General features: G+C 62.0%; 2 protein-coding genes across 2 annotated transcripts; one reads left to right on the top strand and one right to left on the bottom strand.

The window, feature by feature from the left end:
- Positions 1-24596: 24596 nt before the first annotated feature.
- CRLF2 (cytokine receptor like factor 2) lies at positions 24597-44593 on the bottom strand. The gene is made up of 8 exons (XM_037511719.1): positions 44510-44593; positions 30498-30616; positions 29391-29554; positions 28503-28669; positions 27287-27443; positions 25496-25610; positions 25027-25111; positions 24597-24857 (listed from the first exon to the last, which is right to left on the bottom strand). Exons 1-8 carry the CDS (start codon positions 44591-44593, stop codon positions 24597-24599), a joined length of 1152 nt encoding a protein of 383 aa, XP_037367616.1.
- Positions 44594-46280: 1687 nt separating this feature from the next.
- On the top strand, positions 46281-59347 carry LOC119246374 (granulocyte-macrophage colony-stimulating factor receptor subunit alpha). The gene is made up of 12 exons (XM_037512758.2): positions 46281-46337; positions 47836-47937; positions 49493-49635; positions 51876-51999; positions 52889-53018; positions 53109-53281; positions 55291-55424; positions 55635-55664; positions 57081-57216; positions 58222-58318; positions 58515-58593; positions 59231-59347. The coding sequence occupies exons 3-12, from the start codon at positions 49528-49530 to the stop codon at positions 59324-59326; spliced, it is 1107 nt and encodes a 368-aa protein (XP_037368655.1). The 5' UTR covers positions 46281-46337; positions 47836-47937; positions 49493-49527; the 3' UTR covers positions 59327-59347.
- Positions 59348-69792: the final 10445 nt, after the last annotated feature.

Below are 69792 nucleotides of genomic sequence, written 5' to 3'. Positions count from 1 at the left end.
CAAGAATGGGTCTTCCCTCCCCTTGGATCCTGGGTGCCCACTGGCTGTGGGGGCAGGGGCCGGTCACTTCCAGGTCCATCTTGGGGATCCCATGCGCATCAGCCTCAGTGTCCCCACCAGCGCCTGGCCAGGAAGCTTCCTCGGCCTGCACTTCCAAGGGGAGGTGCCCAGAGGGGCCCACGGTGGCCACCGAGCAAGGCCTGGCATGCGAATGACAACCCCGCAGACCACAAGCCCGGTTTGGGGCTGCTCTGGGGGTGTCCGGGGCCCCAGTGCATGGTCCACAAGTGCCCTGAGGACACGCTCCAGCTGCCCACAGCCCCTCGCTGGCCTTCCCCGGGGGCCTCTTGTCAGGAACGCTTTAGGTTGGCCCTATCCGAGCTGGAGCAGGTGAGAGGCTCCGGGTTTCCTGCCCTTTCATTTCTGCAGAATCTCTGCAGGCCGAGGGGGCGGGAGCCTCGGGCGTTGCTGCTTCGGGCCGGGAAATGGAGAATCAGCCGTTCCTGTTTGCTTGTAATCCCCGCTCTAAGCAGCTTTAATGGCCCTGTTATTGCCGAGCGAAATTAAGACCTTATGAGCCGCGCCACAAAGTGCCTTTGTAGGCGAGTCCGGCTCGCAGGCCTCGCAGCGCGCGGGGCGCTCCGGCTCCATCTGCTCCGCATTAGCGCGCGGCCGGCGCGGCCTCTCGGGCGCGGCTGTTTCCACTAAAGCGCGCTGGAGCGGGGCCGGCCCCTTGGTGACATCCCAGCCAAACGCCTCACGTGAATCGCAAACAGCAGGTCCCCACCTCGCACGGCCTGTGCCAACCTGGCCACTCGCGGCTGAGGGGCGCGCGGGGATCAGCTCGGAGGGGCACGGATGCTGCCGGGCACCTTGTGCGCGCGGAAGGGGACTCCGCGGCCGAGCACAGCCACACACGCAGCGCCGGGGTTAGTCCGCCTGGCCCCCTCCAGTGGCGCACGCGCCCCTTGACCCCTTCAGTGGGGTGCATGCCCGCCAGTCCCCCTCCAGTGGGGTTGGGACGCGCGCCCCCAGCCCCCTCCAGTGGAGTTCGCGCCCCTGGCCCTCTCCAGTGGGGCGCACACCTGCCAGCCCCCCTCCAGTGGGGTTGGGACGCGCGCCCCCAGGCCCCTCCAGTGGAGCACGCGCCCCTGGCCCCATCCAGTGGGGCGCACACCTGCCAGCCCCCCTCCAGTGGGGTTGGGACGCGCGCCCCCGGGCCCCTCCAGTGGAGCGCGCGCCCCTGGCCCCATCCAGTGGGGCCCACACCTGCCAGCCCCCCTCCAGTGGGGTTGGGACGTGCGCCCCCAGCCCCCTCCAGTGGAGCGCGCGCCCCTGGCCCCCTCCAGTGGGGCGCACACCTGCCTGCCCCCTCCTGTGGGGTTGGGACGCGCGCCCCCGGCACCATCCAGTGGAGCGCTCACCCCTGGACTCCTCCAGTGGGGCGCACGCCCGCCAGCCCCCCTCCAGTGGGGTTGGGAACGTGCGCCCCCGGCACCCTCCAGTGGAGCGCGCACCCCTGGACCCTTCCAGTGGGGCGCACGCCCGCCAGAAGCCCTGCAGTGGGGGTGCCGCGCCGCACCGCAGCCCCCGCAGTGAGCGCGAGCCCACCCGCCCCCGCATGGGCGTCAAATGCAGACGCCGCTTTGAGAAGGGCCTCGCTGCGGGAACCCGGCCTCGTCTTCCCTCACAGCTGGGCTTGGACCAACGGGCCCAACCAAACAAGTTGGGGAGGCCGTGAGCTCGTTCCTGGATGCGCCGTGCCCTGGCTGGTCTCGACGCCCGACTTGTGGCTGGGCTCTGCGGAGCGAAGCCACCAGGCAGTGCTAATTGGCCCAAATGTGCCAAGGGCGCAGGCTGGGGCCAGGCGCTGTCCGGGTCAGTGAGCTGCAGAGCCGGCTGTGTTGCCATCAGGAGATGCTTTGGGGGGTGTCTTCCTGCGCAGGCTGGGCTGCGGGGCTGCGGGCTCGCCAGGAAGAGGGTCCAGGCTCCCAGCCGGCCCCCAGCGCCTTGGCCAGGCTGGCCTGCGGCTTCTGTTTACGATGTGACGGTCTCATGGAGACGCATTTCTTTGGAAAGAGCTTCTAGAGGCTTCGGGCAGAAAGCACCGCGGAGGAGGTGCCAATCAAAGCCACGTGTGCCCCGAGTCGGTGCCTGGGCGCCTGGACCTCCCGGAGAGTGTGGGGGGCACGGGGAGAGGTCCCCCGCGGCAGGGGTGGTGGACACTGTGTCTCCTGGGACTCGGGTCCAGCGTGTGCCTGGACAGTAGCCAGACGCGTCCTCAGGTCTAAGGAGAGAGCCCCTGGCACCGGCCCCCTCGGCACAGGACATCCAGGCGACTGACTCAGCCAAAGACGCAGCCCCAAGAAGGTATTTGCAGGGGCCAGAGCCGTCCACTCTTCTGCAGGGTCTGGAGAAACCACGGTCAGGGTGGCGGGCGTGGGGGTGGCGATAGAAGGTTCCTGGGTCCTGCAGGTGGGTGTCCGCAGGCCTCCGTGTGCCCCTGAAGAAGAGGGGACATTTGGCTGCAAGTTGATGGCCCTTCTGCCCCTGTCCACGCCAGTGGGACGGCCACTGCTGTCCCTTCTGCCCCGTCCACCCCACCGGGGTCAATCAGTCAGTCCATCGTTGCGTCGATGGCTAAGCTATGGCTTCTGTCTCTCCGGGGAACTCGGACTAATCCATTCACAGCCACTACAAGGAAGGAAACCCCAAATAGCTGCGCACACAGAGCACAGTGCATCCAGCCTGGGGAATATTACGCACCCAGGAACAGGAGAGAGCCCTCACGCCTTGACCCTGCTCTCTCCACATCCTCGTGGCCGCCTCTCATGGGCTCCCCCTTCGGCTGAGCCCACAAACTCTCGCCGGGACTTGGTTACGGGAGTGAATCCCAAACCCACATGGGGCTAGGGAGGAATGTTGAGGGTCTGCGGGGGCTTCTCTGCCCCAGGGAGGCCTTTCACTGGGACCCCAGATGGCAGGGGCAGCGCCAGAGCAAGCATCACCGTTGCCCTTTGCTCTGTGCCAACGGGCACCTCACTTTGTGGGGTGCAGCAAAGGCTCCAGGCCGATGCTCTCGGAGGCCATTGATGTGGGGGCAGCTGGGCCTTTCGAACCCCCTCCCTGCCCGAGGAGGTGGAGGCCCACGCGGGGCAGGGGAGGGACGGGGAGAAGGCACAGCCTCGTGCCAGCCCAGTGGATGCCCCCGGCTCCCGCGGGCCCCCAGGAATGCGGCTCCTCCTGCCGGGCCGTGGCAATCGTTGCCGGGAACGGACACCAGCTGGACGGTCCTGCTGGCAGGAAAGAGCAGGAGGACTCAGAGCTTTCTGGAAGCGGCCTCCAGCTTCCCGCTCAGCTCGATCTCATCCAAGAAAAAGAAGGAAAGTCGCTTACGTGACGGGAAGACATGGCACCGAGCTTCGGCTGAGAAAACCGGATCTACTAGCCTGAAAGGGGCCATGTGTGGCCGTCCCAGGCTGCCGCGGGGGCCGGGGCCACTGTGCTGTGGATGGGGGCCCTACGCTGGACACGCCTGAGATTGGGGTAGAGGCCCAGCCCCAGGCACGTGTCCAGAGGCCTCGCTGTGCCCACGGGGAGCTGCAAGTGGACAGACTGTGTCTTGAGTGGACAAGCCACAGGCTCTGCAGCCCTCAGAGTGGACCCCGTGGCTGGGGTCCACCTGCTCGCTCCACAGGGGTGCAACGTGCCTCCCGAGAACAGCAGGAAGACAGAACAAAGGACAATGGGGAAACTACATTTTACCTGTCCCCACCTCCACCTGGGACAGGTTCTGGCTTTGGTGCATGGGGCGAGCTGACAGCCCTAGGGGACGCAAGTGGGGATGGATGATGCAAACTCACCGCTGCACACAAGAGCAGGGAGGGTGTCAGAAAGTAAAAACAGGAAGCTCATCTGAGCCAACCGTTTCAACCCCAGGAACACCCCCCGCCAAGTATGAAATCAGGGTCTCGAGCAAATATTTACACACCCATGACATGGGTGGATGGGTAGGCGGGTGGGTGGGTGGATGGAGCATGGATGGAGGATGGATGGATGAGGGATGGATGAGGGATGGATGAGGGATGGATTGATGGATGATGGATGGATGGATGATGGAGGATGGATCAATGATGGATGGATGGATGGATGATGGATGATGGATGGATGATGATGGATGGATGATGGACGATGGATGGACGCATGATGGAGGATCAGTGATGGATGGATGATGGATGGATGGGTGATGGATGATTGATGGATGGATGATGCATGGATGACGGGTGTATGATGGAGGATGGATCAATGATGGATGGATGGAGGATAATGGATGATGGAGGATGGATCAATGATGGATGGATGACGGGTGATGGATGGAGGATGGATGATGGATGGATGGATGATGGATAGATGGATAGATGGATGGAGGGTGATGGAGGATGATGGATGGATGATGGATGGATGATGATGGATGGATGATGGACGATGGATGGATGCATGATGGAGGATCAGTGATGGATGGATGATGGATGATGGATGGATGGATGATGGATGGATGATGGGTGTATGTTGGAGGATGGATCAATGATGGATGGATGATGGGTGATGGATGGAGGATGGATGATGGATGGATGGATGGATGGAGGATAATGGATGATGGAGGATGGATCAATGATGGATGGATGATGGATGATGGATGGATAGATGGATGGAGGGTGATGGAGGATGATGGATGGATGATGATGATGGATGATTGATGGATGGATGATAGATGACAGATGATGGATGGAGGATGGATGATGGATGGAGGATGGAGGATGGAGGATGGATGGAGGATGATGGAAGATGGATGGATGATGATGGATGGAGGATGATGGAAGATGGATGGGTGATGGATGATGGATGGAGGATGGATGATGGATGGATGGATGGAGAGTGATGGAGGATGATGGATGGATGATGGATGGACGGGTGGTAGATGAGTGGATGGCGTTATGCAGGGATGGACAGCACGTGTCCACTCCCACATTCCACCTCTACCTGCCTTGCCATGGACAACCTGATCTCAGGGTGCTGAGCGACACTCACAAAGGTACAAGCCCCATGGGGCCCCCCTCCAACAAGACACCCAGAGTCGCCAAATCCCTGGACACACAGACTAGCCACTGGGCAGCATCTGGGAGAGTGGACACGAGTCAGAGCCCAGCGGGGACAGCCCTCCTGGGGGCACAAGCAGTCCGGGAACACGTCCACGTCCCCGAGCTCCGCGCTCAGAGACAGCAAAGAGCGACATGTCGTCTGTTCCCCAAACAACCTTTCCGAGACGTCCGCCGAAGGCGCGCGAGTGTGGGGGACGCCGTCCTGGCCGCCCCCCGCGGCCCTGGCCTCTGTCCCAGCCCAGCAGCCCCAGCGCTCCTGGGGATCCCGTGGCCAACGCCCCTTCCCTGGTGGGCACGGGGTCTGCCCTCCCGTCAGGCATCTTCCCCGGTGCCATCGAGCATTTGGGAACATTTCACGGACCCCCGTGTTTTCACCAGCGGTTTGGGGTTCTCTGAGGAACCCACCCCCCTCCCGAGGGCCCCCCAGCATCTCCCGCCACAGCAGCCGGCCTCGCCCCGCATTGTTCTTCATGCAAATTTACTTGAGATTCAAACGTTGGCTCCAACTGGGGTTCCTTCCAGTTTAATTTGAATCTTGCCTCGGGGCGTCATGGAACACCCAGGGCTAGTCCTGGGGCGGTCGCCAGCCTGGGGCCACTGCACCCCAGGAGCGCAGGGAAGGGAAGGGGGCGCTTGCCAAGCCCTGTGGTGACGGAAACCCCCATGGAGCTGGGGAAGCTGTGGATGGAGACTTCGGGGCGTGAAGCATCCACACGAGGGGCGTGTCCTGCCCTGGGGAAGTTGGGGGGTGGGGGGGTCGAGGACAGGCACAGGGGGGCTGGGACAGCAGGGCTGGGTTGCACGGGGTTGGGGTGTGCAGGGTTGGGGTTCCCAGTGGGGAGCTCAAGAAGCTGAGGTGCAAACATCGGGATGGCAGGACCCAGATGTGCCTGCCATCGTCCAGAGCCTGCTGTACCCCGAGTCCAGAGACGAGCTGCACCCCGAGTCTTGGTTCTAGGGGGCCCTAATGCCAGTGACCCACTGCTGCGAGACCCCAGAGTCTCGTGCACCCAGCAAGAGCTCGAGCTGGGTCTTATCTCACTGGCCCCCCGTGCTCAACACCCCTCTCTCCAGCTGGACGCGAGTGTCCAGGCCCCCTGCCCAGTCCCCCACCCCGGGGGGAGCTCCTCGGACAGGGGCCGCTCGAGGGGGACGTCCGCCAAGCTTGGCCACGGCCCCTCGGAGAGGCCAGCAGGTGCAAAGGCCCCGAGGCCGCCGGCGGCTGGACCTTCAGAGCCAGCAAGGAGGGGGCGGCCAGGGACATGGCACAGACGGGCCCCGGCCTCCGCCTTCCGGCGGCTCCTAGGGCAGCCCTTCCTGTAAACCCACTGCGGTGGCTGCGGCACAGCGGGTCACCGGCTCCCAGCTGCCCGGAGGACCAAGTGGACCTCCCAGAGGCCATCGCTGGAATCCAGTGAGGGGGCCCTGAGCCCCCTGGGGTGGGGTAACAGGTGCAGGCGCCGGGAGGGTTCCAAGAGGGTGGGGGCTTGCAGTGGGATGAGTGTCCTTCTGGGGAGGCCAGAACTGGGGGTGTCCAGCCTGGAGGACACAGGATAAGTCTTGGGACACCTGAGTCCGGCTTCCAGCCTGCAGAAGAGGGTCGTGGAAGCGTCTCATGCGCCCCCCAAACCCCAACGCGAGCTCGGTTTGCAACGCGCCGGGTGCCAGCACCTGCTCTGCGTCCGGTTCTTGCTGATGTTGCGCGCGCGCCCTCGACGCAGCCAAGGCTGGGCCGCTCGGCCTCCGCGGGCACAGCAGCTTATGGGCAGGATCTTGGGGCACCCCCGAGAGGGAGGGCGCTCACACCTGCTGCGCTCTGGGGGGTCAGCCCGCCTCCCGCCTCGTGTGCCATCCGGGCTTCGTCAGTGCCGCGCTCCGGGTTTCCCGCCGGCGCGCAGGGAGCTCTCCAGCAATTACGCGCGGCCCGGGGCGTGGAGGCGCGGAGGCGCGGGGGTCCCCAGGGGAGGGGCGCGCGCCTGTCAGGGCGATGAAGCCGGCGTCTCCCTGCCAGGCCGGGTTAACGAGGCCGGGCGCGCCCTGACAAGCGCTCCAGACAGCAGGCCAGAGATTTCCTGTCTCGGCCAAGTCAAGACCAAGTAAATTGACCTCCGCGATGAAATGTTTCCAGTTGGGGCCCGGCCGGCGTTTCCAACAGGCGCGTTTTCTATTTTTTCCTAAGCTGCCCGGGCCAAATCAGGGCTCCCGTGACGCGCAGCCTGCGCCTCATTATCCAGCGCGTTGTCATGTCAGAGCCAGACGCGTGTCCGGTGGGGCGCGCCCCTGGCTTCGCAGCCTGGAGACCCCCCAACCCTGCCCTCGCGCGGGCGGCCGGCTGGGATTGGGGGCAGCCGGGGCACCCCCTCTGGCTGGGGAGGGCGCGCGCGCGCTGGCGACGGGGCGCCCCCGGGGTTTTGTTCCCCCTCGGAGGCGGGCGCGCGCCGCACGTGCCCGGGTGCAGCTTGTCAGCCTCATCAGACGCAGCCGGCGCAGTCGAAGGCGCTTTTTTGTGCTACCCCAGAGTCAATTAAAATCCAGTCAGCCTGACACCTGCACAATCGTGGCTGATCAAAGCCTCCGATGCCCACACAGCTTCCGACATGAAAACTGTGTGTTTGGCGGGAGGCTGGAACAGGTCATATAATTATAAGGAAATCTATGATATATCTGTTGCAATTGCTTATCTTGTTCCCATTATCACAGCCATCAAACAGCCCCGCGCGCGCCTGCCGCTGGATCCCGAGCCGCAGACGCCGGCCATGCGCCCCAGACGCCTCTCCCGCGCGGCTGAATTAATGTGACAGTCACTACGTGCCAGCGCTTACCCGCTCCTTTAAATATATATTTTTTAATTGCGGCGGGCTGGGATTGCGCCCTTCTGGGAATAGCCGGGGGTCTGAGGAGCCGTGCGCGCGCGTGCGTGCGCGCGCCCTCCCCGGGGGTGCAGGACTCGCGCGCCCGCGCTGTGGGGCTGCGCGCACCGGCCTGGGCCCTCGCGGGGCGCTGGGGCTGCGCCCCACCCGCATGCTAATCACCGGCGAACAGGCATCGCTCTCCAACTTCCCCCCGCGCCTGCTGCCCGCGCGCGCTCATTAGCATGGCGAAGGCACCCCCATCTTGGGGCTGGACGTGTTTACTCAATTAACGGGGGCGTGACAGATGAGTCGGGGTGGCTGGGGGGCCGTGGGGTGCAAGCCGGGGCTGTGCGCTCTGGCCGGGGCGGGCCCTCTCTGCGCGCGCCCGGCTAATCGGCTTAATGGATTCTCCATTCGGCGCCCTGGCTGCTTCCCCGGCCGTAAAGCAAAGTAATTACAGCTTTTTACATGAGATCCTAATAGATTTCAATTTATCTCGTCTAAATTATGCAATAATTACAGTAATAAATGGGGCGCCGGCGTGTCTTTCCTCGGAAACGCTTTGGAGGCCGCGTCCTGCCAGCGAATCCCGGGCCGCCGGGGCCGCGGGTGCCCAGCAGCGCCTTGGCATGTGGAAGCGACGCTGTGATTTATCCTAAAAGCCGCTGTCGCCCCCGTGCCGGGCGGGAGCTTCTCCAGGGTGGTGGCCTCCGTGTCCTCAGCCCGGGCGGCCCAGAAGCTTCTGACCAAAGTTGCCGTTTTGCCTTGGGGTGAGCCCTGGCGGTTGAACCCCTGGTTGGGCACCGATTGTCATGGCCGGAGCCCCCTGCTCTTTGCTCCCTTGTGCCGGGTGCTCCAGCGCGGACTTCCCCACGCTAATAGGTCTCGCGGCGCCCCTTTGCCGAGGTGGGCAACTGGGGGGTCCATTTCTGGAATGGGGCCCTTGGTTCCATGTTAATGGCATCCCCTGGCTTCACTGGAGAGGACCAGGGGCCTCCTCGCTGCTGCAGCTCCTGCTGTCCACCCCGAGCACATCCAGCCGGACAGGACGCATCTGGTGGCCGCGTTTCCTGCCACTCGCCCGCAAGTAGTGACCCTCGCTGGGCTCGGCTGCTGGTAAATCCCCGGCCCGTTGGGATACGAGGAAGCGGTGCTGGCCGCTGTGCATGGCTTGGGGTGACCACAATAGCCACAGGGGGCCTCGGAGAGGGTCCTCTTCAAACGCAGGCTGACCACATGCGCTCTCCTGGTGTAGTCCAGGCGGCCAGTCTTTCTCGAGGGCACGTTTAGGCTTTCTGGAGTGACCCCAAGACCCTTCTGCGTCAGGACAAAGACACCAGAGACCTTAAATCCACGCACACTCCTGTGTGTCAATAAAGCTTTATTGACAAAAGCAAGTGGGGGGCCGGGTTTGCATGGAGACCCCCAGAAGCTGACTTAAATGGCTGAACCGCCTTAAATGTGGTCACTGGTCACCCTGAGGGTTTCAGGGGACACTTGGCAGCTTCATGTCTTATCCCAGATTCATTTTAGAGGCGGCCGGAGGTGCTGAAATGGGAGACGGAGGTTCTGTTTGTCCAGACACCCCGATCCCTCCAGGAGCAAGTCCTGAAAGGGTGTTTGGGGGGGTGAGCAGCAGGGTGGTGGCCTCGGTGTCCTTCTCAGTCTGGGCGGCCCAGAAGCTTCTGACCATAGTTGCCGTCTTGTCTTGGGGTGAGCCCTGGAGGTTGAACCCCCAAGTTCTGACATGGACAGTCTTTGAAACACCGGTGTGGACTCACACAAACGTGTTGGGGCGCCCATGGTGGCCGTGGCTCCCCACAATCTGTGACTGGTGCCCGACAATGTCAAGGTGTGCATGAGTGCGGGGAGCTCTGGGCCAGGAGCAGAAACACACCTGGCCGTGGGCGGGGGGGGGGGGGCTGTGCACACCTTGGGGGCACAATGGAGATGGGGTTTTACTTGCGGGGAGTCGGTTTCCAGTTGGGTGACAAGGTGGATGGAGAAGCACCTGGATGAAGCAGCAGTGGAGGTGGGGGGAGAAAGGGAGGGAGACGAGATTCTGGTGCAGCCACACCTGTCCAGGTGAGCTCCAGGGATTCTGCCCCACCCACACCTGCCCAGGTGAGCTCCAGGGATTCTGCCCCACCCACACCTGCCCAGGTGAACCTCACAGATTCTGCTGCATCCACACCTGCCCATCCTTCCACTCACAGCCCTGACCCGAGGCCCCAGGGCAGCAGCACAGAGGCCCAGCTGGGGGCTTCGGCCGCCAGGGCCTGCTGCTTGAACCCTGGGTCTGGGGGCATCTGGAGTGTACCCCAAATTCCCAAGAGCCCCAGGAGCACCTCCACTGGCAAGCCGTGATCCCGTGGCCTGGGGACTGGTCAGAACCGGTTGGACACTGCCGGGTTCTGCTCAAGCTGAGGTGGGTTCGGAGAAGCAGCCGGGCCTGCTTCTTTGGGGGGCATGGAGATGGAGCGCCCCAAGTGCTGGGCCCCGTCGAGGGCCTCCGCTCCCGCCCACCCTTGCCTGTTGGATCTGCGTGGAGAGCAGCTGTCTGGGCCGGCGTCCTGCCGCCACTGGTGCGATTTGCAGAACAAACGGGGTCGCGTCTGCCGGGTCAACGAGCCCCAGCAAGCGGGGGCAGCTTCCATGATGGCCTCAGAGCCAGCGGCTCTGCCCCCAGAACCCCATTTTGCAAACGAGGACCCTGTGGCTGTGGTGCCCAATTGAACTTCTCTGTGTGGGGCGCTCACCCACCCTGGGGTGGGGGAACGGAGGCTGCGGGGCTTCTGGGTCCCCCGGGCGGGATGCTTTTGAGGGCCCAGGTGCTCCCGGCTCAGAGGGCCCCGGGCACGGCTGCCGCCCCCGCCGGCCGAGGGGCTGTGAGCTGCACCTGGAAAACAGGAATCTCATCTGGTTTGTAGGAAGTCGAGCTCCGGGTGGACCTGGGGGAGATGCTTCCTTGAAGGTTTTGGGGGGCTCACGGCTCCGCTGCCCTCGGAGAGGCTGTGGGGTCTCCTTTGAGGGTCAGCAGGGTGGCCTGTCCGGGAGGGCCAGTGGGGAGGCGCCTGCAAAGGGAACATGGGAGTGGAGACCGTCTGGGGGTCCAGGGAGAGTTTTGTGTGTGTGTGCGCCAGTGTGCATGTGTGTGCGCACCCATGTGTGCTGAGTGATGCATTGTGGACGTGTGTGCAGCGGAGAGTGTGCACGTGAGCGAGTGTGCAGACACAGTGGGGGCAGGCCTGTGTTCGCACGGTGCTGTGTGTGTTTACTTGTGTGTCCCTCTGCCATGTGCTGCGCTGTGTGTAACCTGTGCACGCACCAGCTGCTGTGTGCCTGCTGTGCTCTGACCAAGTATGTGCAGACAAGTGCATGAGTGTGCATGGGTGTGCAGCCGTGACTCCGTGTGTGGGGGCTGCAAGCATGTGCGTGAGGCACACATGTGCACAGGTCTGTGTAGGTGTGGGTGTGTGGGGGCTGCAGACACATATGTAGGGTGTGTGGGTGTGCACGTGTGTCCATGTATGAATCCGTGTGCACAGGCTGCAGGTGTGTTTATGAGTGTGCACGTGCATGCAGGTGAGTGTGTCGGCTGCAGGTGTGTGGATGGGGTGCGCGTGTGTGCACACGCGTGCATGTGTGCCCGTGTGGGCTGCCATCATGTGCACCTGTGTACAGGCACGTGTTTGACTGGGCGATGGTGTGCACACATGTGCATGTGTGTGCCTGTATGCATGTGCATGCATGTGCTGCACGGGCAAACCCATGTGTGCAGGTGTGAGTGTGTGCGTGGTCTGCAGGCTTGGGTGTGTGCGGGTGTGTGCAGTGTGCATGTACAAACGGTGTGTGTGCGGGCTGCAGGTGTGCATGTCTTCGCGCGTGTGCACGCATGTGCTGGTGTGACTTGTGCATGCTGCAGGTATGTGCGTGCGCGCGCGCATGCACGCTTGTGCAGGTGTGTGACTTTTTACGCATGGGCTGCAGGCGCCTGCGTGGGGCCCACGCGCGTGCAGGTGTGCCTGTGCGCACCGCTGCAGGCGCGGGCCCGCAGGTGCGCGCGCGCCGCTGTTCGCCGCCGCGTAATTGCGCGCCGACCGGGGGCTCGCCCAGAAAACTCCAATTAGGCCTCTGAAAGCAGCAGCTGGCGCGCGGGGTCGGGGTCCCGTGTAAACAAAGCGCGGGGGCCGGGTCCAGACACGCGGCCTCGCCCGTTGTTCGGTGGCACCAATGCAGAGGAGACGCGGCCACCTCCGCCCAGCCCGGCGCGCGGCGGCGGCGAGGCTGAGCAGCGCGCGGCCTGACGAGCCCTCATTAAATCCGCGCGCCCGGGCGCCGCGCTCGCATAATCAAAGCCTGGGGGTACGTATTAATTATCCTTTTGAATAGTGATGAAATTTTAAAAAGCTCTCCTTTAGGCGCGCGTCAGCGGCAGATGAAACAAAGCCGCGCACAGCTTGTGCGGACGGCACATGTGCTCCCACATCTGCTCGGGATATTTCAATTTGACGCACAACCCGCGCAGCCGGGATGAAAGGTGCGGATGGGGCGAGGGACGCGCGGCCGGCGGCTCCGGCTCGGGGAGAGAAGCGAGTCCTGGTGGAGACGCGCCGCCGGGCCCCTGGGACCCTCGGGCTCGCGACCTGCGCGGGGCCGGGCCAGGGGGCGCCCGCAGGTGTGACGCCCCCGCGTTTCATCCAGATGCGCTTTGGCCCCGCTGGCACCTGCGGCCTCTGCGCCCCGCTGGGTCCCGCGCGCGCCAAGGAGGACGCAGCCAGGTGGGAAGGCGCGTGGGGGACGCGCCCCGGCGGGCCCGCAGCTCGGACGCGCGCTTGGAAAGGGAAGGATCCCGGACTCGCCGGAGTGGGGGGCTCCAGGGTGAGGTTTGTGCGACCAGCGCTTGGGGAGTGAGGGTTTCCCGGATCCCTGGAGGGCACCCACGAGGGGCCGCAGGCGCAGTGGACACTGGGACTTGTTGTGGAGTCCCCCAGCACATAACTGGGATCCTCAAGGTCTCAAGAGCCAGAGGAAGCCCCAGAGCAGCTTCTCACAGGATGGCCAGCTCTGCCAGGGACTGTCCGCCCGTCCCCTCTGGACACTGGGCATGCAAAAAGCACCTGGACACGCTCCTCTCTGCAACAAAGACTCAGTGTCCCTGGGGGCTGGCCGTGGGCGCGCTGGGCCGGCCTGGCACAGGGCACTGGCGGTTCCGGCCACAGCAGGACCCGGCGCTGACCACCTGGGATGCCCCGAAAGCGGAGAGGCCCCGGCCCACCTGACGGTGACAGCCGCAGCCGGGCACGCAAAGGGGGATGCCGCAGCCTGGTGCCTCGCACCTGACCCCTGACCTCAGGCCCCCCCAGCACCGGGCCAGTTTCAGCCCCGGCTTTCCAACTCTGTACCCGTTTGGGGGGCAGCTGCAGACGAGGGTGCTCACCCCGGATCAGGTGGCCAGGGGTGGCCAAGGGGCACCTCCAGGCAGATGGACTCAGGGACAACTGTACTGTCCCCCATGTTGCAAATGAGGGGGTTCAGGCAGCACGGGGTGGTCCAGGCAGCACAAGGTGGTTCGGGCAGCAGAACAGCCTCATTCCCCCGAGGTGCCCCGCGGCTGCTGCCCTCTGCTCCGGCTGCCGTTGGCGTCCACTTTGGGTCAAATCCACTCCAGGGTCCAGACGTGGCCCCAAAGACCTTGCTTCCCCGGCTCACCCTCCAGGACAGCCCAGGGGTTCAGGCAGCCAGGACACTGGGTCTTTGTTCCAAAGAGGAGCATGTCCAGCTGCTTTTTGCCTGCTCAGTGTCCAGGGGGGACAGGGGGACAGTCCCTGGCAGAGCTGGCTGTCCGGTGAGAAGCTGCTCTGGGGCTTCTGCTGGGTCTCGAGACACTGAGGATCCCGGTTATGAGCTTGGGGGACTCCACAACAGGTCCCAGTGTCCACGCAGCGATGCCCCTAGCTGACCGGGCCTCTGGCTGTGTTGCAGGGCCAGCGCTGCGGGAGGCGGGCGGCCCAGGCGGCTGGGGGGGTGGGGGTGCGCATGAAACAGGGACATCCAGAAACCCCGGCCCTGGCGGCCGAGCCGGTCCATCCACGCTCCGCCGACGCCCTCTGCTGGGCTGCGGCTCCCACTGCAGAGGCCGCGTCCAGGGCGGGTCAGGACGGCTAAGCTGGGAGGCTGTGCAAGCCGGAGGGGTCACTGCAGCCACAGAGTCCGGGTGATGCTGCCCCTGCGCCTATGTCTGGGGTGCTCCAGGCGTGCTCCCTGCTTTCCGGCCTGCACGCCCAGGCGCCTGTGCAGGACGCAGCGCCGCTGGCCAGCTGGGGTCCCTCCGAAGAAAGGGCCGGTGATGGTGGTTCGTGAGCACAGAGGGGCCTTGCTGGGCACATTATGAGCCGGGAGGCGCTTTTCGGAGACGCTGGCCCCAGGGGCGGCCGGTGGGTGGGCTCTGAAGTCTTGTGGACGTGGCCTGCTGCGGGGCCTGCCGTGGAGTGTGGGGACCCTCGGCCCAGAAGCCTGGATGTCCACCTGGTCCTGGCCAGGACTGATGGCTTCGTCCGTCAGCAGAGACCCCCGGCATCCCCTCCCCCTGCTCTGTGCCGGTTGCAAGAGGGCTCTGTCCCCTCCCACCTGACAGGTGCTTGTCCAGCACTGTCCACTCCTAGCCTGCATGCGTCTCAGGAATGACCCTCCTGCTGGAACGGGCAGCGGACTTAAGTGGCAGCTCTCGCGTTATATAAAACGGCGATAAAACACAGATTCTCTGAAACTGCCCACAGCTGCTCAGTTGAGGGGTCTTGAATGTCCACCCTGATGTCTGAGCGTCCACCCTGCTGTCCGAGCATCCCCCACAGCACCTCCAGAACCTTCTCACCCTGTCCCACCTCAAACTCCATCCCCATCCCACACACCCCGGCTCCCCCACCTCATTTTCTCTGTGACTCTCACGACTCAGGGGGGCTTCGGGACAGAAGACCCCCAAGAATCGGTCCTCTTCTGTCTGCTCCTTTCACTGAGCATCATGACCCTGAGGTCCAGCCACACCGTAGGAAGTACCAGCACTTCCTTCCTTTTTCATGGCTGCATACTATTCCACCGCATGGTCCGCCCCATCTTGCATGTCCGCTCATCCACCTGTGGACATTGGGGTTGCCTCCCAGGTTGTGAGTCACATTGCTATAAGCCCTGGGATCTGCTGGACGTCCTGTGTCTGGTCCATTTGGACCCCCCCACACACAACACTGGCCCCAGGGGTAATTCTCTCCCGTTTCTCTGCAGATAAATTCTCCCATTCTCCACGATTTCTGTCCTTCCTGTTTTATCCGATTTCTTCTTTGGCCCCATGACAGCAAACCCTTGGTCAAAACAAGCAGAGGGGAGTGGACCGAGGTCTTAGCTGGCCAACGGGGACTGTTGGCTCTTGTGTTAAGGTCCAAACGGTCTTTAAAAAGGAGCAGGAATCAGCCAGAAGGAAAACTCTCCGTGTTCGTCAGCCTGGTTGATGGGGCGGGGGGGGGGGTGTAGACGTGGATTTGCATGGAGAGGCCCTGCAGTGGACAGCGCCAGCCCAGCCTCTGAGGGGCTCTGCCTTCTGGGAGGCCACATGTTCTGGGCAAGGAGAGAAGCTGGCAATGGATAATGGATGCGTGGTGGATGATGGATGGATCATGGATCATGGATGATGGATGATGGATGATGGATGATGAATGGATCATGGATGATGGATGGATGATGGATGATGGATGATGGATGGATGATGGATGATGATGGATGATGGATGGATGATGGATGGATGGATGGAGGTTGATGGATGGATGATGGATGGTGGATGATGGATCGATGGATGATGGATGATGGATGGATGATGATGATGGATGGATGATGGATGGATGATAGATGGAAGATGGATGGAGGATGGATGGAGGATGGATGATGGATGGATGGATGGATGATGGATGGATGTGGATGATGGATGGATGATGGATGGATGTGGATGTGGATGATGGATGGATGATGGATGGATGGATGGAGGTTGATGGATGGATGATGGATGGTGGATGATGGATCGATGGATGATGGATGGATGTGGATGATGGATGGATGATGGATGGTGGATGGATGATGGATGGATGGATGATGGATCGTGGATGGATAGATTGACAGATGGATGGATAATGGTTGATGGATGGATGGATGATGGATGGATGATGGATGATGGATGGATGGAGGTTGACGGATGATGGATGATGGATGACAGATGACAGATGGATGGATAATGGTTGATGGATGGAGGATGGATGGATGATGGTGGATGGATGGATAGTGGTTGATGGATGGATGATGGATGATGGTGGATGGATGGATGGACAGATGGGTGGACAATGGATCGATGGACGATGGACAGATGGGTGGATGGAGGGATGGAGGCAGATGCCTGGATGGATGGTGGACGGACATAGACAGATGGCAGCTGCTTTCATGGCTAGGCCAGAGCTTCCCAGCCTCAGCACTGCCAACAAGTGGCTGGGGCAGGGGCGGCGGCAAGTGTCCAGTCCCCCGTGGGGGGTGAGCAACCTCCCTGGTGCCCACCCGCCTGCTGCCAGGAGCAGCCCCCCAGGATGAAACCAAAATACATCCCCAGACTTTGCCAAGTGTCCCCTTGGTCCAGAATCACCCACTTTCGGAGCCATGTTGTGCAAATCCTCAGGGTGGCCATGGACAGCCGGGCCTCCCCTGGCATCTCCCTGACCCCATGAAAACCTCTGACTCCGCAGCTCACACAGTCCCGCAGCTTCGCACCCCACGGAGGACAAGCCTCGCCCTTCTCCCTGCTGCGGGGCCCGACACAAGCCAGTGGCCGCAGACAACAGGGCAGGGTGGCCGGGACACGTGCCCGTCCCTCAGGACCCCCGAGCCCGGCCGGCCCCGCCGTGTGGACGCGAGTCCTGCTGCCCGAAACCGCGCGGAAGAAAGTCTCCCTTTCACGGCCGCGCCCGGCTCCTGCCTCCTCCTGCGAAGGCCCAGCCGGCCCCGAACACTCCCCCCGTTGATTTTCCCTCCCGGACAATGAACTATTTACCCGCCGCCGGCCGCCGCCTCTCGCCTGGCTAATGACGAAGCGCTGGCCCCGCCGAGCTCCGCGCTGGCCGCCCGGCCCTGGGCGCACAGCGCTGCAACAGTGGGGGCTTGTCCGGCGGCGGGGAGGGCGGGCCCCCCTAAAAGGAGTACTGTTTCCGCAGAGAGGCGGGCCAGTGGCCGGGAGCCGGGGGGCGCTGACTGGGCTCTTTCTCCACGTCGCCCGGGGAGCGGCCGGGGCTCCGGAGCCCGGCGGACGGCGAACTGGCCCAGCGCCCAGCCCGGACTTGTGGACGCTGCGGCTTCGTGGGGTGGGACGGGGCCCTGCTTTCTGGGGGAGCCCTGGGCGTGCAGACCACGCACCTCCAAAAGCAAAGGAGGGGATCCACTGCCCGACCCCAGCTCCAGCTGCAAGTCCCCCGGCGCATCCCGGATGACCAGACCAGCTGCCCGGCCTGTGCCCAGCTCGGTGCTGTCCTGCTGCCTGCTCTGGCCTGGGGCCTGCCCGCTGGGCAGCGTGGGGGAGGCCCTGGGAGTGGATCTGGGAGCGGACCACCCGTGGACGGGACCCAGCTGAGGATCCATTAGGAGACTGGGGGTGGCCTCGGCAGTGGACCTGGCGCTGGACCCAGGACTGGACACGGGCGTGGCCTCCAGGGTGGACTCGGGAGTGGACCTCGACTGCAACTCTGTTCGCAACCGCCAAGCTACAGGGACAACCTCAGTGCCCGGTAGCCACAAGCAGATACAGGAGATGCTGCTGACCAGCGCCGTGGAATATTACTCAGCCAGGAAAAAGGAGCGACGTCGCCGTTTTGAACAGCAGGGACGGAGCCGGAGGGGCTGATGCACCGTGAAAGAAAATAGGGGGAGAAAGACCCCAAATCCCCCATTTCATCCCTTCGCAGGACAGAAAATGGGCAGGAAAATGCACAAACAAAGGCCAGCGCTGGCCTCGCTTCTGACGCCATGGTGGTTACCGGGGGGCAAGGGGCTCTGGGGAGCGGACTCCATGGCTGCTGGTGGGTGTAGTGTCCACGCGTCCTGCCCCGGGCTGCCCTCCTGGCTGAGGGCACGTGGGGAGGTGGACACGAGGCTGCCGGGGCTGTGTCCACTTTGACGGCCACCTCCGGACCTGCACGGTGGGGCACTGGACTCTGCAAAGGCCGCCTTCCTCACGGCAGGCTCGGCCCGCGGGCCCGCTGACCGGACTCCTTGTCTGGACGGGAACAGAGAAGCCGTCCAGCCGCCGGCTCAGCGTCCGGCTGGTCAGCGGCCACCACTCCCTGCCCACGGCCCTCGGGGCAAGCCCGGCACGAGGCCAGGAAGCGCGTACCCCCCACCCGGACACTGAGGGGCCAGCAGCCTCCACATGGGGACGGCCTTGCCTGCCGGGCATCCCCGGGGATCTCAAGGATGGGGGTGTGTCCTGGGGGGCCGGCTTGGCATGAGGTGACCGTGCTGGCCCTCCGGGAGGTGCTGGGGGCGTTTCCTCTTGGGCAGCATCTCCCCCGCCCGGCGCCGGCCAGGGTTGGGAGCGGGACGCGAAGCCTGGGGCAGCCGTGGGCAGCTGCTGCCACCTGGCGGCCAGAGGGCGGAGCGGCCAGGCCGACCTCGGAGCCGGGCGCTGGGGCATCTGAGGGTCCGGGACACAGACAGGGGGGGCAGCGCCTCCTCCTCTGCTTCGAATCCTGCAAGGGCAGCCCCAATGGGGGTCCAGCCCCTGCACCCCCAGCCAGCCCCCGCGACCAGAGGCCTCACAGTGGTCAGGGGAGCAGGGAACCCCCCAATCTAGAGTGAACCCCAGGGTCTTCCCAGCCGGAGGAGCCAGAAAATCCCCATCACAGTGACCTGGGGAGGGACAGATTCAGCCACGTCGTGCGGAGCCCCGACGGGGCTGCAGGTCCCGAGTGGACAGCACAGCGGGGGCGTCCACGAGCCTAAGGTCAGGCCGGCCGGGGCGTCAGGGAGAGAACAGGGGCTCCCGGGACGGGGGACAGCACAGCCCGAGCCCTGCTGGGCCTGCGCCCTCCCTGCCGGGGGCTCCCGGGATGGGGGTGTCTGCAGGGGCCCCTGCGCTGGGTCACTGAGGAGCCACACACCGCACTGACCCACACAGTTGGGAGGAGAGGACACGCTGTGTCCAGTCTCTGCAGCCGAAGGACTTAGAAACCAGCAGGTTTGGGCCCGGGACGCCCCTCCTGCCCCAACATCTCCTGCAGGACTCAGTGGTCTCAGCCCCCGTCGGCCGCCTCCCCGGGGCCCCATGTTCCCTCTCAAGGGGCCACGTCCACCTTGGCGTCCAGCGCACACGAGTCCCAGCCACGTGAGTCAGTCTATTCACGACTCGTCCGCGGGGCGCTGAGCCGGGAGACCCCAGGCCGCACCCTGGGGCTGCTGAGACCACAGGGGCGTGAGCACCGTGCACAGAGCGGGGCGGGGTCCCGGACACCTCGCTCAAGAACAAGGCGGGTCCCCTGGGGTGAGGGACCGGCTGCCCTTGGGCAGCGGTAGGCCCGGGAAGGTGGACGCGTCACCAGCGCTGGCCAGCGTCTGCCCGTTTCTCCAGCTCCCGCTCGGCCACTTATCTGAGACTCAGCCAAGAGGACCGACGGTCTCCCCTGCAATCACGTCCAGGTCACGCTGGACCCCACGGACCCTCCAGTCCAGCTGCCCCCTCTGGAGACTTGTACTAGAAACCACCGGGGACACGCCGGGGAAACCAGCCACACATATAAAAACACAGGGGTGCAGACGGGGGTGCAGCGCGGGGCTGGGGAAACCCCGCAGTCAGGAGACCCGGCCGGGATGGACATGAACAGGACGCGGTGACGGCTTCGGAGGGTCGCCGCGCTCGGAGGCGGCAGGACAGGGACGCGCTGCTAAGCCACGTCCATGACTCCTCCAATAAGACGGACTCCCTGTCTCTGACTCGGGGGGACCCCACCGTCCGGCGGCGTGGACAGCATCGTGGAAGTGGACAATGAAAACGCGCGTGCAAAGGGCGAGCACGGCTGTAAGAAGACAGAAGCACAGCCGGGGGGCAAATATTTATTGCAATCATTTCTGCCCCAATATTTACTGTCATTATTTCTGTCCTTAGGAGGACAGACTGTCCCCCCTGTAATCACCTCCGGGGTCACGCTGGACCCCACTAGCCCTGCAGCCCAGCTGCATCCTCTGGAAACAGACATGCGCGAGAAACCAGCGGGACAGGCGCGCGCGCAAAGGCGCAAGCGCGCGCGCTCCAGACCCGTGTCCTGCAAAGCCTGAGGGACGGCGTGGACGAGGCTCTGCACCAAGGTCCGGCCCCCAGGCCAGGGCGCAGGGTCCGAGCGCAGGACTGGACATGGCAGCGGAATCGGGGACAGGAGCGCGCGCGCCTCGAAACAGGGTTTCTCCAAGGCGGGCTGGAGACGGCTACAGGGCTCCGGGGCGCGCGCAACGCGCGCGTCAGGCAGAAGCGGAGCAGGAACAAGCTCGGGGGGGACGCGGCCTCCGCAGTGACCCCTCCGCAGTGAACCCCCGCAGGATGAGCTCGTCAGGCGCGTGCTGCAAAAGCGGGAGCAGAAAGGACTTGAGTGCGACGCCCCCAAACCAGACGCAAACCGGGGAGAGCGGCGGGTGTCCAGGGGCCGAGAAAGAGGCCAGGAAAAGGTGCAGCGGGTGTCCAGGTCCTGAGGGCGGCGTCTGGGAGGCCGGCTAGGCCGCCCCGGAAGGAGGGGTGGACACTCCCCTCGCAGGTGGGGAGGGGCGAGCCCGGAGGTGCCCCCCGGTCCCGAAACAGGCCCCCCCAGTCCCAGCAGCTCTTTCTGCTGCTTGTCAGGCTGTTCCCGAAGGGCAGGTCCAGCCAGACAGGCCCGAGGGGAGGGGGGGGGGGGCAGGGGTCAGGATGGGGGAGGGGCAGGGCAGGAGGGGAAGGCAGGAGACCAGGCAGGGGCGGGGCTGAAGAGCCCCAGGGGCAGCTGGACCACCTGGCAGCCCCCACCTGTCTCACCTGCCTCCACTTGTCCTACCTGCCCCCACCTGTCCCACCTGTTCCACCTGCCTCCACTTGTCCTATCTGCCCCATCTGTCCCACCTGTCCCACCTGTCCTACCTGTCCCACCTGTCCCCACCTGTCCTACTTGCCCCCACCTGTCCCACCTGCCTCCACTTGTCCTACCTGCCCCACCTGTCCCACCTGTCCCATCTGCCTCCATTTGTCCTATCTGCCCCCACCTGTCCCACCTGCCCCCACCTGTCCCACCTGCCTCCACTTGTCCTACCTGCCCCACCTGTCCACCTGTCCATCTGCCTCCATTTGTCCTATCTGCCCCACCTGTCCCACCTGCCCCACCTGTCCCACCTGCCTCCACTTGTCCTACCTGCCCCACCTGTGCCACCTGTGCCACCTGTCCCACCTGCCTCCACTTGTCCTATCTGCCCCACCTGTCCCCACCTGTCCTACATGTCCCACCTGTCCCCACCTGTCCTACTTGCCCCACCTGTCCCACCTGCCTCACTGTCCTACCTGCCCACCTGTCCCACCTGTCCCACCTGTCCCATCTGCCTCCATTTGTCCTATCTGCCCCCACCTGTCCCACCTGCCCCCACCTGTCCCACCTGCCTCCACTTGTCCTACCTGCCCCCACCTGTCCCACCTGTCCCCACCTGCCCTACCTGCCCCCACCTGTCCCACCTGCCTCCACTTGTCCTACGTGCCCCCACCTGTCCCACCTGCCCCCACCTGTCCTACCTGTCCTGTCCCACTTGTCCTACACTTGCCCTGCCACCTGTCCCACCTGCCCCCACCTGTCCTACCTGTCCCACCTGTCCACCTTGTGTCCCACCTGCCCCCACCTGTCTGCCTCCACTTGTCCGATCTGCCCCCACCTGTCCCACCTGCCCCCGCACCCACAGACCTGGGAGTGGGCGGCGCCAGCAGAGCCCTAGCAGGGGCACAGGCCGCGGGGTGGGGGCCTCTCTGCCTGGGGGGCTCTGGCTGAGCCCCCGACCGATAAAACTGCTCCGGCCCTGCCCCCCCCCGCAGGCCCCCTGGCCGGCCCCGGAGGCCAGCGCGGACGTCAGGACCCGAGCAAAGTGCGCGGGAGGGGGCGCCCCGCGCCAGGGTCCTCCTGCTCCCCGCCTGCGCCGCAGCGGCCCCGGGCCAGCAGGGAGCGACCGCCGCCGGCCACCAGCCGGGCCCAGGGGGCTGCGGGGCGCGCGGAGCCCCCGTGTCCCCCCGCCCCGACAGAGCGGCTGGGGCTGGGGGCGCGGCTGACCCGGGCAGGGGAGGCGCGTCCCCGCTGCCCCCCCCCCTGTACCTGGGCGGGACCCGTCCCGGGGCGCGTCCTTCCCGGCGGCGAGCGCGCGCGCGCGGGCTGAGGGTCCTCGCGGCGCCTCCCCGCCGTCCCGGGGCGCCGGCTTCCTGGGGGGCTGGGCGCCCCGCCTTTCGCCTTCCGCGCGAGCCCACGGCGGCCCCTTCCGCCCGCGGCGCGCGGCCAGGGCGGGGCCGGCTCGGCGCGGGGGGCGCGGCCTCGGCGCCGGGCGCTCCCGCCCACAGGAAGCCGCGCCGGGCGCCGGGGCGGGGGAGCCCCGTCCGCCCCCCGGGACGCAAAGGCGGCTGCCCAGAGCCGCAACCCCCAGGGCGCGCGGCCGGGACCCGCCGGGGGCGCTGGCGAGGCCGAGGACCTGGCTGCCGCCCCGCGCCCCCAGCTGCGGCCCCGCGGGGTGGGAGGCCCCGGAGCTGGAGCCTGCAGAGACCCCACCACCCCCCGGCTCCCCAGAGGGCCCCGGGCCCGCGGTTCTCGGGGTTCCTCCCAGCCGGAGCGGACCCCCGGCTCGGGCGGGGCCTGCACCCCACGCGCTGAGTGGCGGTTGCAAAGGAGACTTGCTGTTAGGGTCACCCGGCCCAGCGGAGGTCACGGCTCCGGTTGAGTTATGTGGTCACCCAAGGAATCTGTATGCTGGGGCCCGACCCCAGAACCCCAGAACCCCAGGAATCCAGGACCCCAGGACCCCAGGAATTCAGGACCCCAGTATCCCAGGAGTCCAGAACCCCAGAAATCCCAGGACCCCAGAATCCCAGGATTGCAGGACCCCAGGAATCCAGGACCCCAGAACCCCAGGAATGCAGAACCCCAAAAACCAGAACCACAGTAATCCAGGACCCCAGAACACCAGGAATCCAGGATTCCAGAACCCCAGGAATACAGAACCCCAAGACCCAAACCCCAGAACACCAGGACCCCAGAACCCCGGGAATCCAGGACCCCAGAACCCCAGGAGTCCAGGACTCCCAAAACCCAGAAATGCAGAACCCCAAGACCCAGAACCACAGCAATCTGGGACCCCAGAACCCTAGGAACTCAGGATGCCAGAACCCTAGGAACTCAGGATGCCAGGACCCCAAAACCTCAGGGACTCAGAAACCCAGGAATGCAGGACCCCAGAACCCTAGGAATGCAGAACCCCAGGAATCCAAGGCACAGGAAGTCAGAACACCAGGAACTCAGGACCCCATAACCCCAGGAGTCCAGTACCCCTAAGCCCCAGAAATGCAGAACCCCAGGAATCTAGGACTCCAGAACCCCAAGAACTCAAGATGCCAGGACCCCAGAACCCGAGGAACTCAGAACCCTAGGAATACAGGACCCCAGAACCGCAGGAACTCAGAACCTCAGGGATCCAAGACCCCAAAACCCTAGAATGCAGAACCCCAGGAATCCAGGACACAGGAAATCAGGACACCAGGACCCCAGAACCTCAGGAGCTCACAACCCCAGGACGGGCTGTGTTGGAGCTGGAGCTGTCAGGAGGAGATGCAGGGACAGTGAGGGGTTGGGGGGGCATCCCGACCCCAGGACGGGTCCCCATATGAAGAGCAGGTGAGGACAGACACCCCCACCTGTGGGGACTCGGGGAGAGGACGGTACACACCGGGAGGGTGGTCAGGAGGAGCCGCCTGCCCCACCAGCTGGACATCAGCACTGGGACAGGGGGGTGAGCCCTGGTGAGGGGGTGAGCCCTGGAAACTGCGGGATTCGGGTCTTGCAGCCCCCCCCAAACTAGGGGCGTGGCTAATTACGAGCAAATCCCCCCGAGGAATCCGTCCCCCAGGGGAGCCCACCGTCCCCATGCAAGGTGTCCTGTGTGCTCGTGGGCAGGGGGTCATTGGGGGCCCAGGTCCTCCGTGGCCCCCATGCCGGCCTCGTGGGTCCGCACCCTCTCCCTGTTGGGGTGCGTCCTGCACCCCCCGGCCTCACCAGAGGGCCCAGAAATCCCCTCCCCATTTCCAACGAGGAAACCCCACTGTCCCCCAGAGGTCGCTGCTCTACTGTAGAGCTCTACTGCTGTCCACTGTCCACTGTCCCGCCCACAGCCCTCTCGGGGAGTCTCCCCTGGGCACGGGGGTCCTGCCCTGTCCTGCCCTGAAGCCGGGTCTTCCCTGCAAAGCTGCGGCGAGGTCTTGAGTCTGTGCCCGGGCGGCGCGGTCAGCCGTGGCCCCTCGTGGCCTGGACGCCACCCCTCAGAGCATCATGTACGCGTTGTTGTCCATCACGAAGGTGACGTCCCCCAAACAGACCAGCTCCCCGCCCGGGGCGGGCTGAGGGCCCCCACTGGCTGCGAGCACCCCCGTCTGCAGGCTCGAGGGACGGGCGGTCATTGCGGGTCTCTGGGCCTCGTCCTTGCTGAGCTGGACCACCAGGGCGTCCTCGGGGCCACCGTCCTGCTCCCCGGTGTCCATCTTGTGCCAGGGAACCACGTTCTGGGTATCCTGGATCCATTCCTGGGGGATGTTGAGAGTCACACCCCAGGATACCTGCGTGGGGGACCATCAGGGGTGTCCCCCTGGTGAGTCGTTCTGTTCCCCTAAATGGGGGGGTCCACTGGGACGTGAGCCTGGGACTCTGTGTCCTCCGTCCCCCACCCCCGGCCCCAACAACAGAAACACGCACCTGGAAGTCCCCGCGGTGGGACTCAAACAGCCCCGGGAAGCTGGACTTGGGGTCGGGCACACTGGGGATGAGGAGCTTCTGCACCCTGAAATGCACGTGGGTTCACACAGGCCCCCAAGACGCTCAGGGCAGGCCCCCCAAATGCTCAGAAAGGCCCCACCCCAAGATATTCAGAACCGGCCTCCTGAGATGCTCAGAACAGACCCCCAAGTTGCTCGGAACAGGCCCCCAGGATGCTCAGAACAGCCCCCCCAAGATGCTCAGAACAGCCCCCCAGTATCCTCAGAACAGGCCCCCTGAGACATGTCACTTGGGCACATGGATTATTCTGAACTGACATCAACCGAGGGCCTCTTGGAAGGAACTGTGGGGCTCAGCTCTGCTCCCTGAAGGAATGGGGGTGATCCTACCCCTTCATGGATGGGGGCCCCCGCCCTGCACTTGCACGTCCAGAGGCCGGTCCCCTCACCTGCGGAGCTTCCACAGAAACAGGGCGAGCAGGAGCACCGTGAGCAGGGCCACCAGGCAGGAAATCAGCATAAACTTGGGGAACGGGACCGGGGGGTCTTCCTCGGAGCAGGCATCTGGGGCCACAGAGAGTGGGCGCCTGAGGCATCTCGCCGTGGGCGTCCCCCCGAAACCCCCTTCGGTGTATTCCTCAGTGAGGGCCAGCAAGTGAGCACTTAAGGGGGATGCTGGGGAAAGTGAGGGGCCCTGGTCTCCGCAGGTCCCTGGGGTGTGACAGAGTCAGGGGTGCTTCTGGCTGTTGAGTGTTTCCTTGTGCACCTGCACCCCCAGGTAGGGGCCCATCCTAAACCCTAAATCCATCCATGCGCCACCCACCCACACACCCACACATACACCCAACACCCACACACCCACACGGCCATCCATCATCCATCCGCCCATCCATCAGCCAGCCAGCATGTCTGTGTGTCCATCCTCCCATCCAACCCTCTACCTACCTACCTACCTGTCATCCACCTTCCATCATTCTTTCATCATCCATCCTCCATCCATCATCATCCATCATCCATCATCCATCATCCATCCATCCATCCATCCATCATCCATCATCCATCCTCCATCCATCATCATCCATCCATCCATCATCCATCCATCATCCATCCATCCATCATCCATCCATCCATCCATCATCCATCCATCATCCATCCATCATCCATCCTCCATCATCCATCATCCATCCATCATCCATCCTCCATCCATCCATTATCTATCATCCATCCATCATCCATCTTCCATCATCCATCCATCATCCATCATCCATCATCCATCCATCCATCCATCCATCCATCATCCATCCATCATCCATCATCCACCCTCCATCCATCCATCATCCATCCATCCATCCATCCATCCATCCATCCATCCATCATCCATCCATCATCCATCCATCATCCATCATCCATCCATCCATCCATCCATCATCCATCATCCATCCATCCATCCATCCATCCATCATCCATCCATCATCCATCATCATCCATCATCCATCCATCCTCCAACTTCCATCATCCACCCATCATCCATCCATCATCCATCCTCCATCCTCCATCATCCACCATCCATCCATCATCCATCTTCCATCCATCCATTATCTATCATCCACCATCATCCACCATCCATCCATCATCCATCTTCCATCCATCCATTATCTATCATCCACCATCATCCATCCATCCATCCATCCATCCATCCATCCATCCATCCATCACCCATCTGTCATCCATCATCCATCCATCCTCCATCTTCCATCATTCACCCATCATCCATCCATCCTCCATCATCCACCATCCATCCATCATCCATCCATCATCCATCCATCATCCATCTGTCATCCATCATCCATCCATCATCCATCTTCCATCCTCCATCCATCCTTCATCCATCCATCATCCACCATCCATCCATCATCCATCTGTCATCCATCATCCATCCATCATCCATCATCCATCATCCATCCATCCTTCATCCATCCATCATCCATCCATCCAATCTTCCACCTGGCTAATTTTCCATCTATCTGTCATCCATCCATCTCTGCCGGTACCAGTGGAGTAACATGAGGGGCACTTGCTCTCATTCTTGCTGAATTAATCAAAATGAAAAATGAAAGCCCAGACCAAGAGGAGCACAGCCGGGCAGCAGAGCAGCCATCCCCTCTGTCCAGCCCCTCTCTGGAGAAGGCGGGGAGGTCGCTGTGACCCAGGGCTCCCAGACCATCACCCCAGGGGCTCACCAGTGAGCTGCCCACCCTGCTGGAGCGTGACCGCTGACCACTCGCTGGGCTGGGCAGTGTCCTGATAGGCGTATGGCAGCGGCTTGGCTCTGACCCGGAAGGAGTAGCACTTCTCCGCGTCCACGCCGACGATGGTGACATTACAGGTGTCCTCCTCCTCTTGGGACTGGCGGGGAGAGGGGGGGTCAGCCAGCGCCGTGCAGCCCCGCTCACAGCCGCCCCACCCGCTGGCCTGGCCAGCTGGGACCCTGAGCGTCCACACCATGCAGCCAAGATGGACGTGGTTTCTTCTGAGAAACATCCCCTCACTGAAGGACACAGCTGACCCAGACGCAGGGTCCTCTCCAGACACCCCCTCCAGGGAGTCTCCAGGGGTTTGGGCCATGCTGTCCTCCCCCCGTGCTGGGAGTCCCTGCTCTCTCCAGGATGCCCTGGACTCTCCTAGACCTAGGTTGAGGGGGACGCCCCGGCCATGCCGTCCACTATTGGACCCACAGCCCCGTGCATTCCCCACCGGCCATCACCTCTCTCCAGTGGGAGGGACAAGGAGGGCACCTGGGTCAGGCTGCCAGGCCTGGCGTCCAGATGTCACTGTGCAAATGACTCAACAGCCACCAAAGCCTGTGACCCACAGCCAAGGACCCCAGGAGGCGTCCCCAGCGCAGACGCCCAAGAAGCAAACAGAGTCCAACTTCTGTCCTCATCCGGGAGGAGCAAGTTGGGCCCGCAGGGAGCTGCCACGTCACGCCTGGGCCTGCTCTGATCCAGGACAGGGAGTGAGTATCGGGCAGGACTCGGACCCCAGGGAAGCCTCATGACAGCTGGTGGGGGTACAAGGGCGGAGGAGTGGATCAGGGGATGTGGTCTGTACACAGTGGAGTACTATGCAGCTATGAAAAAGGTGACCTTGCCATTTGCAGCACCATGGACTGGGCTGGAGGGGCTGATGCGGGTGGAGAGATGCAGAAATACAGAGATCCCGGGCGGCCTGCAGGGCCTCTGGGTGTGGCCAACACTGGGAACCCCCTGACTCTTATCCATCCACCGTCTGGGTGGGCTGTGTCTAATCAGGGGACGGTCTTCCAAGGCCAGATTGGGGATCCCCCCCATGGAGGAGGGGGCTGAGGCCCCAACAGCCGGACGCAGCCAGATCCTTCACGGAAACCTCTGCATCCCCCCAGGTGGGGATGCATGTCCCCCACCCGCGAGCAGCCGCCCTCACCTGCCACTCTTTGTCGTGGGTGCCCCTGAGCTGCACCTCGTAGCTGAGCCCCTCGTAGGGCAGGTCGGAGCACGTGACCATCACCGCGTCCTCACGCCAGCGGAACCGCAGGCCCCCCGGGGCGGGGGGCTTCACTGGGCGGGAGAGAGAGACGGTGACCCCTGGGCAGGACCGGCCAGGAGCAGCAGAGGGCGCAGGGCCTGCGCCTCCAGTACGTGGTCCCACACTGGGGAATCAGGGCCCCCATTCCTGTACACTTAGATTGGGGGTTCTGTCTCCATCTAGCCTGCAGGCCTGAGAATCGGGGTGCCGTCCCCCTGACTTAGTGGCCTTTCCCCGGTGCTCCAGGCCCCAGCAGCGGTGCCACACACGGAGAGCCCTAAAACCGTTGCCAGTGCCAGTGAGGGGGTGTCTGCTCTGGGTCGGCCTGTGCGCCCCTAAACTGCCTGGCACCCCAACAGGAGCAGGTGCCGGTTGGGGCTTCCCACTGTCCCAGCTGGTCTATCGCATCAGGGGCTCCCAGCTGGACCTCAGACCCTCGCCCTCAGGAGGCAGAGTCACAGCGAGTGAAGAGGTTTTGCCCTGCGTGCAGGATGGACGGTCCCCCCTGGGGGCACAGGACACCGCGGGGTGCACCCCAGGGGGTTCTTGCTCATGGGCAGCCTTCCCTGCAGCCACCGCCGCCGGGGGTCAAGTGGTGGCCCAGCATCTGTGCCTGGGAGGCTCGTGCGTGCCGGGGGGCTCCAGGAAGCTCATGTGTGCACAGGGGTGCAAAGGGGGACCATGGGAGGCTCATGCATGCACAGGGGGGGCCCGCGAGGCTCGTGCATGCACGGGGGGGGCCCTGGGAGGCTCGCGCGTGCACGGGGGCCCAGCACTCACAGTAGGAGCCGACGAGCACCCTCCGGGTGAGGACGCGCTCCGACCCGTTCCACAGGGCGAGGAAGAGCATCCGGTCCCCGTCGGCCGGCAGCTCGCACCCCACCCTGAGGTGCTCCTGGAGGACGTACCGGGGACAGGGGTCCTGCGGCTCCTGGCGGCCGTATCTGTGGGAGCACGGGGAGCTGGCAGGGCCCGCGGCAGCCACGCTCCAGCCCAACGTTCTCCGTCGACAAGCCCTTCACCCCGACACCGACACTGACGCCCCAACTGTGCACAGGACCTCCCCGGGAGCCGGAGGGGGCAGTTGGGGCCTCCCCAGAGCCGGGAGCACGGTCCGGGGACCTCAGACTTTAGGAGGGGCTGGGGATCTGGGGTCCTAGCTGGTCCCCACTTCCTTGCCCAGCTCTGCCCCCCCCGCTCCTGTCCTGGCGACTCAACCCTCCCGTGCGTGCGTGGGGGCGGGGCCCCTTTAGCACCCAGAGCCCAAGCCCCAAAGGCCAAGGGGTTTAGCGGGCGACACCCTGGAGAGTCCAGCCTGCTGTCTCTTCCCATGAGCCTGGCGTTGCCGCGTGGCCCGGCGCGTTGTCTCCTGTGCCAGCAGCGGCGGGGGATCCCCGCCTCTCGCGCTGCTCCTGCTCCCCGAAGCCGCCTGCTCCTTGGACACACCCGTCCCGACTAGCTCTGGTCCTGGGGCGCCCAGGCCGGCCCCTCGGCACAGGTCACCTGGAGGCAGACGTCCCAGCCTGCCCTCCCCGGCCTGAGCCAGGGGTCCGCACCAGGAGTCCCAGGACGCCCCGGCTCCGGGGGGTCCCGTCCCGCCTCCTGCAGCTCCCGGGGCCCCAGCTGGGCAGGTCCAGGTTGCAAGACCCTAGCGGGGGAGCTGACGGCCCCGGGGAGTTTCCTGTACGACTCTGAGGTTTGGGGCGGGCCTTGCCAGCTTCGGCTCAGCAGGCTGGGACCTGTGGCTGCGGTTGTGGGGAGACCTCCGGCTCCCGGGAACCCACGTGGGTGCCCTCAGCTCTCACACCTTCCCTTTCTGGCCTCCTGCTGCCCACAGGAGTCACCCCGAGTGCGGGCCCGGCCGCCCGTCTGCCCGCAGCCACTTACGAGAAGAAGACGGTCAGGTTGGCCGCGGACATGGCGCTGGGGTACCACGTGAGCCGCACGGTCTCGTAGTTGAGGTTGACGATCTCCAGCTTCAGGGCCTGTGCTGGGGGAGACGTGGGCTGCAGACGGCACGGCCAGGGCCACGAGGCTGATGCTTTAAACGCGCACGGAAGATGGTCTAAGGCCAGGATGGTCACACACAAGCTGGTCGTGACTGTATCGGGGAGCTCGGGGTCCATGAAGGGCATCTGAGGGCCTCGGGCCTTCAGAGCCACATTCAGCAGCAACAGGTGATGAGCACAAGTCAGTGGGGGGAGGATGATGGATGGATGATGGATCATGGGCCATGGATGAATGGATGGATGATGGTGGATGATGGATCAGTGGGAAGGTGGGTTAGATGATGGGTGGGTGATGGATGGATGGACAGGTGGATGGATGATGGATGATGATGGATGGATGATGGATGATGGATGGTGGATGGACAATGGATGATGGATGGATGGATGATGGATGATGGATCGGTGGGAAGGTGGGTTAGATGATGGATGGGTAATGGATGGATGGACAGGTGGATGGATGATGGATGATGGCTGCATGGTGGATGGATGGTGGATCATGGAAGGATGATGGATGATGGATGGGTGATGGATGGATGGATGGACGATGGATGGATGATGGATGATGGTGAATAGATGGATGATGGATGGATGGATGATGGATGGATGGACAATGGATGGATGGATGGATGATGGATGGATGATGATGGATGGATGATGGATGGATGGATGGATGGCTGGATGGATGGATGATGGATGGATGGATGGAGGGTGATGGATGGATGATGGATGGATGGAGGATGATGGATGATGATGGATGGATGGAGGGGGATGGATGGATGATGGATGATGGATGATGATGGATGATGGATGAATGGTGGATGATGGATGGATGATGGATGGAGGATGGATGGATGATGGATGATGGTGAATAGATGGATGATGGATGGATGGATGATGGATGGATGGACAATGGATGGATGGATGGATGATGGATGGTGGATGATGGATGGAGGATGATGGATGGATGATGGATGGATGGAGGATGATGGATGATGATGGATGGATGGAGGGTGATGGATGGATGATGGATGATGGATGAATGGTGGATGATGGATGGATGATGGATGGATGATGGATGGAGGATGATGGATGGATGATGGATGGATGGATGGATGGATGGATGGCTGGATGGATGGATGATGGATGGATGGATGGAGGGTGATGGATGGATGATGGATGGATGGAGGATGATGGATGATGATGGATGGATGGAGGGGGATGGATGGATGATGGATGATGGATGATGATGGATGATGGATGAATGGTGGATGATGGATGGATGATGGATGGATGATGGATGGAGGATGGATGGATGATGGATGATGGATGGATGATGGATGGATGGATGGAGGATGATGGATGGATGATGGATGGATGGAGGATGATGGATGATGATGGATGGATGGAGGGGGATGGATGGATGATGGATGATGGATGATGGATGATGGATGAATGGTGGATGATGGATGGATGATGGATGGAGGATGGATGGAGGATGGATGGAGGATGCATGATGGATCGATCATGGATCATGGATGGATGATGGAGGATGGATGGAGAATGGATGGATGATGTTGGAAGGATGGAAGATGGATGGATGACGGATAGATTCATTGACCTTTGTGGGGCACCTTTGCCCAGAAAGACACCCTCTTATGCCTGCTGTGGTTCAGAGTCCCCATCCTTGAGCCAGAGGGAGACAGGGCAAGTGCCTTGAGACGACCCCAAGAACCAACCAAATTGATTGCACTTCTGTGAGGTCCGTGGAGCCATCACCCCCACAGAGACAGAAAACCCTGGGGCCAGGGCGGGAGGGCACGGGAGGTTCAAGTGAGCACTTCTGCAGAGGGCGGTGGCCCCGGGGAGCGCGGGTGTAGGCCGTGTAGCCCCAACCAGACACACACTCAAGAGGGGGGAGACGGCGCCTTCTCCATGATTGGGATTTTATGGTAATTTGGGGGAGGTCGAGCAACTTCTTTTTTGCTGCTCTCAAATGTAATCGAAAGCCAGGACTTTCTGGTGACGCTCAGCCCGGCCAGGCTGTGCCCCGTTGTGCCGGGAGCCGGTGACCGCCTGGAATCCAAGAGGCCGTGACCGCCTGGGCCCGCTTGGTGCTGAGGTCAGACACTTCCTCTCCCTCGCCCTGCCTGTTCCCCCTGAAAGCAGGAACCGTCTCGGGGATGGGGTGCCCCCCGCAGAGGCGGAAAGACCCAAAGGTCTTTCTGGGAGGTGCATGTGAAGCCTCTCAGTTCCCCCGTCCTGTGACTTCTCCACGGATGCCTCTTTGTGGGGGGCCCACAGAACCTGCCCCCCATCCTCTGGGGGTTCCCGGTCCACACTCTTAAACTCCTCTTTGCTCTTGCTAATCATTTTCACTTGATGAGGGGCCTGCCAGGAGGGGGCTCCTTTAGGAAACTCCCTAGCACTAACCACCCAAGTCAGCCTCCTCTGCAGACTGGGGGTGCAGCACCCCCAGGGCTTGAAGCGAATCTCACTGACTCATCCGGGTGTCTGAGCGGAGAACACACGGCAGCCTGGACTCTAGAGAACGGGCGATGCCGAGTCTGTTCTGGAGGCCGAGAGCGCGGGGAATATTACTTGGCCAGGAACAGGAGCTCCGGCAGTCGGGACCGAGCCGGGGTCTGGCCACATGGTGGTCGGGGGGGTGCAGCGGACCCAGCAAGCCACACGGGGCGGGGGCCGGCCCAGGAAATGCCGAGGCCGCCAGTGCACGGCCAGGGAGTGGACCCGGGTGTGGGGCTGGGGAGCCTGAGGGGACGGGTCTCCATTCAGGGCACAGGAACTTCCCGAAAGCCACGGTGACGCGGGGCCCGCGTGTGGCGCGGCTAAAAACCCCGATTCTGCGCTCCAAGGGGTCGGCGGGTCTGGCTCCGACCCCCAGAGTCACGCCCTGTCTCGGGGACCCCAGGACGGGGGCCTGGAAGTCGGGGCAGCCCCTGGCGGCAGCGCCGGCCGGCACCTGAGCCGGGGCCTCCCCCTGGACTCCCCGTTCCTGTGTTTTCTCAGAAAAGCAGAGACACGGCAGGAACTCGGGCGATGGCAGGTCTGATTGGCAACCGCGCCCCCGCCGGGCCTCCGGGCTCCGCACGAGGGTTTCCTGCTGCGCGGGCTCAGCTCCCGCCAACGACAGGCGCCCAGGGACGGCGGGTCCTGCCGGGCAGCTGGGGGTGGATGCAGGGTGGGGGGCCCGCGCTGGCCTCATCCCCCTCCTGGGGCTCAGGGAGCCCAAACACCCCCCTTTTCCTTGGCGGGTGCAAAGCCCAGCCTCCAGGGACACTGCCCAGTGGCCTTGTAGGGTCAGGGCAGAGATGCCTGTCCCTGGGAGGAGCCGGGAGCCCCGCGTGGGCTCCCCTGCTGTCCCCTGCTGTCCCCTCTCTCCAGCTCTACGTCCATGCAGCTGAAACGCTAACCCCAGCATGCAATTAAGCAAGAAGAATGCAAAGCTGGCCACACGGGCTCCCACCGCCCAGTCCGCCCACGTGGGGACGCCGCTCTGTGCATCTGTGCAGGACCACAGGGGCCTCCAGCTGTCCGCGGCTCAGGATTAGGCCAGTGGACAGTCCTCAGCCCTCGCTGGGGGCCTCGGGCCATGTGGGGGACAGAGAAGCCACAGCCCAGCCCAGCATCTGGGGGGTGCGTCCTAGCTGACCCCCCACAACCACAGGCAGGGCTCCCGGCCCCAGCCTCACTGGCCGCAGGGGCGAGGTCCCGGAAGGGCCGGGCCGCCCACACCCCACACCGCAGGGCCCACGCTCTCTAGGAAGTTGCTAGAAGCCTCGGTGGAGCCGGTACCGGCCTCGCCCCTCCCTGCCCACGGCGACTCCGGCGGGGATCCAGACAGGCCTGAGCTGCCTCTTTCAGTCCGAACGCCAAAGATTGGGGGGGCAGGGCAGCAGGACCCCACACACAGGCCGTGCTCTGGGGCCAGCAGGACCCCTGGGTCAGGCGGGGGACTGGCCTGAGTGTGCAGAACGGGGCCGGGGCCCAGGGCTGGCGGCTGGGGAGACCCACAGCACCCGGCTGCCTCACCTGCTCTGCGCAAGCGTGAGTGGGGGGCCTCCCAAACGCACCCCCCAGGCTGCAGGGGAGGGTCCACGGCCTTCCACGCAGGCTCAGAAATGGGCTTGAGCCTCCGGTCACGACCCATCAGTGTCCCTCAGTGTCCACATGTGTCCCCTCCCCGAGCCACAGACTCAACTCAGAGCTGTGGGCACCATCCCTGCCGGACACGGCTTCGCCCCGCCTGGCACTTTCTAACACGGCTGACTACAGGGCCGGCAGGTGGCAAGAACTTCCCGGGAACCCCAGCGGCCAGGCCCAGAGGACAGGTGAGCCAGGACACAGGTGTCAACCCTTGTGCGGGTCTCGACGGGGGGTTCAGGATGAGCCTGGATCACCCCCAAAGGTGAGTTACCATGGGAACAAAGCCTCCAGCCATGTTGGGGACAGAACACACAGACACAAGCCGCACGCTCGGCACACGGGCCTCAGTTAGGTTTTGCCTTGCTAGTCTGATCCCGACATCCACCGAGAACGAAACTCTTAGCAGCAGCTGACCCAGGTTTGGAGAGATGAGGACACTCCTGCCAGCTCCTGGTAACTTTTGTAGAGAGCAGCGTGGCTGCAAGAGGGGACAGAGAGAGAGGGAGAGAGTGGATGGATGATGGGTGGATGATGGGTGATGGATGATCATGGATGGATGGAGGGATGGAGGATAGATGGATGGTGGATGATGATGGATGATGGATGGATGATGGCGGATGATGGATGAGGATAGATGGATGATGGATGGAAGATGGATGGAGGATGGATGGACAATGGATGATGGATGGATGATGGATGATGGATGGATGGATAATGGATGGATGATAGTTGATGGATGGATCATGGTTGATGGTTGATGGATGGATGATGGATGGATGATGGAGGATGGATGGATGATGAATGATGAAAGGATCAGGGATGATGGATGATGGATGGATGATGATGGATGATGGATGGATGATGATGGATGATGGATGGATGATGGATGATGGATGAAGGATGGATGATGGATGATGGATGGATAATGGATGATGGATGATGGATGGATGATGGATGGATGATGGATGATGGATGGATGATGGATGATGGATGGATGATGGATGGATGATGGATGATGGATGGATGGATGATGGATGATGGAGGATGCATGGATGATGGATGATGAATGGATGATGGTTAATGGATGCATGATGGCTGGTGGATGACAGATGATGGATGGGTAGATACATAGATAAGTGAGAGGGAAGCAGATAGAGGGCAGAGAGAGAGACAGAGAGACACAGAGAGAGAGAAGAGGTTACCTCAAAGGACACTTCAGTCTCCCCAGATCCTGCTGGGACACGGACACCCCCAGCCTCGCTTACCTGACCCCGGAGTTATCCCCGGAGCCATGAGGTCAGCCAGCAGGCACAAGGCTGTCCAGCTGGGGAAGACCCGCCTCATTCTTGGAGCGGGGAGCAGAGCGGGCCGGACCTCCCTGTCGGCGGAGCTCCCGCTCTGTGACTAGCAGGCAGAGGTCCCCCCTCTCACAAAAGACAGAACATAGGAAATGACTTCAGGAAACAGCCGGGCCTCGTATCACAAGATGACCGTAAACAGGAACAGCGTGGCTCGATCTCTGTGCTGACAATCTCTTGCCCTCCCCAGAAGGCTGTGAGACTCTGGTGTCCCACGGCCGGGTCCTCATGGTCTGGGGGATCCTGCGCCCCACGGGGCCTGTGAGCATGAGGTCAGGAGACCCCTGCAGCTCTCCTGCCCACCGAGGTCTCTGGGGCTGTCAGCTGGACATACAGGGGCACCGGGCGAAGCCGGGTCCGCCTCTCACCAAGTGGGCGGGAGCCTAGCAGGGCTGCCTGAGAGTCTGTGGCTCCAGGCATGAATCATCCACCCCTGGACGGCGAGGAGGGGGCGGCAGCGAGTTCCCGGGGAAGTCCTGCTGTGATGCTGTGATGCTGTGATGCTGGCAGAGATTGCTGGGGGGGGGAGCCGCTGGCACGCAGGCAGGCTCGGCCCCTTCAACGGAGGAGGCTGGGGAAGTGGGATGCGCTTCCACCCACGTGGCGAACCCCATCCCTTGGATGTGACGCACCGCAGCGCTTCCCACCCAGAAACTTTCCCCAGAGTCAGGACTTCAGAGCTGGGCCAAGGACAGCAGAGCTGCGGCGGCAAGGGAAGCTCACAGATCCTGTGACGCGAATCGCTGCGTCTGCCGTGGTCTCAGGCTCAACGAGGAGGCTGAGCAGAAGCCTGTGCCTGGAGGAGTGGACCAGACAGCAGTGATCACTGTGCCCCGGGCGCTGGACACACAGCAGCGGCTCCGGGTGGGGTGATGTGGGGACAAAGAGGGACAGCTCGGGGAGCTGCTGTGCACAGGGCCCCAGACCCTGGCGAGGGCCTCTCGTGATGGGCGATGAGACCATATTCATGCTGTCCTCATCGGGGCGGGCGGAAAGGAGGTCTGTCCAGGGACAGAGGAATCCGTAACCTGTGGGAGCCCACGTTCTGCAGGGGGAGAGGGAGAGAGGGAGGGAGCGAGGATAGAGACTAGATGATGAGAGCACAATGATGATGGGTGATGATGGATGATGGATGGATGGTGGATGATGGATGATGATGGATGATGATGGATGATGGATGGATGATGGATGAAGGATGGATGGATGATGGAAGATGGATGGATGGATGATGATGGATGGATGATGGATGATGGATGGATGATGGATGGATGATGGAGGATGGATAGATGATGGATGGATGGAGGATGATGGATGGATGATGGCTGGATGATGGATGGATGATGATGGATGGATGATGGATGATGGATGATAGATGGATGATGGATGGATGATGGATGGATGATGGATGGATGATGATGGATGGATGATGATGGATGATGATGGATGGATGATGGATGGATGGATGATGGAGGATGGATGGATGATGGATGATGGATGGATGATGATGGATGGATGATGGATGATAGATGGATGATGGATGGATGATGGAGGATGGATAGATGATGGATGGATGGAGGATGATGGATGGATGATGGATGGATGATGGATGGATGATGATGGATGGATGATGGATGATGGATGATAGATGGATGATGGATGGATGATGGATGGATGATGGATGGATGATGATGGATGGATGATGATGGATGATGATGGATGGATGATGGATGGATGGATGATGGAGGATGGATGGATGATGGATGATGGATGGATGATGATGGATGGATGATGGATGATAGATGGATGATGGATGGATGATGGAGGATGGATAGATGATGGATGGATGGAGGATGATGGATGGATGATGGATGGATGATGGATGGATGATGGATGATGGATGATGGATGGATGATGGATGGATGATGGATGGATGATGATGGATGGATGATGGATGGATGATGGATGGATGATGGATGGATGATGGATGGATGATGATGGATGGATGATGGATGATGGATGATGGATGGATGATGGATGGATGATGGATGGATGATGATGGATGGATGATGATGGATGATGATGGATGGATGATGGATGGATGGATGATGGAGGATGGATGGATGATGGATGGATGGAGGATGATGGATGGATGATGGATGGATGGAAGATGATGGATGGGTGATGGATGGATGATGGATGATGGGTGACAGATGGATGACGGATGGATGGTGGAGGATGGATGGATGATGGATGGATGATGGATGATGGATGGATGATGGATGATAGATGGATGATGGATGATGGCTGCATGATGGATGGATGGTGGGTGATGGGTACTGGGTGTTGGCTGGTGGCTGGTCACGGCGCACGGGTGGCGGGTGAGGGAGGGCCTGTGTGACAGCTGACAGGCAGGAAGAGGTGATAAGCGGGCGGGCGAGATAACGGACAGATGTAAACACGTGATAGTGACAGGAGGAACGTTCTTTCAGCCAAGTCAGGCTTTCTCAGCCTACGAGTTACCGGCATCCTGCTCATGTCCCCAGGGTTTGTGTGGGGTCATCCCTTCCCCCCGCCCCCCGCAGCCCCTCCCGCTGCCCCCAGAAACCACACTGCTCTCTGTGGGTCTCACCCTGCATTCAGTTCGTCCCCAGAATCTCACACGGGGACGGGGAAGCTCAGGGCGGGGAGCGCCCTGGGGTCAGGGACGGCGCCACGTCCAGCTCTGCCCATGGTGGCTGCGGGTCTTGAGACACCACGGGCGGGTGTGGTGCTGAGAGTGGGGTTCACCGCCAACTGGGCCGTGAGGCACGAGGCGTCTTCGCCCGTGGGGACCGGACACGCAGAGGGGACATGAGGATCCCGGGATCTGGTGACCTGGCTGAGCGCCCGAGGCGGCCGTCCTCACTCTCCTCTGTAGGGGAGCAAGGTCCAGCGTTGGGGACAGGGGTTGACTACACCCCGCTCCCTGTAGGCAGCAGAGAGGACACTGTCCAGCCACCAGGGGGCAGGGCCTCCTTGGCTTGCAGCGCCCAGAGCTGAAAGGTGGGTCTGGGGAGCGCTCAGTGGAGGCCCCATCTGTGCGGTGCAGTGAGGACCTGGGCGCCAGGGGGCAGCAGGGTCTCTGGACAGCGGGCACAGGAGCCCAGAACCACGAGGTGGACGGGCAGCCGGGGGGACATCCCCAGCCGGAGCTGCAGAAGCAGACGCATGACCCAGGAGAGCTGACCGAATGAGAAGGAGCTGCGGGACGGCGCTGGACGAATGGACGGGGACCCCGAGGTGGCCGGCAGCCCACGTGCCTGTCCGTGTCCTCCAAGAGGGGTCAGGGGACGTGGGGGCAGGAGAGCTGAGCTGTGACTGTTCTGCAGGAGTGACGTGGGGTCAGGAGACATGGGGGCAGGAGAGCGGATCACTGTCCATCAGGACTCACGTGGGGTCAGGGGATGTGGGGGCAGGAGAGCGGATCACTGTCCATCAGGACTCACGTGGGGTCAGGGGATGTGGGGGCAGGCGAGCTGAGCTGTGCTGCAGGAAGTCGGAATAAACCAGAGAGGGGCTGAGAGTCCTGGGTCAGGACTGGACGCACCGAAGGTCATCTCAGCACATGCTCCGGGCTCACTGACCGCTCACCCAGGGGTGCGTTTTCTCCCTCACTCTGGTCCCGTGTCCAGCGGTGGCCACTTGGGAGGTGCTGAGCCTGCCCATCTCCACCCCGGCCATGGATGACGTGACCACCTCTTGCTGGGGGGGTCCTGTTCCATATGGGTCACCCGTGGGGTCCCCAGTTTCTCTGACCCTCTGTGTTACCTCCCCAAGGACCCAGCTTGTCCAGGGGCAGCCCAGATGGACTGTCCTTTTCCTCTTGCAGAAGGCACTGACCTCTGTCCTCTGCCCCCACCACTCTGTCATTTGTTTCCCCCGGACAAGGACAATCATCCAATAAATTGGGGTCCCCTGTCCTCCGGGTGCTTTGGGGGATTACTCACCCCAAGGGCATCATGAGGGTCAGCAAAGGAAACTGGACTCAATTCCCTGTGTGTGGAGACCCCATGAGGTGGAAATCCTACAGGGCTCGGGGCACATTGGGGACACGTGTCCCTGCGTAGCGTCCTGGGGTGTCCAGGGCCGGAGGGGACACTTCACAGGACCAGCAGGGGAAGGAAAGCAAAGAAAAATCAGTGCCTGGACGGTGAGGCTGGTCCGCGGTGGCCAGGAGGGACGTGGCAGGGGCCGGGGAAGTTGGGGTTGGGGGGTCGCAGGCGTGTGGGGCAGTACAGATGGACCCCTGGCCCCCGGGCAGCACAGCCACGCCTGGCGCTGACCCGGGACACAGGACCGGAGCCCCACGACACGCAGAGGCTGCCCCCATGTCCCCGGCTGGCCTGAGAACGCGTGGGAGAGGGACATGCAGCGGCCAGCGTGGCGATGACCGTGATGGCGCGTGCTGGGGTCGGGGAGCAGACACGGGCCCTAGGGGAGGGTCGACCCGGCTCCCCCAGGCTGTGCTTGGGTCAATGAGGGGTGACTGCTTTGGGGTCACCCAGAAGCCCCTCTTTGGGTTCACCCAGATGCCCCTCTTTGGGGTCACCCAGACGCCCCTCTTTGTGATCACCCAGACGCCCCTTCTTTGGGGTCAACCAGATACCCCTCTTTGGGGTCACCCAGATGCCCCTCTTTGGGGTCACCCAGAAGCCCCTCTTTGGGGTCAACCAGTCAACCAAATGCCTCTCTTTGGAGTCCCCCAGATGCCCCTCTTTGGGGGTCACACAGGTGGCTGTCTTTGGGGTCACCCAGATGCCCCTCTTTGGAGTCACGCAGACACCACTTCTGTGGAGTCACCCAGACACCCATCTTTAGGGTCACCCAGAAACTCCTCATTGGGGTCACCCAGACACTCCTCTTCGGGGTCACCCAGATGCTCCTCTTTGGGGCCACCTAGGCACCCCTCTTTAGGGTTGCCCAGATGCCCCTTCCTGGGGTCAACCAGACACTCCTCTTCGGGGACACCCAGACACTCTTCTTTGGGGTCACCCAGACACCCCTCTTTGGGGTCCCCCAGTTGCCCGTCTTTGGGGTTGCCCCAAACTGTACTGACGAGTGAGGAGCAAGACCCTCTATTTTGGGGGGTCCTGCCCATCTCTTGCTGTCCCCACCTGAGCCCGCATGGGAGACGCACCATGGCTGCAGGCGCCTGTCCCCTGGTGGTCACCGTGTCCACTGCCCCCCCGTCCGCTGCCCCCCGCCCGTGTCACCCCACTCCCACCCCCGGCGTCGCCCTCCCACGGGAGTGTGGGAACCGGGGGATGCTTTTCCCACTTCTGTCCTGGCCCATTCTCCCCACCCACCTCTACACACCTGCTCACACCCCCAAAACGAGGAAGAGGGGGGCCGCCCGGCCGCGGTGTCGTCAGAAGTCACAGCGTGGGACGGGAAGCCCCACCCGCCACCCCCTCACCCCGGGAGGAAGCCGGGGCCCCACGGAGGTGGCCGGGGGCGGCGTGAGCTCAGCCCCTCGAGCTCGGAGCCCCCGCTGTGCTCGGCACCGAGCAGTTTCAGGGGGCCGCGCTGGACAAACACTGGGCGCCGGAGAGGGAGGGGCGGCCCAGGGCAGAGAGGACGGCTCGGGGCCCCTCGGTGGGGCCGTCAGGTCGGGGTGTCGACATGCGGGCGGCGCCGGTGCGCGGAAGCAGAACTTGCGGCCGCCTCTGAGCCTCCGTCCCACGGTCCCCACCCACAGTCCCCGAGCCCACCCTGAGCCCAGGGCTCCCCACCAGGGGTCCCCAGGCTGTGCCTGCAGGCTCCAGGGGGGGCCCTTCCCGCCTCCTCAAGCTCCCGGGGCTCCCAGACTCCAGGGACACCCCTTCCCGGGCCTCCAGACCTCCCATCTCCTCTCCGGTCCCCGTGGCTCCTCCCCCGTGTCTGCGTCTCCTCGAGGACTGTCTTGGGGTGCAGGGCCCTGGCCTGGGGGTGTTCCTCTTGGGTGATTCACGCGTCACCCCCACAGGGACCCCCGTTTCCAAACAAGGTCCTATTCTGAGGGCCATTTGGATGCAACGTTGCAGGGGCACGTGCCACACGGCACAGAATGATTCCTTCGAAGCCCCCGGAATCCCGAAAGCACAGCCTGGTCACCCCAAGATGCGGGGAAAGGTGGGGGGATCCGAAGACTGCCCCAGGGAAAGTTGCCGTTGCCACCAGTTGCAGGCAGGGTCATGGCAGGGTCACGCCGTGAACAGGTGTGGTTCCCGGGCGTCCACACAGGCCCCTCCCGTCCCGGGGGCACAGAGGCCATTGCTGTGGGGTCACCACATGGGCCAGGTCTGCGTCCTCATCTGGAATAAGCCGCCCCCCGTCCACAGCCTCGCCCGCCCACCTAGACAACCCCCTTGGGGTCTGAAGGACGCAGAGAATTGCGGATCCTGGGGTTCCTGAGCTGGAGTCTTGGCAGCCATGAGTGTCCACAACGGGACAGTCTCCTCTGCTGACCGCTCACCCCATGGGGACCCCAAGAAGCCACAGTATCCTCAAGGACACTTGGAGACTCAGAAGCTCTGAGAGGCATGAGGGAGGAAGAAAACGGGGGACAGTTGGAGGCAAGAATCCCAAGCCAGGTAGCGGACAAGGCGGTCGAGTTCTGACCTTTGTGGGGACACGATGCTTCTCCTTTCTGGGAAGTGCTGTCCCCACCGCCGAGCTCCAGGAAAACAAAGCGGTGAGGGCTGCACTTTTGGGGTTCACCGTTATGGGGAAATTGAGCTTCCAAGAAACAGAAATCAGGAGCCCCACGCGTGGGGTTACTGGAAATCAGAGGACAGCCCTTGGCCACGGAGCTGTTCCAGGTAAGCCGGGGTCTGGACGGCGACACCACGTGTCGGGACCACCCAGTAGGGCCACTGGAAGGGGGTGCGTTGGACTCTGCGTGGAACACAGCTCTCTAGGGTGTGTTATATTTATGCCCAGTGTCCCCCCACCTGCATGCCGAGCACAGAAACTGGGCGCATGGCCGCACTCAAGCTACACATGTGCAGGTGTGTGCACGCACACTGTATGCACACGGTCACGCACCACGCCTGGATCCGGGCAGCTCTCTCTTCTCTCCCAACCCCGCCCTATATAAACCGCAGCAACTCCCGTGTCTGTGAAGCTGCAGGGTGTCAGTACGAGGGTGTGTGTGCGGGTGTGGGGCTCTGAAGTGGACGCGTGAGGATAGATGGTACAGGTGTGTTCTATGCAGGTGAGTGTGTCCCGCAAGTGAGGGGTAGAAGGCGTCCGCAGGTGTGTGGGCACTTAGGGGTGTGTGTGCGTGTGCGTGTGCATACTGTTGGGGAGGTGGATTCCCAGGTGTGTATGCATTTGAGTAGGTGCATCGGTCTGCATCCTCACCACCACCATCAGCACCAGCACCACCATCATCATCATAGTCACCATCATCACCACCATCCACACCACCAACATCACCATCACCACCATCAACACCATCATCACCACCATCAACACCATCATCACCACCATCACAATTACCATTAACACCACCATCATCACCATCACCACCACCATCATCATCACCACCCTCACCATCATTACCACCATCACCATCACCACCATCACCATCATCACCACCACCATCATCACCACCACCACCATCACCACCATCATCACCACATCAACACCACCACCATCATCATGACAATCACCACCATCAGCACCATCCCCATCACCATTACCATTAATACCACCATCATCACCACCACCATCACCATCATCACCACATCAGCACCACCATCATCATCACCACAATCACCACCATCAACTCTGTCATCATCACCACAATCACCACCCCCATCACCATCAATGCCACGACCATCATCACCATCATCATCATCACCATCACCATCAACACCATCATCATCATCAACACCACCACCATCATCATCACCACCAGCTTCGTCACCATCAGCACCATCATTACCATCGTCACCACCATCACCACCAGCTTCATCACCATCACCATCATCACCACAATCACCATCATCACCATCACAATCACCACCATCACCTCTGTCATCATCACCAGAATCACCACCACCATCACCATCAACACCACCACCATCAGCACCGCCACCATCACCACCATCATCAGCAGCACCGTCTTCACCACCACCATCACCACCATCACCATCATCATCACCATATTCATCGCCACCATCATCATAATCGTCATCCTGACCACCATGGCCCTCCCCACCAACATCACCACCACCATCATCACCATCATCAGCATCAGCATCACCACCATCACCATCACCACCATCACCACCACCACCATCAGCAGCACCACCATCACCACCATCACCATCACCATCATCACCATCAGCAGCAGCAGCACCATCACCATCGCCAGCACCATCATCACAAGCACCATCACCAACACCATCGGCACCACCACCACCATCACGATCACCCGAAGACGGGCAGGTTGTTCACCCACCCGGCTGGACAAGTGTCTTATTTTTCTCTTCAAAGTAAGGAGCCCACAGAGGAGGCCTGGCCCTTTCTTCCAGGTCCCCTTTTCCCCCGGCAGGAGAGGGGGCAGTGGACTTAGTGTCCAGAGGGGAGGCCTGAGCACGCAGTGGACACGACGTGGCTCCTCCTCTCCACTCGGGAGCTCGGCCCCGGTGACCTCCTCCCAGGAGGGGCCCACGCTGACTTTCCTTCGTGCGGCCGGTCACGGTGCTCTCCCACCCAGCCCCGGGGGACGCCCTGGCCAGCACGGCCACCGGTGCGGGAGCAGGTGGAAGGACATCACGGCTGCCGGGGAGAGTGTGACCTTTGCCTGGCCACGGATTCCTGGAGACCCGAAGAGTCCCAGCCGCAAAGCAGAGAGCAGAGAAGTGGACACTGCTGCATTGGGTCAAGGTCAGCACCATGAGCAGCCTGCTTGCCGCTGGTCCTGCTGGCCCCTGGCCCCTGCCCGAGCCTGCGCTCCCCGAGAGCCTCCCAGCGGGACCCTGGCTGGGCACCCACTCGGGAAGCGCCCCTTGACCCCCGTCCCATTCTCACACCTGGCCGCTGAGCTGGCCCACAAAGGCCGGAGAAGCCAGAGGCGGTCACTCCTCGGCGCCCGTTTGCTCCCAGGCTTCTCCCCACGGGTCCTGCTTGGCCAGACGTGGCCATGGTGGAAACCGGGCCCGTGCCGGGGCCCTGGGGCCGCTCCTGGGGTCCACGCTGCCAGGACCCCAGTGTCAGCAGAGCTGGACACTCGGGCTCAGGGGCCAGAGGGGCAGGGGACAGGGAGTGTGCGCAGATGCAGAAGACACAGAGGCCTGCTGGGTGTCCAGTCCTGGGGTGCGCAGGGGGCAGCACCTGGGGTGTGCATGCGTGTGTGTCTGTGTGTGCGTCTGTATGAGTGTGCGTCTCTGCGAGTGTGTCTGCGTGTCCATGTGTGTCTCCACCACGTACACGATGACCCTCAGCCTCCATCTCTGCGTCGGGTGTAACCAGGGAGCCGGGGCGCAGGCTGCTCCCCCATCGTGTAGAGAGAAATGAGGAAGCGCGGGCGGGGCAGGAAGGGGCAGGGCCGCCGGACAAAGGTCAATGGAAATGCGGGGGAATGGCCCCGCCAAGCCCTGACCCGCCAGGACGCGCCAGGGCCAGCACAGCCTGGACGCGCGGAGGCGCAGGGGCCACGGGGCGCCGCAGAGCGCAGTGAGGCAGGCGGATGGGGCGCCTGCTGCGGGCGGGTGAGTGCGCCTGGCTCTGGGGAGGGGGCGCGCAGGGGCCAGTGGCCACTTTCCTGCTGCTGCTGCTGCTGCGGGGTCAGCAAGGTGGGACTGGCCGGCGGGCGGGGCTGCGCAGAGGCCGCCGAGGGCAGGCGCAGAAGCTGCAGCTGGAGCTCGCGGGGAGCCCGCCTGTGTGTGGCGGCGGGAGCTGGTTTGGAGCGTGTCCAAACCCGGGCGCATGGGAGGCGCCGGGAGACAGCAGAGCCGGCCGGGGGAGTCGCCCAGCGGAGCCCCCTGGGCCGGTGCCTGAGCCTCTCGCCCCTCGCCTCCACCCGCCACACTCATGCCTGGACGCGCCCCCAAAAGTGCTGCAGGCAGAACCCACCGGGTGCTTGTGAGGGCGCTGGTGGGAGAGACTCTGCGGTGCAGGGAGAGCTCCGGCGTGCGCGAAGCTGACGCTGGGCCGGGGACCCAAGGGTGAGGCCCCTGGTGCCCCACAGCCACAGGCGACAGCGCGCACAGGGAGGGATGCGCCGGTGAAGGCTGCGCTGCCGTTTCCAGGAAGCGTCCGGAAGACGCCAGGAAAGCGGCTCTGAGCCTGGGGTGGGAGGCGCAGGCCCGGATGGGGAGGCGCACGCAGGGATTGGGGGAGGCGCATGCAGGGATTGGGGAGGCGCAGGCTGGGACGGGGGAGGCCGAAGCCTGGATTTGGGGAGGCCGAGGCTGGGATTTGGGGAGGCTGAGACACGGAACAGGGGAGGCGCAGGCGGTGATTTGGGGAGGCGCAGGCTGGCACTGCAGGAGGCCAAGGCCAGGATTTGGGGACCCCGAAGCAGGAGCCGGGAGGTGCAGACCCGGACTTGGGGCCAGTGCGGGCGCAGCCGCGCGCCGGTGCGACCGCCGAGAGGCGAGACCCTCAGCGCAGACGCCGTCCGCGCCAGCGTGGTTATGGCGCGTGGCCACCGCAGCCTGGACGGGGGCAAACCAGGGCGCCGGGCGGCAGAGGGTGGCCCGTCCCCTGCCTGGACTCGGCCGCGAGGACAGACAAGCGGCCACCCCGGGGGAGGTGGGAGCAGCGGGGCTGCCGCTGGGGCCGCTGGATCCGACGTGCGCTCCGCGGAGGCGCCAAAGCAGGGCCTCGTGAAGCGCAGGACCCTGGACACGAGCGAGGGGGACAGGCAGGTGGAGGGCGCAGCGGCCGAGGCGTCGAAGGGCCCCAAAGGGAGAGGAAGAGGCCCCTCGCCCAGAACTCCCCGCAGCTTTTGGGGGCGCAGCGGGCGCGAGGCGGGTCCGGCTCAGCCAGACGGCGGGGGTGCCGGGGCGGGGTGCGCTGCCTGCAGGGCCGGCCCAGCTCCTGCCCCCGCCCCGGCGTCCAGCCCGGCTTGGGGTCAGGGCCCTGTGGGCGGAGCATCGGTCATGGTTTCCAAAGTCAAGTTTACAGAAGTTCATGGTTTCGTTCCACCCAGGCGGTGGAACGAAAGCCGTTCCCAGAAGCCGAATGGGGAACTGGCCCGGCGTCCCGGCGTGGATGCGGTTTCTCCGTTGCTGGCCGCGGGGCGGGCACAGGGGGCGGAGGGGCGGGCGCAGGAGGAGGAACCGGCTCCCAGGCGCGCGCAGCGCAGCCGCAGGCCGAGCACTGCGAGGGCGCGGAGACCCCAGGGGAGCGCCCATGACCCCACAGGCCCCTCTAACGCGGGACCTCGGTGCCTGCAGCAGAGGTGAGAGCAGGGTGCACCCCGTGAGGGCCCCCACCCCTCCAGCGCGGGCTTTGGGGTCCCCCATGCGGCAGAGCAGTTCCTGGAGGCCATGGAGAAGCCAGGAGGCACTGCCCCCCTGTTCCCCGAGGCCGTGGTTTAGGGGTCTCCCGAGTACCCTGAATGGAGGCTCCCAATGGGCAAGGTGTGAGCTGATGTGCGTTCCCCAAGAGCCCCTGGGGAACCAGCTCCTCAAAGTGTGAATCTCTCGCTCCCTCCAGAGCTTCCCGGTTGGGCTGGCGTCTCCCCGGCTCCCCTGCTCGTGGTGTTCCTCCTGTCCATCCTGCTGGACCCAGCCCTCCTGCTGCGCCACGAGCCCCAGGGTGAGTGTTTGCCAACGTGCCTGGTCTCTCTGGGACACCCCCACTTCCATGTCCCTGGGGTTTGGGGTGCTTCCCAGAACCTAGGGCTTTTAGTGTGTGAACGAGGGTCCCCAGAGCCCCCAAACGGCTCAGGGGTGCATGGCCATCTGTGTGCACAGACAAAGAACTAGATGCTTAGTGTGAAAGTTCCTTAAGAAGAAAGGATCTTAAATCATTTCCCAACAACACCCCAAAATTACCAGGAAACCAGACTTCAGAAGGCCCAGAAGGTCAGGCCTGTCCAGTGACCACCTCTTGGGTTATTATCCACACGGCCCACCTAGGACCAACCAGAGGAAGCCAAATAGGGCCCCTGCGCCGCCCCGTGGGAGCCCTGCTTCAGGCAGTTCATCCCAGATTTCCCGGTCCCCAGGCCCACCCATGCCTGCCCCCTGTCCGCTGCCGTTGGTCAGCGCCAGCGATAGTGGCCGACATCCTTGCTCCAGCACCGGCACAAGACAGCCCACTCCGGCCCCGCCCTGCAGCTCTCCTTTCATTCCAATCTGGAGAAGAGGCGATGCCAGCTGTCTGCTCAGCGGAAACCAAGCAAGCAGACCGCAGGGGATACAATGTAGCTGGGATGCCCTTGGCAGAGGGTGATGATGAGATATGACAAGAAAGTGCAAAGAAGCAGCTTCAGCTCCATAAAGTTCAAGGGGACGAGGGCATCTCACAGCTCAGATTGTGTTTCATCCTCATCACGAGGAGCTTATTAAAATGCAGAATCCCGGGCCTCCCTGGTGGCACGGGGGGTTAAGCACAGCTCTGTGAAGTGATCTGCAGACCCTGCAGCAGGAGTTTGACCCCCGGCCTGCCAGGGAGGTGGCCCACAGGGCGCAGCAGACCTCTCCTCTGTGCCCTCCGCTCCCCTCTGCAGTGGATTTCAGTCTGTTCTGCTCCCCACTCTGCCTCTGGTGAGTCCTCTCACCCCCTGCACTTCTGGCCTGCACCCCAGCTCTTGTGTGCATCAATAAATAATGCTGGGCCTCCCCGGTGGCGCAGCGGTTGAGCGCTGGGTTGCGAAGCTGCCCGCGGCCTCTGCAGCACCGGTTCGATCCCCGGCTGCTCCCCGGCCACCGGAGGAGGGTCCCGCATGGCGCGCAGACCTCTCCTGCCGCCCGCTGCTCCCCTCAGCAGTGTCCTTCGGTCCTCCTGCCTGCTCTGCTCCCCGCTCTGGCTCTGGTGGATTCTCTCACCCTCCCGCGCTTCTGACTGTACCCAGTGCTTGTATGAATAAATAAATAAATAAATAAATCTTAAAATAAATAAATAGATAGATAAATAAATAATGCTAGAAAAATCAAATAAAATGCAGAATCCCTAGTGAGGAAGGAGAGAGGAGAAGGGAGGAGACGCTGAGAAGGTGCCAGTAGTGTCCAGGGCCCAGCGAGGTGACACGGAAAAGGGTCAGCTAGTGCCAGGCCTGGTCTTCACCTACTAGACTTAGGGTGTGTCAGTTTGGGGGGTGACGGAGGTGGAGAGAGCGACTTCTGAGTCCACCGGTCTCTTTGCTCAGCTCTTCCCACCACTGAAACGAAGCCACGTCTAAATATGAAGTTCGACCCGTGGAACATGACGCTAAGTTGGGACTGCCGAGAAGACGTCATGGGCATGGAGTGTGAGATGATTCACAAGGAAGAAGGACGCATTAAAAAAAAGGTAAGGGGGGCCTCCCCGGTGGCGCAGCGGTTGAGCGCTGGGTTGCGAAGCTGCCCTCGGCCTCTGCGGCGCTGGTTCGATCCCCGGCTGCTCCCCGGTCACCGGAGGAGGGTCCCGCATGGCGCGCAGACCTCTCCTGCCGCCCGCCGCTCCCCTCAGCAGTGTACTTCGTCCTTCTGCCTGCTCTGCTCCCCGCTCTGGCTCTGGTGAATCCTCTCACCCTCCGGCGCTTCTGTCTGTACCCAGTGCTTGTATGTAAAAAATCAATCAATCAATCAATCAATCAATCAATCAATCTTAAAAAAAAAAAAGGTAAGGGGATGGGAGTTGCTGAGCTGCCATCTTGTCCTGTCCGTCATCAAGTGAGGCAATGATTACGTGACTGTCAATCCTCTGGGCCCTTCCCGGGGTTGTTGTTTAGGGGAACCACCTGCCCCCCATCCGCCCCTCTGCCCATCAGCATAGACTCAGCTGTAATCTCTTCTGCAATTGATCCATTCAAAGCAGCCCACCTGCAAAGATGTGGTCTACGGAAAAGGCCCAACGAGGATGTTATCTGCTCTCCAGTTTAAAAAAATTAGTCTAAATCTTCTTATCTTCTTCCATCCGATGGCTCGTGATTGACTCGAGGTTCTTAGTCCTAAAACACAGGTAGAGAAATGCAAAGTACTGTCTGAGGTGCCTAGAGGTAGATGTCACCGAGTCGTAGAATAACGAATTGAATTTTTTCTGGATTGGAATTGGAGGCAAAGTATGTAAACTGCTTAGCGTATCGTTCACGTATGATCCTAGTTCTACCTTAGTGTATTCCTGCGTGCACCGCAATCAGACTTAAAATAATCCCTTTAAAATGATTTTTCCACTGGATCAAGAAGATGTGGGACATATACACTGTGGAATATTACTCAGCCATGAAAAAGGATAAACACACCCCATTTGCAGCAACATGGATGGAGCCGGGAGGGGTCATGGTTGGTGAAATGAGCCAGAAGGAAAAAGAAAAATACTGGATGGTCTCACGCATAGCAGGAATTTAAAAGACCCAAATAAAGGATCGGGAAAAAGACTGATTATGATAAAATAAAAATCAAAATCAGGAGGCAGCTGTAAACCAGACACACACTACATGGGGGGAGAAGGGAGTAGGATCCAAACAAGGGTGGGGGCAGTTTTACGGGGACGCTCACCAAGATGCAAATTCATACATCCACAAAGATGAAAAATGATGTAAAAAATATATAAAATTTTTAAAAAGGGGGGAAAAGAATTCTACACCCTAAAAAAATAAATATAAAAAAATAAAAAGGGAAAAAAGTGTTTTATACGTACAATTTCATTCATTTCTCCAGCTCAGTTTGGGAAGGATTGATTAAACGCCCAACTTCGTGGACGAAACGGTGCTGGGGCCGGGATTTCAACTGGGGGTTCAGCTGCCCCCATTGCTCTATGGATGTTTATGCGTTTGTGTTCTGTTCTTCCCCGTGGTAGAAGGAGCGAAGCGCAGGCCTTCGGAGCAAAATTCTTTCCTCAGGACGGAGGAAAATTCATGACTCAGTGACCTAAGCATGAGCCTGACCTGGGCCTAATTTCTGAAGAATTTATCCTCATTTTGACAGCTTTTGTCCCCAAAACCCAAAACCATTCAAGACTGCTGTTCTGTTTCCCTCTGAGTTTTCCGGGGCTCCTTTTAGATTGCCTTGTGATTTGCTTGTCAGCTATAGATTCAAATAAAAAATACATTTCCTATTAAAAAATATTATATATATATATACATGTCCAGCTGGTCGACCTCATCCCGAGGACGTCACGGCACCCGCCTGCCTGCTCAGCAGAAACCAGCAACCAGGCTGCCTGGGATACAATGTGACAGGGAAGCCCGTGGCAGGAGGGTGGCGATGAAATAGGGCAAAAAAGTGCAATATCAGAGCTTCAGCTCCGTAAAGCTCCAGGGTCCGAGGGAACCTCGTACGTCCACGCGTGTCCCATGCACCTCACCCGGGAGCGCATTAAAACGCAGAATCCCAGCCCCCACGAGAGCCTTGTGCTTCCAGAATCTGCATTTTTAATTAGATTACCCTGGACCCAGGGGGCATGCCCATTGCCATGCGGGCACAATGCCCAGAGAAGGTGCCGGGGTGAGGTTTCTTCAACGGAGGTGGGTGACGGACGTGGCAGGTTGAGGGAAGCGCAGATGGCAGGGGCAGCTGTTTCCTAACCGCCCGCTGGTTGCATCTCTGCAGCTCGAGCCGATGGACTGTGAGTGCTCCTTTGAGGACTACACTCTGCACCTGGGGGTCACGCTGGTCCTGACCGTCAACACCAGCCACGGGGAGGTCAAGGAAGAATTGCCGTACACCAACCCAGGTAGGCGCACACCCCACTGGTGCCCCTGCTCCAAAATGGGCCTCCCCGGGGCCTCCCTGGTGGCGCAAGGGGTTAGGAGGCAACCGACGACGAAGCTGTCCCCAGCCTCTGCAGCGTGAGTTTGATCCCCGGCCAGCCAGGGAGTGACCCCCAGGGCGCAGCAGACCCCTGCTGACCCCCCGCTGCTCCCCTCAGCTGTGGATTTCACTCAAAATCCTCCTGTGCTGCTGCCCACTCTGTCTCTGGGGAACCCTCTGACCCCCCACGCCTCTGGCCTGCACCCCGGCTCTTGTGTGCGTCAATAAATAAATCTTAAAAATAAATTAATTAATTAAATTAAGAAAAAAATAGGGATCCCCCTTTTTCTGGCTTTTTTGAGATCGAGGTAATCATGAAGCTATCCCTGCCCCATCCACCCACTGATACGTTCCTTTTGTCCCTATTTTATGCCTTTTTAAGGCCTATTTTGTGCCTATTTTATGCCTTTTTTTTGTCGTGAATGGATGTTGAATTTCGTCCAGCGTTTTTCAACATCTACCGTGAGGATCTTGGGCCTTTTGTGCTCTCTCTGGTATCAAATCACACGACTTGAGGTGCCTATTTTTAAAAATATTTATTTATTGATGCAGGCAAGACCTGGGGTGTAGACCAGACCTGTGTGGGGGGGGGCGGTGAGAGGACTCCCCAGAGACAGAGTGGGGAGCAGACCAGGCTAATCCACTGAAATCCACTGCTGAGGGGAGCAGCGGGGGGCCAGGAGGGGTCTGCTGCGCCCTGTGGTCAGCTCCCTGGCCGGCCGGGGATCGAACTCGTGCAGCAGAGCCTGCGGACAGCTCTTGCGCGCCCAGGGAGGGCCCCCCACCCCGTTCTAACCAATCATCTCGTGCAGGCAAGGAGGGCACCGCGGCCCAGAACTTCTCCTGCTTCATCTACGACGTGGAATTCATGAACTGCTCCTGGGCCAAGGGTCCAGCCGCCCCTGACGACGTCCAGTACTTTCTGTACATGCAGCTCTCGCAGTAAGTGCCGGCCCCGAGGACGCAGCCTGAAGCCCACGGTGACCAGGAGGATCACGTCACGTGGTGCCGTGGACATTCTGCGTCTTACAGGCACCCAAACGGGAGGGAGTGTCCTCTTTACGTGGACGCCTCGGGGACACACGTGGGGTGTCACCTCCACGACCTTTCGGGCCTGGGGAGCTCCAGTTACATCCTGCTCAACGGGACCAGCCGAAGAACCGGAATCCAGTTCCTCGATTTGAGTCTCGAGACAAAGGAAATAGGTGAGGGCGCTTACGTGGCCAGCCGGCCGGGCTTCTGGGGGTGCAGACCCCAAGAATCCTGGTGTTTTTGTGGCAAACATACGGGACATTATGATTCCCGCCCCAGAATCTGCGTTTTTCACTAGGAACGGGCCTTTCCCGAGCTTCCTCGTACGGGACGGTCTGCTTCGGGCAGGGCCCCCAGCCTCTCAGCCCCCACTGATGACCAGCTGTTGCAGAGCAGCGTGAGGGGCACCCCAGAACCCCCAAACCTGCCCAGCCTAAATGGGTTCTGCACCCCCTGCATCCAGACCAACATACTCTGGGTCTTTAACGGCAAGGAATTTTCCTACAATGAGCGGGCAGTAGGGAGAAGAGAGAGAATAGGGCCTAAGCACCCCAAGTCGCCCACCCCCTTGTGGGTCAATGTCCAGGTAAGCAGAGGAGGCCCAAAGCAGGGCCCCTGAGCCCCAAGAGTGTCCCCCACATCTAAGGCTCCGTCTGGGGGGGCCGCAGGACAGGGGAGGAGGGGCCAGGCAGGGCTGGAGCCAAGGAGCAAAACCCAACCCCAGTCAAGACAAAGGCCCCCTGTGGTCACCTCCCCACGGGCCTCTCCCCCGCGACAGAACCCCAAAACCTAGTATTATTTCTGAATACTGTCCCGTTGGCCCCGGACTCTGGGCTCTTAAGTTCTCACGGCAATAGGAATAAAGGGCGCAGGACCGAGAAAGGGGTCCAAGCTCCCTCAGCCTCAGGGACTCAGCTTCGGAGATGCGGGGCTCCAAGCTGCTCCCCGAGAAAAGGCAGGAGGCGCCCCTGAAGCCAGCACCATTGAGGGGGGTTCTGCTCTTTGTCCATCCTCGCGAGAGGCCCATCTCCCCACTCTCGCCTGGACACTGGAATCCTAAGAAGAAAAGGAGATTTGCCCTTTATCCTGGTTTCAGCAGCAAGAAAATGCTTGGCATTTCCGGTGATTGGCGGGAGGAAGGGTCTTTGTGATGTTAATCAGGTGACCTGACCGGCAGGAGCTGGGCTGGGGGTCAGGGGCCACCAGGGCGTTCCCCCTCCCCAGGGGGCTGGAGGTGAGGTCAGGCTGGGCCCCAATGCCCCCGTGGGGCCCTGTGCTGGCTGCGGAGGTGATGACGTCTCCAGGCGTGAGGCCCTGGGCAGGCGGGAAGCTGGGGGACCTGGCCCCTGCGTCCCCTGCTGGCCATTCCAACTGGGCCTTCTCCCTAAAGGGGATCTGGGAGGTCAGTGTCCTCCTGGGCACTGAAGTCTCTGGGCAAACCCGTGGGGCGTCCGGGGCTGAGTCTGCACCTGCCCTGGTGTCCAGTGGGCATGCTCTGAGCTGACCGCAGGCCACCTGGCCTCCTACCGCCCCCTCTGAAGGAGGCTGATGCTTCAGGAGGCGTGTCCAGTCTCTGAGGCTGCAGCAGGGGTGGGTGGGGGCACCGCTAATGGGGGGGGCATGGAGGGCCTGGAGCCCTGGGCCTGTGCACCCCGGCAGTGAGCCCCTGCAGGTGCCCGTGCTGCCCACAAGTGGACAGCCCCCCTGGAAGTGCCCTGCTGGCCAGAAATGGGCAGTCCCTGCAAGTGCCCTGCCAGCCACAAGTGGACAGTCCCCCAGAGGTGTCCTGCTGGCCCCAAGTGGACAGTCCGCCCACAAGTGCCCTGCTGGCCACAAATGGACAGTCCCTGCAAGTGCCCTGCCGGCCGCAAGTGGACAGTCCCCCTGGAGGTGCCCTGTCAGCCCCAAGTGAACAGCCCTCCAACAAGTGCCTTGCTGGCCCCGAGTGGACAGTCCCCCTGGAAGTACCTGTGCTGGCCTCAAGTGGACAGTCCCCCCAGAAGTGCTCTGCTGACTCGGGTCATACAGACTCTGGGGTCAGTCCCACATCTGACCAGGCCATGTCCAACTCTGGGCTCAGTGTCCCATGGCCGACCAGGCCATGTCCCCCAGCTGACCAGGCCATGTCCAGCTCTGGGGTCAGTGTCCCCCAGGCTGAACAGGCCATGTCTGGCTCTCACAGAAGTCTACACTGTGCCCCACAACATCTCTGTGACCTGCAACGCCTCCCACTGCAACGTCAGCTGGGGGCAGCCCAGGACTTTCCGGAAAATGACCACCTGGGACTTCCTGTACCAGCTGGACATCTGCAGGCTGGTGAGCGGGCAGGGCCGCTGGGAGGCCGGGGGGGCGTGCTGCAGTGAGGGGCCGTTTGACAGGGAAGACACAGCTGTGGGGCCCGGCAGCTGTGTGGGACGAGGGGGGTGGACAGTCCGCTGGACAAGAGCATGTGTGTCCCAGAGCCTGGGGGACGGGGGGACACCAGTGACCCTTGAAAATGAGAAAGTGACCAGCTCTTTGTCCTAGGGAGACTCGAAGAACGACGAAGAGATGCTGGTGAGTCCAAACCCCGTGGCTGAGCCGCCAGGAACCTGCAGCCATGACGGTCACGTGGCCTGTGGCCAGGCCGGGGCGGGGGAGCCAGAGGGCCAGCACCCAGCCCGAGGGGAGGGGACACCCCAGGACAAGCCCCCATGGTCATCCCATCACACCCCTTGTCCACGCTGCAACGGGCAGCCCCGCCCAGGCGACCTTGCCGCCCGCTGGCCGTCCACACACCTCCACTGGGCAGGGTCCTCTCGGCCCCTCCAGAAGTCAGGACCTAGTGTAGACCAGGACCCAGTGTAGACCAGGACCCAGTGTAGACAAGGATCCAGTGTAGACCAGGACCCAGTGTAGATGAGCACTCAATGTAGATGAGGCCTGTGACCCGTGTCCTCCTGGACTCAGTGTAGACAAGGACCCATGTAGACCAGGACCCAGTGTAGATGATGACCCAGTGTAGATGAGGCCTCTGCCCTGTGTCCTCCTGAACCCTCTGTAGACAAGGACCCAGTGTAGACCAGGACTCAGTGTAGATGAGGACCCAGTATAGACAAGGACTCAGTGTAGACCAGGACCCAGTGTAGATGAGGCCTCTGCGCCATGTCCTCCTGGACCCAGTGTAGATGAGGCCTCTGCCCTGTGTCCTCCTGGACCCAGTGTAGACAAGGACCCAGTGTAGACAAGGACTCAGTGTAGACCAGGACCCAGTGTAGATGAGGCCTCTGCCCGTGTCCTCCTGGGCCCAGTGTAGACAAGGACCCAATGTAGATGAGGACTGAGTGTAGACAGGCTTCTGTGTAGGAGAATCCAGTGTAGACAAGGCCTCTGCCCCATATGTCTACAAGGACCCAATGTAGACAAGGCCTCTGCACACATCCTCCTGGAGCCAGTATAGACAAGGACCCAGTGCAGACTAGGACTCAGTGTAGACAAGGTCCCTACCATCCGTCCTTCTGGACCCAGTATAGACACCAACCCAATGTGGATGAGAATCCAGTGTAGAAGAGGCCTCTGCCCCATAAGTATACAAGGACCCAGTGTAGATGAGGCCTCTGCCCATGTCCTCCTGGACCCAGTGTAGACAAGGACCCAGGTTAGACCAGGACTCAGTGTAGACAAGGCCTCTGCCCAACCTCTTCCTGGGCCCAGTGTAGACCAGGGCAGAGGAGGCCTCTGGCCCATGTGTAGAGAAGGACCCAGTGTAGACAGGCCTGGGACTTGAGGCAGTGCACCCCCGTCTGCAGCCGTGGCTCAACCCTCCCTCGGGGCTTCAGGGAAAAGGTTCACCCTGAGTTCTGGACCCCACGCACCCCTCCCTGCGGGCACAGGGCTGGGGTTCACAGTGCGGGCACCTCCCCACACCTGCCCGTCACCCTGGCCAGGGGCTACGGTCCTCTCCAGCGCGTCTCTGTCCTCTTTCCTCCCCAGATCGATGTGCCCTTGGACTTGGGGCGCAAGTACGAATTCCCGAGCCCCGAGCCCCGAGGCAGGCACAGCGTGAGAGTGCGGTGGGCGAACATACGCTTTGGGCCCTGGAGCGCCTGGAGCGCGCCCGTCCACTTCGGTGCGTGCACGGGGGTGGGGGGGGGCACGTTGGGGCCTGGGTGCGTGTGTTGGAGCGTGGGGCGCCAGTTCTGGCGTGGGGGGATGTTCCCGCAAGGCGCAGGTGTCAAGAGGGGCCTTCAGGCTCACCCCTGCCCGCAGGAGCCCCTGGGTCTTGGCGCCCCCGATGGTGCCAGCCCAGGGCCAAGCAGCGCCCAGGTCTTCCCCGTAGCTTCAATTGGATGGTCTGGACGCGCAGTGAGTGGGTTGCTAAGTCTACACCGCATGCACACGGCGAGCCCTTGGTCACCACCCTGGGCTCTGTAACCTCCCGGCCGGACGCTTGGGAATGTTTACCCAGCCCTGGAGGGAGTGGCCTGGGGCGCAGACACTAGGCACCAGCGCGTGGCCGGCACTAGCGGCAGCAACAAAGCACAGGCAGGGCCAGGGCATCTGCGGCCACTGTGGCCACGACCGGGTGCGGCGTCCACCTCCCCGCACTGGGCATCCAGGACACTAAGCGGAAGGAAGAGGACAGGATACCCCAGAATGAGGACAAAATGTTGGGCAGTCACCCAGGCCATCCCACGCTGGGTGTCCACGCCCTTGCGCAATTGAAGGACCCGGTTTACAAGCAGGTTAAAAACGGGCAGAGAAACAGACATTCCCAGGAACAGGGTGGCAGACGGGGTGGTCTCTGAGGTCTTGCGGTGGACGGCCGAGGATGCGCCTTTCCTGCCGGGTGTTTGGTGGGATCAGGGCTGGCCTGTGCTTGTCTTGGGGTCTCCCACGGGAGGACTGCGCATCTGCGCGTCCTCACCCGACAGTCAGGTGCTATCACCCCTTAAATTTCAGCAGGAGAGTGTGGTGCACGTGCCCGAACATGGCGGGTTCCCTTGGGCGCCTCCCTGTGGGTGGACGCGTTGGGGACAGGGCTGCAGACTCCGGGTGCTCCGGAGCCCCTGGGGTCCTGTGGGTGCTTGGCAGGGACGCGGGAAGGAGCCGGTGCACCCCTCTCTGTCCACAGGCAGTGAGCAGCAGGAGACCAGCCCCGTGTTCCTGTACCTGGCCATCATGCTGGGCACCCTAGTGGGCGCCGTCCTGCTTGGCCTCCTCTTTAACAGGTAACCCCAGTCCTGGCCGGCACTGCAGAGCCCCAACTCCCCAGGCTGGTCCCCTTCTGAGAGCCCAGGGTGATTGGGGTCACCCACCCTCCTTAGGACGGGCTGTATCCGTAGCCCAGGGAGGTGAGCTGGGGGGCCGTGTTCCCAGCTGCTGGGGGGCTGGGGACACGTCCCTGCAGCCACTTCTGTCTCCCAGGGTGCTGGGGCGCTGCCGCCTGTTCCCGCCCGTGCCCCGCATCAGGGACAAGTGGACTTGCACCCCCGCCGACCAGCAGGTACCGGGACCTCCCCGCTCGATGTCTGGGGTGGCTGCCACCCTACCCAGCTCACGGTCCTCCTGGGGGGAGCTGGGGGTGTGGGGGGTGCTGTCTTCAGGGATGGGGGTGAGGGGGAGAGAGAAGGGAAAGAAGAAGAGAGAGACAGGGAGACACAGAGACCCACAGCCAGGGGGAGAGACAGGGCGGCTGGAGGAGCAAGCGGAGGTGGACAGATAGATGGAGACAGAGACCAGGGCCCCCATCTTGGGGACGTACCCACAGACGGAGGACGTGGGGGACATGCGAGCCCTCCCCGAGGCCCCTGGGCCACCCACCTCCTCCCTGGGACATCCCTGGTCAGGCTCGGGGTCCCCAGCCACTGGCCCCGAGTCCTCCCATGGCTCCCCGGTCCCCTCCATCCTGAGCGGTGCCCCTGCGCCCTGGCTCCACTGGGAGCAAGACCCCACGCGCCCCAAGTCCCCTTCATCTCCAGGGTCCCGCTGGCCCCTGGCACTGTCCAGTCCTCCTTCCCCTCCGGTTCCGGCGCCCCAGGAGCTCGATCCCCCAGGACTGCCCCGCGGGACCCTGCGCGCCCCTCCCCAGCCCCACCCGGGAGTGCGCGTCAGCGCAAAATTGAGACCCCGCATATCTCCAGATTTCCTGGGAGGCGCTGACGAAGGGTGCGGGCAAAGGCGACGTCGAGGACGTGCTGACCGTGCAGGAGGTGACCGCAGCCCACGCGGCACCCTGAGCGCCCCAACCCCCCCATTCCCCGCCCACAAACCCCTCCGCCGGCGCAGACGCGGCTCTGTGCTTTTGTTTCTATTTATTTTTTTTACATTAAAAGACGATGTTTCCAAGACGCGGCGACTACGGCGACTGCCTCGACGGCCTCTGACGGCCCCACCCCCGCACCCACACCCGCACCCGCGGGGTCTCACCCCGTTTTCTTCCGGGTCCCCGCTCCTCCGAGACGGCCCCCTGTGGCGGGCGCGCCCCCGGCACGGGCACGTGGTCCCTGTGGGCTGCGTCGCTGGGGCCCCAAGGTCAGGTCCACGTGCGCGCAGGAGACAGGACGCAGCGCAGCTAAATATCTGCGTTTCTATGTGGGGTGGACGTGAAATACCCCTAGGATTTGGGTAGGGTGCCCGGACATGCGCAATATGTCAATGTGCACATTGATAATGGAGAGAAAATATCTGCAAATAGGCCTGTGTCTAGACGGAATATAAACTGCATAAATATGGACACGTTAGTGTAAAATGTGGCATGAAATCACGTTACTATAAAGTATAGTTGAACATAATATAGAGAAATTAGATGGAAATATGAAATAAATATGCAGATATCCATGTGTGATGTAGATTAGTCTTTGTATGCAGAGGCCTGGATTAATATGTAGATTCCATGTGCTGTTATATTAAGTCACATTAATAGTATTATACTAATACTAATACTAAATAAATGTATTAATTTATTAATTTACTAATATTCTATTTACTAATAATTTATTAATTTTTACTAATAATTTATTAACTTACTAATAATTTACTAATAAATGTATTAATTTATTAATTATACTAATACTAAATAAATGTATTAATTTAGCATATTAGTATAACAACTAATATATGTATCAGGATAATAATATATATAATTGGATATAATATCAGTGTAATAATATATAGAGTCATAAATTTATACATTGCTACTTATATGCAGGTATCTATTAATATTTAAATAACATTGTAGTAAGTTGGTTTAATACATGTAATTTAACATATTAACATAACAAGTTAGTATCATTTGATAATATATAAAATAATTCATATATTTATATAGAATAGTATTTATATAGATGTATCTATTCACATTCAGAAATAGTGAATGTAGCATGTTAAGTTTATTAATATTACATATTAATTTAGAACATTAACAATATATATGTGAATATGCATATATTTATATATTTCTATTTATATACGCATATCTATTAATATATAGATAACATTAAGTTGGTTTACTATGATATATAATTTAACATATTAATATAACAACATAATATGATAATATATAAAATATGCATATATTTATATATAATATATTATTATTGTGCACACATTTATATACAGCATATTAGTATTTACATACATAAATCTATTAATATATAGAAATAATATAGTATATTAAGTTGTATTAATATTACATATTAATCTAGCATGTTAATATAACAATATACTATATGTGAATATGCATGTATTTATATAAATATTCACATACATGTATCTATTAACATCTAGAAATAATATATAGCATGATATTAAATTAAATTAATGTTACATATTAATTTAGCATATTAATAGAGCAACTTAATATGTTCTAATAATATATATCAATATGGATATATTCATATATATTAGTATTTATACACAGATATCTGCATAAACATAGAGCAACAATATATATTATAGTAGGCATTATTAATATTTGATACTAATTTCACACATTAATACAGCAACTTAATCTAATAACATGTATCCCTATGCATATATTTATATATATATTAGTATTTAGATACATAAACATATTTTATATACATACACCCGCATTAATAAATAGCAATAATATATATCACATTAACATTTTATATTAATTTCACACATTAATGAAGCAACTTAACCTAATAATATATAGGAACGTGCATACATTTATATATATTAGTATTTAGACACATAAACATCATATATTTTATACACATACACCTGCATTGATGTATAGCAAAGGGACACATTATAGTAAGCGTTATTAATATAATAATTTCACATGTTAATGTAACGACTTAGTCTACTGATACCTAGGCACGTGCACGTGTGTACCTGGCACACGCAGTATTGCACACCTGCGCCTGTGTCACTCCTGAAACAACGCAGCATCGTATTCCAGGACATGAATGTCTCCTGCTATTCCGCGCACCGCGGCGCCCGCCCCACACGTGCCACACGGACATGCCCAGGGGCGCAGTGAGTGCAGGAGATGCTGACCCCATGGCCCAGCCTGCCCGTGTGGGGGCGACGGGTCTGTGCCGCGCACCCCAGCAAGGACACACCGCAAACCCTTTCCCTGGGGAACCCCCACTGCGGCTGGGGATACGCGAGACCCCAGGAAAAGGGTTCTGGGGTGTGATCCTCCCAGCAATGGCCAAACTCTGACCCTGAACGGGGACCCACAGGCATGACCACAGGCCAACATTGACACGAGAGGAAAAATATATTATGTGCAAAATAGTTTGGGGGTGCCCCCGGCCCGGGGTGCTGCGACGGGTCTCCGAGGGGTTCAGCACAAAAGCAGGGAGGTGGCTTCATGGCAAGAAGAGGAGCTCAGTCCCTTGGGGAGCCGGACTCGGGGTGCAGGTGGGAGGTCTGCTCCTATCCCTTAAGAAAGACCCCCGGCTCCCCAATTCTCTGCGGCGGGGCCCGCGGAATAGGTGGCTCTGCAGGGGCACCCTGGGCCCGTGACCAGCCAAAGCAGGAGCTTCGGGACACACAGCTGGCCCTGAGAGTCTCCAGCACAGGGGCCGGGGCCCCTTGGGGTCCTACTGGCCGAAAGGGGATGATGCTCCTGGGAGGAGCCTGTGGGGGTGCAGGCAGTGCCCCCCAGAGGGGTGGGTGCTGCCAGCGCAGGGAAGTGGGGGGAATGGCCAGCCGGGGCCGCGAGTCCACCTTCGGCTACAGCGGTGACCGCGCCGTCCGGCAGCCATGAGTCCACTCGGTGATTGAGGATGAATAACAGACAGTATAAGGCCCCCAAAAGGTGGAATAGTGACTAACTCAAGCTCTGTCCTCCTGACCCCCGGACCCCAGGGCGCAGGGGACAGCTGCGGGGCCCCCCGCCCCTACCTTGTGCACCTGAACGTCGCAGAGGAGCAGCTTCTGCAGGCGGCTGGGCGGCTCCCACGTCAGGACCACGCGGGGCCCCTCGCACATGCACTTCAGGTTGGGGGGCTCAGTCTCTCTGACCCAGAAACCCACCCGGTGAGTCCCGCCGATGTAGCGTCACCCCAGAGACACCCCCAGGAGCGACTGTCCTCCCACCGCCCTGGGTCCCTCTGGGAGTGTCCAGGGGCGGCGGCTGCTGTCCTGGCCACGCGTCTGCAGGACAGGCCGTTCCTGCCCCTTCACATTCAGTCCCACTGATTCTGCTTTTGGGGGGCACAGACGGCCAGGGCCAGGCCCCTGCAGACTCCCCAAGCAGCATGCTCAGTCCCGGGCAGCTCCACGGCCCCCACCCACCCTTCCCGAGGCCCCTGGAAGGTGCCACAGCTGATGGCGCTGGGGAACCCCTAAAGCTGGGATCCGGGCTCCCCAGATTCAAGGATCCCCGCTCTGGGCTCCCAGCCCCACCTGCCGGAGCAGCCACCCAGGGGCCTCCTGATCCCGCACAACCGTGTGGGTGCAGAGCCCACGCCCAGCCCAGGTGCTCTGCCCCCCCAGTTCCCGGCTCCTCCCGCTGCAGGGAGACCTGGGCACCCCTGCTCAGGTGTGCACCCCAGGATCCCAGCCCTCAGCCCCTGCCTGCACCCCCAGGAGCCTGAGCTTGCATGGAGATCCCCAGCACCGGGTCCCCTGTCCTGGCCACAGCCCCGGGTGCCCCTCGTGGGGAGCAGGCAAGCGGGTGAGCTGCTGACCACCCCCCATCTGGGCCCCGCCGCGAGGAGTCCCCGAGCCTGGCCGGGCCGGCGTCCTCCAGTGTGCGCAGCCGAGGATCCCCCGCGCCGTCGCGGCGCCCTGTGGACACCTGGAGTCCCAGGAGCCGGACAGGGCGGGAAGGGGCGCCCCTGTAGCCGGGGGGGACTGCGCGGCCCTGGTGCCCCTGGAGTCTGGCCTCAAGGAGGGGGCAGGATGTGGTTTGAAGTCACTGGGTTTGTGGTCACGCGCCCGTGTCCAGCGGAAACTCGCCCAGCTGCCGCGCGAGATAGCGTCTGAGAAGGCGCGGTCACGGCGCTCCCCAGGGTCCCGCACGCACACCCCGCCGCGGCCACCCTCCCTCCCGGGCCCTCCCGCTTGACTGAGAACGCCCCAAATCCCCAGGGCGGCCCTAACCGAGCTCCACGCGCGCGCGCGCGACGGGCCTCGGCCCACAGGATCCCTCCCTGCGCCCGAGGCCGAGGGCTGAGCCACGGTGCGCGCTGCAGACTCTGCGCCCAGGGCCGCGCCACCTGCGCCCTGCTTCTGTGGGTTCTGGGGCTGGCACAGCTGGGGCGGACGCGTGGGCAGCAGAGAGGACCCAGCCCCCTGGCGCGGGCAGCGGGAGACCCCAGGGCCTGGGAGGGGCCGCCCCAGAATGCAGGATCCATCCGCCAGGAGCCTCGAGCCGCGAGGTGCTTGCGGCGGAACGTTCCAGAAGCAAGTGGCCTCTCCACGGAGCCCTGACAGCGCACACTCTGCGCCCACCCTGCACGCACCCTGCGCCCCTACTCCCGGGCTCCCGGATGGGGAGAAATTGCGTCCACAGCGGCAGCCACGGGGACGGGGGCACATTCAGAGCAGCCCCACAGCACAGGGCTCCCCCAGCTGGCGCGGGGGGCTGCTGGCCCGGACCCCCGGCCTCACTCACCAATCTCTCTCAGCGGCGCGATGACCTCGGAGCAGGGCACCGCGGAGCCCGGGGCGCGGCCCTTGACCAGGAGGCGCTGGAGCTGCGCCGAGGCCCAGGACACGTCCCCGAAGCTGCAGCCCACGCGCGCGCCCCGCGCGTCCACTTGGTACCGCGCGCACTCGCGCTCCGCGCCGCTCCTGGGGGCGGACGGGGGTGTCCACGGAGCGCTGGCCTCGGCCGCAGCCCCCCAGGCGCCCCCCGCAGCCCCCAGCCCAGCACCTACCCCAGGTCCTCCCAGTAGAGCCGGTACCGCACGTCGGGGGGCGCCGCCGGGCCTGCGCCCCAGCGGCACGTCAGGACAGTCCCGTCGTGCACCCAGCACTCCAGCCCCGCGGCCTCCGCCCCGGGCGTCCCCTCTGGGTGCGCAGAGGAGCAGACACAGGGACCCGGTCAGCGCCCGCTCGGCCGCCCCACACCCCAGCGAGGGCGCACGCGGCCTGAGGAGTCCCCCCAAGGGGCCCTGCCGGTGCCTGTGCCCCCAGGACGACGCGGTGCAAATCCGGAGCAGCCCGCGTGCCCCAGGCTCACTCGCTCCACTGGGGATCGGGGCGTGTCCCCCGCGCAGGCCCCCCGGGGCCCTCTGAGGCTGCAGACCCTCCCCGCGCGCGCCCTGCCGGCCTCTGTCTCCCTTCCTGGGGCTCTGACCGCTCAAGGCAAGGCCTCCTCGGGGAGGGTCTTCGCTGGAGAGGAGCGCCAAGCACGCTGGGCGCCCGAGGGCGCAGGCGGAGTCTGAGGAGGTGGGGCAGGGACATACATTGCTGGGCGCGGGAGTGGAGGGCGCGCGGGTGTGGCGCGGGGGGACCAGCGCCCTTCCGCAGGGCACCCTGCAAAGGGCTGACCCCCCCACTTAAAAACCACCTCCCGAGTGTGTGCGGGCTGAGAGTGGTTGCGCTGTGGTCAGAGGCAGGGCGGCCTCACCGTGTGGCCGGTGCTGGACGGACGCCAGAACAGCCGGGGGCGCGTCCCGGTGACGGTGAAGGTGACCCCCAGGCAGGCGGGGAGCCAGGGGCACTGGCAGTGGCGGCCATCCTGGGCCTGGGAGAGGTGGAGAGCGAGGAACGCCTCAGGCGCGCGCGGTTGGAATTCCAGCGCCTCCCTCTTGCACTGCGCTCAGCCAAGGCCCAGCCCCAGGCCGCCCCGGGCGTTACTTTGCTCCACTGGACACAGGACACGGCGGGGGTCACTGGGCGCCGGGGTGGCCGGCGAGAAGGGAGCGCGCGGCCCCCTATCCAGTGCGCGCCAAAGCGCATCCATCCTCCTGTGCGCGCCTGCGGCCCCAGCTGCGCGGGGGCGGGTCCTCGAGGGAGGCGCAGCACTTGGCCCCTCGGGGACAGCCTGGGGCTTGGACTGGGGGCGCTGGGGACGCCGGGGGGGGGGCTCCCCAGAAGGCGGACGACTCACCTTGGTGAACGCCCCGAAGCTGGTGGAGCACATTGTGTCCGAGGCGTTTCCATGGAGGTCCAGGTCAGCCTGCTGCGGAGCGGCTCCACCGTCAGGTTCCTGAGGGGCTCGCTGGGGTCTGCAGCTTCAGGGGAGAGTGGGGAGAATCGGGGTGCAGCTCAGCCAAAGAGGCTCCCCACGCAGGCGTCCAGCTCCCTGGGGACTGGACTGGACTGGACTCCCTCCTCCTGGACAGCCAGGGCTAAGCGGGCAGATTCTCCTGGTGTCGGGAGGCCCCGCCTTGGATAGGGGTCTGAGTGCCTTGGGGGGCCGCCTCTGGGGGCTCCACCATGGCCAAGGGTACTGTCCTCATACAGACAGCTGGACTAGGTGTCCGGGAGTGGACACGGCTCCGTGCAGGTCCCTCTGACTTGCCTCCCGCATTGATTCCCCCCCAACCCTCCCCTGTGGCCGGCACCGGCGACCTTTCGTCTCCCCGAAGCTGAGCTCTTTACGGACGGCAGATGCTGGAGTGACCAGCAGTGCCCGGCTCCGCGCTGGCCACGGGACTGGCGTCCGGCTCTGACAGTGGGCAGTTGCACAAGCGGGAGACGGCCTCTGGCCCCACGGGCAGTGGTGACCCCCGGGCCCCACCCCCACCCCGCGCCTACCTGGGCCCGAGGGCAGCAGACAGCACGCGGGCGTCAGGAGGGCGGCCAGCCAGAGGGCGGCCATGGCCGGGCAGCTCCTGCGGACACGGGGCTGCAAGGGAAGTGGACAGGACGGGTGGGCGGGTGCCGGGAAAGAACTGAGCTCCCGGGATGGCCACTGGTGGGGGGGGCAGGAGCCCCACAGGAGGGGTGAGTGGCCGTCCTGGGGTCCCGGGGACAGGAGCAGGACCCGTCTAACCAGCTCAGCCTGTCCCTGGCTCCTCCCTGACCGGGGGCTCCAATCCTGCAGGCTGAGGATATCGGGGTGCCCGGGGGACCCTGGGCAGCAGCGAGACCCTGGGGTGCTGCAGCAGACGGGTGTCCATCAGGAGGCCCCACCTGGGGACGTCCAGTGGGGAAGGAAGGGCCAGCGCCTGGCAGGCTGTGCAGACGTGGGCAGCCTCGGGCGCCTCACAGGATACCCCACCACCAGCAGGGCCCCGAGGCCAGCCCTGAGCAGCCCCTGAGTGGACGATGCCTCCGCTGCCCTCCGTCTGGGTCCTGGACGGTCAGCCATCTGGGCGCCCGGCAGGTCTCTGCCGTCGGAGCCAGTGGGCTTGGGGAGGCCCCAGCGTGCCTGTGTCTGGGCTGCTCCCCTGCCCGGCCGGTCTTACCTGGACGCGGTCCAGGCAGGGTGCCCTCGGGGCTGCCGTCCTACTGGCCCCTGTGGCTCCCCGGGGTGGGTGATCCTGGCAGGGCTGAGAAGCGACAGTGGCCGTTTCCCCGTCAGCTGGTTTATGGCCGCGGCTCTGCCCCGGCACCGGGCAGCGAGGTCAGGTGTCCACCAGCTGCCCCCGCCCCCCAGAGCTGAGTGGTCACTTCTGGGGGCCATGTGGCCCCCGCTGATCCCCAACCCCAGCCCGGCCCCGCCTCCCTCACCCCTCCCCGGAGCAGCCCCTTTCTCTGCACCAACGTCAGGGTTCAGTTGTGTCCAGACTCCCCACTGGGTGCCCAGCAGGTGAGTTTATTGGGGAACAGCTGGACACAGGTGTCACTGATCAAATTGAGGCGGGGCCAGGCTGGAGGGGGCGGCCTCTGTGTGCAAAGGCGGTTTCCTTATAAGACGGGGCCACAGACCGGGGGACCGGAGGGGACATGGGGACGCGGCCACCATCCAGGGAGGGGGCAGGAGGGGGCAGGAGGGACTCCCTGGGGACCCGAGGGGCGGCCTGGGGACCCCGGGCTCAGGCGTCCTGCTCTGTGGTCCTTTGTTCTGCCCCCAGCCGCTCCGGCCACTGCTCCCATGTCTGGGGGACAAGCAGCCCCTCTTGGGACAGCACTGACCCCCCACGGGAGACTGACCTCCCTCCCGCGAGTCCAGGGGTCCCGCCTTGGCAGCTCCTTGTTGTGTCCACTCCCTCCTCCCGGGACGCAGCAGCTGGAGTGTCTGCTGACCGCGCGGGGCCCTGGTCTGTCCCGACCCCCAGCAGACACCGTCCCGCCTGCGGTCACGGCTTTGCCACCCGCTTGCCCATCCCACCCCCACCCACAGCCACCGGCCCAGCCCCTGGAAAGGGGCCCCAGAGGAGGCGGCTGAGCTGGGCAGGGGGCGGAGGGGCAGCTTCCGTGGCGGGCCAGCGGCCGCTGAGGACACTTCCTGCGATAAGCAGCTGCGGCCCTGATCATGCAAGATTAGGCGTTTGCACCAGTGCTGGGCGACCAGGAGAGCGAGCGAGGAGGGACGGGCAGACGCCGGCCCAGGCTCCGGGTCAGCTCGGCCCCTGCAGCCTTCCTGGCCTCCTGCTGGACACTGTCCTGCAGAATCGCCCGGAACCGAGTCCCTGAGGAGCCCAGAAAGAGCCAGGAGGGAGGTGGAGCAGTAAGCTGGGGGAGCTTGTCCATCGGCCGGGTGGAGGTTGCCCAGTCATCTGGGGGAGGTTGCCCAGTTGGCCAGGAGGAAGTTGTCCAGTTGGCCGGGGTGGGGGGGTGTTGTCCAGTCATCTGGGGGAGGTTGCCCAGTCGGCCGGAGGAAGGAAGGAAGTTGCCCAGTTGACTGGGGGAGGTTGCCCAGTTGACCAGGGGGAGGTTGCCCAGTTGGCCGTTGGGGGGTCCAGTTGGCTGTGGGAGGTTGTCCAGTGGGCCAGGGAGGTCATCCACTCAGCCAGGGAGAGGTCATCTGGTCCACTGTCCGTCCATATCTTTTGGGGGTCACTGGACTGTGTGTGTGGCCATGAGGAAGCCAGTTCCCCTGGCCAGGCAGGACAGAGGAAAGACGGGTCTGTGACCCCGGGTGGGCCGGGGAGTGGACGTCCACCTTCCCGCTCTCTCTGGGGGAGGCCAGTGGGGTGGGAGGGTGGCCCTGCGTGCGGGGTGTCTGCCGTTCCGGGCTGCTCGCCCCCAGCCGGCCGTGAGTATCTGGGATCTGTCCGGCAGTGACGGGCAGACGGTGGGTCCCGGGGATGGGTGGGGAGGCGGGTGTGCCCAGAAGGTGTCCACGGGGTGGGTGTGACTCTTGCCATAACTCCAGGGACGTATGTTGACCGTTGAGGGCCCCATGCGTGAAAACAGGCACGAAAAGGCAAAGCAGCTTGGACGCTTGAAAACCAAGATGGCGCCATGTGCAGTGGGCGGGCCTTAAAACCGTGGGGCGGCGGGCGGGGCTGAGTGTCTGAGGAGCGGCCCCAGGTCACCTCGGCCCCTTCCTGAGTCGGGCGCTGACCTGTGGTTTCAGGTCAGGGCACCCAGGGTGGCCTTGAGTTCATTCATTCGTTCACTCATCCATGTCTACATTTGCTTCTTGATGACTCAACGCCGTCGAGTTTTCCTCCCACAGACTGGGTTTTCCTTGTCCAGGCTAAGAGCCCCCTGTCCACGCCTCGATCCCCATTATTTTGGGGGAAACTTTGGTGGTTTTATGACTCACACGGCGTCTGTGACCCCTCGGAGCTCACCTTTGAGCCTCAGATGGTGGCGAGTTTCCTGCAGAGAATGGCCTTGCTCCCGGCTCGGAACCCACTGGGCTCATCTCCGTGGGCCTGGTGGGCTCGATCTGGTTGGTGTCCGTCGTTCTGGCGAGTCCACACCATCTTGAGTCCAGAATATTTTTATTTTTAAGGTCAGCGTCTTTATTAAATGCCTCCCGACCCGGGCGGCTGCCCGTCTCAGCTGGAAAGAGCTTCGTGCGTAAAGGTCTTGGACTCACGTAGACGCGTTGCTCCAACTTTGGTCTTGGTTTTTGCAAAATCTGTCAACTCCTCTCCCTTTGCGTCCAAAATATCTCCCTGGAGTTGGGACGGGAATTGCATGGAGCCCACCGGGAAGGGCAGACGTCTGTGCCACGTTGAGTTCTCCGAGGTGGGGACCCGCCGTGTCTCCCGATTTATTGAGATTTTTTTTTTTATTTCTTTCATGGCATTACATGGTATATTTTGCTAATTTATTCTGGCGTGATTCATGGATTTTATTTATTTTTATTTGTTAGTGTTTGTCTGTTAAAATTGTTCAGAAGCAATTTTTTGTATTTCATCTATTT

Source organism: Talpa occidentalis, unplaced genomic scaffold, assembly GCF_014898055.3.
Source record: "Talpa occidentalis isolate TD23 unplaced genomic scaffold, MPIMG_talOcc4v2.1 talOcc4.15, whole genome shotgun sequence".
Taxonomy (NCBI): Eukaryota; Metazoa; Chordata; class Mammalia; order Eulipotyphla; family Talpidae; genus Talpa; species Talpa occidentalis.
Note: the sequence above shows the minus strand (reverse complement) of the source record. Positions and strands in the feature narration are given on the sequence as shown.

Bases quoted from the DNA above. Each gene is read 5' to 3' on its own strand.
- LOC119246374 (XM_037512758.2), top strand. From the start codon at position 49,528: ATGAAGTTCGACCCGTGGAACATGACGCTAAGTTGGGACTGCCGAGAA. The intron at 52,000-52,888 runs GTAGGCGCACAC...CATCTCGTGCAG, and splicing joins ATTGCCGTACACCAACCCAG to GCAAGGAGGGCACCGCGGCC. The intron at 55,665-57,080 runs GTGAGTCCAAAC...TTTCCTCCCCAG, and splicing joins AGAACGACGAAGAGATGCTG to ATCGATGTGCCCTTGGACTT.
- CRLF2 (XM_037511719.1), bottom strand. From the start codon at position 44,593: ATGGTGGTGGTGGTGCCGATGGTGTTGGTGATGGTGCTTGTGATGATG. The intron at 25,611-27,286 runs GTGAGCCCCTGG...CTGTGGCCCCAG, and splicing joins GCAGGGTGGGCAGCTCACTG to ATGCCTGCTCCGAGGAAGAC. The intron at 25,112-25,495 runs GTGAGGGGACCG...CGTGCATTTCAG, and splicing joins TTTCTGTGGAAGCTCCGCAG to GGTGCAGAAGCTCCTCATCC.